At 53.8% G+C, this 51,892-nt stretch overlaps 2 protein-coding genes across 2 annotated transcripts; both read right to left on the bottom strand.

The window, feature by feature from the left end:
- Window positions 1-8,456: 8,456 nt before the first annotated feature.
- On the bottom strand, window positions 8,457-18,675 carry PBK (PDZ binding kinase). Its single transcript, XM_086624594.1, is given in 12 exon segments — window positions 8,457-8,502; window positions 10,122-10,270; window positions 10,272-10,291; window positions 11,620-11,655; window positions 11,658-11,795; window positions 13,913-14,042; window positions 14,841-14,894; window positions 14,896-15,011; window positions 16,915-17,050; window positions 17,052-17,064; window positions 17,684-17,774; window positions 18,627-18,675. Coding segments are annotated over 12 exon segments (978 nt in total).
- Window positions 18,676-20,545: 1,870 nt separating this feature from the next.
- LOC147529214 (scavenger receptor class A member 5-like) lies at window positions 20,546-51,546 on the bottom strand. The gene is given in 9 exon segments (XM_086624579.1): window positions 20,546-20,682; window positions 22,840-22,849; window positions 22,851-23,021; window positions 28,082-28,133; window positions 35,072-35,213; window positions 37,963-38,043; window positions 42,943-43,617; window positions 47,836-47,964; window positions 51,435-51,546. Coding segments are annotated over 9 exon segments (1,509 nt in total).
- Between the last annotated feature and the right edge of the window lie 346 nt (window positions 51,547-51,892).

Raw genomic sequence — 51,892 nt, 5'->3', positions numbered from 1 at the left:
AGAATCATAGAATCACAGAATGGTTTGGGTTTGAAGGGACCTCAAGATCATCCAGTTCCAACCCTCCCTGCCATGGGCAGGACACTTTCTACTACACCAGGTTGCTCAAAGCCTCATCCAACCTGGCTTGAACCTCCCAGGGATGGGGCAGCCACAGCTTCTCTGGGCAACCTGTGCCAGTGCCTCACCACCCTCAATGTAAAACAATTTCTTCCTTAGATCTCGTCGACATCTCCCCTCTTTCAGTTTAAAGCCATTAGTCCTTGTCCTGTCACTACACGCCCTTGTCCCAAACCCCTTTCCAGCTTTCTTGTAGCCCTTCGGGACTGGAAGGCTGCTGGAAGGTCTCCCCAGAGCCTTCTCTTCTCCAGGCTGAACAACCCCCCTCTCTCAGCCTGTCTCCGTAGCAGAGATGCTCCAGCTCTCGGATCATTTTCGTGGCCTCCTCTGGACTCGCTTCAGCAGCTCCATGTCCTTCTGATGTTGGGGACCCCAGATCTGAATGCACTGCAGGGGGGATCTTATGAGAGCATAGCAGAGGGGCAGCATCCCCTCCCTCAACCTGTTTGCCCACGCTGCTTTGATGCAGCCCAGGACATGGTTGGCTTTCTGCTGCCAGTGCACATTGCTGGCCTCATGGTGAGCTTCTCATCAACCAACACCCCCGAGTCCTTCTCCTCAGGCTGCTCTCAATCCATTCTCCGTCCAGCCTGTATTTGTGCTTGGGATTGCCCGGCCTACAGCAGGACCTTACACTTGATGTTTCTTTAAATGTAGTGTCAAACTGATCTCTGTCTGCCATCAGTTCTTTGCTTTTTCATAAGTAACTCTTCCTGTGATAAGCTTTTGTAACTACTTCAGTGCCATGGCTAACACTGATCAACACCTTTGCTGTTAGCACTCTGAGGAGTGTGCATGCTATACAGAAATCACCTGATGTGCAAAGATCAGTAACTGCGCTGATCAGCTACTGTGTCTTCTCTTGCACTTTTATTTTTTTAACCTGAGAAATTTTAGTACAGCAGCACTAGGTAGCAGCATGCTCAGGAGTTTTGCTGTAGATCTTGAAGATGAGACAAAACTGTAATAAAATTGAGTGAAAAGGATTAACAGAAGCACTTGTTTTCCTTCTGCTTTCCCACACTCGCCCAAGTGGGTCTTTTCTAAGTCTGCTGGGCGATGCTTGCTATTCAGTGTGATGAGAATGAAGCACAAGCATGTGAAGTTTTGCTTTTTGACTCTGTAAAAAGCGTGGTCTTGACAATTTACTTGCAAGCCCTGGGCTCTTTACTTGTAAGTTGTAATTGTACTACCTGATAACTGTACTTCTGATTAGTTTATTTCTTCAATTAATTTGCTGTGGTACTTGTAGACCTCTAGTGGAAGAAGACTTTTTTCCCAACCAAGGACCACTGCTAATCCCTCTCCCACATGGAATCAACTTCTTGACACATTTTGTTAACAATAAAAGCATTCTGAGCCGAGTTTATTGTGAACATTAAAAAAACAAACTTAAAGTTATTCCTAAAAGACCAAAATAACTTTCCCAAACTTGTGCTACTGGAGTCCTCTGCCACAGAGGTTGTTGAAAGAGAGATCTGATTGCAATATTTGTGTTGCTTCCTCATGTGGCTTTTCAAATACCTTCCGTGGTACAATGGAACCCTGGAACGTGTGGAAATCCTGGGTTTGTGATTAACTGAAAATCAGTCTTGGATTTGCAGTTGTCTCTTGGGAAGCTGATGAGCACAAGCTTTTCCTACATGAAGTCTCTGCTTTGGAAATTCTCCTTAGTATCCAAATCTATAAATTTGTTTGGTGTATCTCTAAATTAGTTCCATTTTTAGGTTTGCTGCACAAATAATTACAATTTCCCATTTAAGAAATGCCACCTTACATACACAGAAAACTAAAGGTAGGTTAGAAAAAAAATGTGCAATTACACCCTAACAATGTGCTTCTTTGTAGCTGAAGCCCATGTTGTAGACTTAAATTGATATTAAGCCTTCCTCTGTGGATCTGAATATGAAAAATTCCTCTTGGCCTTGCTTGAGTCTGCTTCCCGCTTTGGACAGCCGTCCCTGCTAGATGAAGCTTAGCCCCTGACTAAGAGTTTTTTCCTGAAATGCTGTCATTCTCCTGGTCTACAGGTGGTATTGGCTAGAGGGGCTGGGATGCGTGGTGGTGAAGCAGCAAGTGAGTGGGGAAGCGGTCTTGGGACCCCAGGGGTAGATGGAGTGAGGGCTTGAGACCAAGCTATGCTGATTCTCAACCGAAACCTTGCACAAGTTCTTGTACACCTTGATCAAATCCTGGAAGAAAAATGGTTTGTAGGTTATGGAGTTCAATTTGTCATTTTCTTCCTTTTTTATTCCCCTTGAGGGGAGAACGGTGATGATGTGGTGTGCACTCTATACATAGTCAGCTTTCCTCAACCCTTGAAGCTTTGTAAGAGGATTTCAGATGATGCTACTTCCCCAGCTGTGTCTGGCAGGGTAGCCCTTATCCTTGCCTCATATCACCCTGTCCAGAAGCCTGGCAAAGATCCCTGAGCTGCCCAGACCAAGCTGTGGTCCCCAACACCTTGAAGGGTGGACGTGCTTTAGGTGTGTGATGATTAGCTGAAAGTTTATGCACAAGTTAAACAAGTTAGGAGACTGTTTAGGGGAGACTTTGAGTTTTTTGGATCCCAGTTAGACTCAGGTACAAGATTGCTGGAACTGAGCAGCTTGCTGCCAAAAACTCTGAGCCTGCGCAGGAGCGTTTTAGATGTCTGGATGCACGTAAGCAGCGGTTTGAGGAGGGAGCTGCTGGACTTGAGCGCCTATTTCTTCACCTGCAGTTTACATGCTCCACTAACCTGGCCCTCTGCTGCGGTTTGATGTGTATCCCTTTGACTGTTCCAAGGAGCTGCTGAATTTCCAATATCCTGGAAATGGGATGGCTGTGGAAGTGAGAGAGGGGCTTAATCAAGAGTTAAGTGCTGGTGCAATTATGGCTCTTCCTAGAGCTCCTTTCCTCCCCTCCCCACCCCAGCTGCCAAGGAGCTTTGCTGTATCTGGCTCAGTTTGGGGTGTTCTGCCATAAGAGTCACCCTCCCTGCCCTGGTACTCGACGCCTTTGTCTTCAGTGACTAATTTTCATCTCTCTCTGAAACGATTTTCAGGACGCAGCCTGCGCTGGATGAACTGACTTCTCCGTTTGCATCCAGCCCACCTGCGAAAACATCTCACACCTCGCAGAAAAGCAAGAAGGCGAAAGAGCTCTGCAAGCGCTCCAGAGATCAGATGATTATTGTAAGGTTCCCCTCGGGGCGTGCTGGGTCCTTGGGGTGAGGAACCAAGAAATATGTCTTGAGGCTTAACTGATAAGTAGATTTCCTCACATGTTAACCTCAAACCGACCACACAGTGATGACCATAACAGGGCAGTGATTAACGTATTTAGCACTAGATGAAGACAGGGTAGTAGCTGGGAAATACATTCTTATGGTTTCCCTGGGACTAACGCTTTATTACGTTTTGGAATTGAAAAGAGATTTATGGAACATAATACTAAAAAAAAAAAAAAGAGAGAAACTCAGCCAAGCCTGTATGGATGCTATAGGAGTGAATTTGGCTGGATGACTTTCTTTTTCCCACGGCTTTCTGGCCTGCTGCGAGCAGAGTCAGCAAGGCCCTGCAACCACAGCAGCAAATGTCAGCCAGGGCAGCACGGGAACAGGAATATGTGACTGAGAGCTGAGCCGGAACAGAGCTTGTTCTGTTAATGAGCGGATGCCTCTGTTAGCTCCATGTCTGCCTTCCTGCTGTTGCCCTTCAGCGTGGAGTACTGACTTTGGAGCAGGAGGAGGCCAAACAGCGTTACTGAGGCTCGCATGTCATGCAGCCATCATGAGTATGAGTTTCCAGAAAATACGCCCTCAGTGATGAGTAATTTTTTAGTAAACCATTTGTTCTTGCTTGGTGACATGCGGACTGTTTCAAGGCCGTTTCCTGAGGGAGTGAGGCTTATGTGATCGTTCTTGTCTGCTGATCCGCCCTTTCTAGCACCTTTTGAGTCATTTGGATGATTTCTGTCAAATTTGGGACCTCACAGATAGAAATTTTTTGAGTGTTTTGAAAACCGATCCCTGTGGAAGAGAGAAATCCGTGGCGAGTGACCACGCTGAGCGGAAGGCAGCAGCACGTACCCAGCAGCCAGTGCTACCCTGACACGGCTGGCTGGTGAGCCATGAGTTCCAACCCAGCCTGGCACACCTCGGCTGGGTGTCGCTGCTGGGACCCACGAGGGACAGACGACGCTGCTGTGACACAAGGGGAAGCCCAAACTGGGATGTGGGCAAGGGAAAGCAGCTGGTGCAGTAGCAGCCTGTGCAGGGAGACGAGTCCTTAATGAACTAGGCTTCACTTCCCCTCGCTACTTAGAGAGCAACCTGCTGCTTGCTTGCACAACTGGTGTTCAGTTCCTTCTGTTCCCCTCCTTGTATGCTGACAGAGATAAAAATGAGGTTATTTTTAGATAACTGATGAAAAGACTATGCAGAATTTTCCTTTGTGGTTTTTTTTGTGGTGCTCTTTTACATTGTTTCCTCAGCAAGGACGTTGCTTAACTATTTCAAGGCTCATTCCAAATAATGCATTTGTTGTGTTCCCTGGATAATTTAATGTTATATAGTTCTGAATGTTGTGGAAGTAACCAAAATCTTGTCCTTCTCTTCACAAATTCAAATCATAGAATAGTTATGGTTGGAAGAGACCTCAAAGGTCATCCAGTTTGAATCCCCCTGCCATGGGCAGGGACACATCCCACTACACCAGGTTGCTCAAAGTCCCATCCAGCCTGGCCTTGAACACTTCCAGGCATGGGGCAGCCACAACTTCTCTGGGAAACCTGTGCCAGTGCCTCACCATCCTCACTGTAAAAAATTTCTTCCTTAGATCTCATTGAAATCTCCCCTCTTTCAGTTCAAAGCCATTGCCCCTTGTCCTGTCATTACACATCCTTGTCCAAAGTCCCTCTCCAGCTTTCTTGTAGCCCCTTTAGATACTGGAAGGCTGCTGGAAGGTCTCCCTGGAGCCTTCTCTTCTCCAGGCTGAACAGCCCCAACTCTATCAGCCTGTCTCCATAGCAGAGGTGCTCCAGCCCTCGCATCATCTTCATGGCCCCCCTTTGGACTCATTCCAGCAGCTCCATGTCCTTAAAAATGACAACAAATACTTGAATCTTTGATGATTGTTACTAGAACCAATTCTCAACCTCATTCCTTAAACCGAACATGGTTTTGAACAGCTTGAGTGATTAACCGGCTTTGTTTCTCACTAGGACGCCGGCCAGAAGCATTTTGGTGCCGTAGTTTGCAAGTCGTGTGGCATGATCTACACAGCCACTAGCCCGGAGGATGAAGCCCAACACATCCAGCACCACGAGAGGTTCCTCGAGGGACTCAGATACGTGGTAAGGAGGCAGCTGCGCTCGCAGCTCGGCTGAGGAAGATGGGGGTGAAGAGGTGCGTGATATTCAGGTACAAAGTTGAGACAACTGTAAGCAAATGTTTTGTCATCCAGGGGAGGTTAAAGTGTAAGTTAGGCCGTTCCAGCAAATGTCGGCCTTCATTGGATTGATAAATGTGACTTGACTCTATTCCTGAAAGCTGAAGTGGTTCAGATTACAGCTTCATCTGCCAGAGTCTTCATTGAATCACTTCCTCTCCCTTGCTAGGCCACTAACTTGTTTGTTTGGGTTTTTTTTTCCCCTCTGTGGCAGGGTTGGAAGAAGGAACGGGTTGTGGCAGAGTTCTGGGGATGGGAAAATTGTACTGATTCTTCCAAATGACCCAAAGTATGCTGTCAAGAAGGTACGTGTTTGTTTATTTTGGGGTTATATGTAGATTAGCTTTCTGCTGGCTCACCTCCCAGAACTACCTCAGTGTGTGATCATACGTCGCTTGCCAGTGCACAGGGCGAGCGGGAAGCTGAGTGGGGTTGTGGCAGCGATCTGGGTTGCTGCAGACACCCACCCTGACACGTCTCAACCCTGCTCCCTGCACTGAAGCTCATGTTCTTACGTGGCCAACATAACCTGATCTTTTCTGTCCCAAGGATGGGTTGAGAGGCAGGTGTCCTCTGCGAGAGGTGTAGTGGGATGAAAACATGAGCGAGAGCCTGTTCTTTAATGTTCTCTACACAGTTAGAGCCTGATCTTGTATAAGCACAGGCTTATTTGGGGGAAACGAATCCCCCCTTTCTGACAGCTTTCTCACCAAAGAACACACGTGTTAGTTCCTCCTAATACAGCTCTCTCTGGTTTTGTTTTCTTAGGCAGAAGATGTGCGAGAAATTGTAGATAATGAATTGGGATTTAAGCAAGTTTCTTTGAGCTGCCCAGCCAAGACTAAAATATACTTGTTTGTGTCCAATGAGAAGATGATTGTTGGTGCTTAGTGGCTGAATCAATCAAGCAGGTAGTATTCTTAGTTGTATGGGGAGGAGGTGGATTTAAACTGAAAGAGGGGAGATTTCAATTAGATCTAAGAAGGAAATTCTTCCCTCTGAGAGTGGTGAGGCACTGGACCAAGTTGCCCAGAGAATTTGTGGTTGCCCCCATCCCTGGAAGTGTTCAAGGCCAGGTTGGATGAGGCTTTGAGCAACCTGGTGTAGTGGAAGGTCTCCCTGCCCATGGCAGGGGGTTTGGAACTAGATAATCTTGTCCTTCCCTCCAACCCAAACCATTCTATATTCTGTGAAAAGCCAGGCTAATAACTGGGGCTGTTTGCGTAAGCCTGTGTATCAGAAATCCTGGCTTTGCACAGGATGGAGGGAAAAGAAAACTAAGGAAGTAAAACACAAACAAAAAAACTCCCCAAAAAACCAAGGAAAGAAATAATTAAAGAAAAACTTCTGCTTTGTCAGAGTGAGATGTTGCCGGCAGGAATCAGCAGAGTTTGCATGGCTGATACTCCACCTGACTGTGTTGGGCGCTTGGTTTCTGTGCTCGTCTGCCCGAGAGAGACAGCAGAAGGCAAAGCTGGGAGCCTGGGGTCATCCATGGCTCTGTGACCCTTTGGGAAGGAGAAGTTGACACCTCTGCTCTCATCCTTGCAGCTTTCCGGGTGCTGTCTGAGCCGGTAGCCGTACCGTCCCCCAGCCAGGACGCCCCTGCAGCACCACCGGGCTTGGCGCTGCTCCACGGAGCCGGAACCCGCCATCTGTGGTGTCAGCAGGATCTGGGTGTTCGGCCTGAGGCGCAGGAAGGGGATTGCCCGTCGCATGGTGGACGTGGTCAGGTAGGGAGCTGGGATCTCAGCTGGGGTTTATCTTTGTTGGGAGGAAAACCGATGATTGCAGCAAAAAGTGTTTAGAAGGAACTTAGGGAAAGGGATAAACTTGTATCATTCAGTAAGTCTGGAATCCTGCTTCGTAGTGGAGGGATATCAAATGGACAGATGTTCTGTGTGTACTAATATTTAAGTAATATTTGTATTTAAAATCTGACAAGCTGTTAAATGCTGGATTGTAACTGGAACACAGAGCTACACGGACTGGATTTTCCAAGAAAAACTGTGCTTTAGGGAAATTACTTTTTTTTTAACTGAACAAGTTGATGAGCCCACACACTTGAGTTTTGCCAGGGAGGAAATTCCGAGCTTTTCAAGCTTGGACTAAACTGGGAGAAAGACTTAACAACTTCCCCTCATCTGTTAATATGGACTTGCCTTGAGGGGGAGCTTGGTAGCGCATGAGCCTGTAGTAGCACCTATCTTCTGTGTGTTTTATCTGCTTACTATACGTATATCAAATACAGACATAGAAAGTATAGGAGTATCTGTGTCTATATTTTCATATAGTCATCCATTATTGGATCTGGAGCTTGGTATTCTGAAATTCATCAGCAGTGTTTGGTCTCCACTTCCCTCCTGTGGTCAGCGTTTGTCGTGTCACCTTCCAAAGCCATGGGACACATGAGCCAGCTGGACCTGGGTGACCTGTGGGTGCCCGTGAGAGTGCTGGTGCTGCTGTTGTGGACCTTGTTTGGGAACTGCTCCAAGATGTTTAACTGAAACCTCTGGGTTTCCGTGTAAAACTGGATTTGAGGGTTTTTATGCCTGGAGAGGGACTTTTTACAAGGGTATATAGTGATAAGACAAGGGGCAATGGCTTTAAAACTGAAAAAGGGGAGATTTCAATGAGATCTAGGCAGAAATTCTTCCCTCTGAGGGTGGTGAGGCACTGGGCCAGGTTGCCCAGAGAAGCTGTGTCTGCCCCATCCCTGAAGTGTTCAAGGCCGGGTTGGATGAAGCTTTGAGAACCTGGTATAGTGGAGAGTGTCCCTGCCCATGGCAGGGGGGTTGGAACGAGATGATCTTTGAGGTCCCTTCCAACCCAAAACCATTCTATGATTCTATTCGGTCTTATGTTATCCTTCCTGCTAACTTTAAAATGCCTCTTGGTTCCTGATTATGCTGGAATCTGAGAGGGCAAGCTGGCATCTCACAATGATCTTCTCCGTTTTGAATGCAAAGTGACAGAGGAAATAACTCCCTGCAGAGGAGGGCTGGGGGAGAAAACATCCCTGTGGTGTGTTTTAGGAGTCGGATAAAGCAGCACACTGATAGCTCTGCTCTCTCTTTCAGGAGCACCTTCATGTACGGCTGTTACCTGAGCACTGATGAAATCGCCTTCTCTGACCCAACGCCGGACGGCAAGCTCTTTGCGATGAAAATACTGCCAAACCCCCAACTTCCTAGTTTACAATTTTATCTATAACAACTGATTCGACTTGATTATTGCAAGTTGAGGTTTGTTCAAATCATCTAAATAATTTGATGTTTAAATTGACACTTAAGTGTTGTTACCTGGCTAAACACTGTTTTCCTGCTGAGCGCTAGTTCTTCCTCCCCCTGTGAGCGAGCTGGGGGAGAGTGTGTCACTTTGTGTACAGAGTTGTGTTGTATTTTAGTGTATGCTGCAGAACCTTGCTTGGAGTTCAGGTAGGTTCGTTTCTTCTGAAACTAAATTTTATTGCAAGTAACTTAATTTCTTGAAAAGGTTTAATTAATATAAAGATACCTGTGTTTCTCCCTGATGTGTGAATATGTAACTCTGGGCTCCCTGCAGTACCTTTAGTACCAGCAGTTGCTAAAATTTATTACGCACAGAGTATGAGATGTCTTAAAACGACTGATGGGTGGCAGGATTTCCCTCAGGTTTCAAGCCTGGAATCCTCATGGTGTTGTGCTGCAAGGGAAGCTGTCACAGGGCTCACCTGCTCAATAAAAGGTGTGAAACGCTGCTGCTTGAGCTTGTTTCTGTGCACGGAAGCACTCTCCTCATTTGAGAAGTTCAGAGGAGGAGGTAGCAGTGGCTGTGTGTGGGAGCAGGACAAGTATGTGCTGCAAAAATCTTTGTTTCCAGCCAGTGGAGAGCAGGAATTTCCCTAACTCACAGGGTTTATTTAAAAAAATCCCCAAGGGACTTTTTGAGAACCCTACACCCTCTTTTACCATGGTACAATTCCATGTGACAACTGGTTGTGTCAGGCAACCTTTTTCTTTAACTTGCAGCTGCTCTCCCTTGGTGAAGTTCTCCTATTACCTGGGGTAACCTCAAGAACACAAATACTTTACGCAAGAGCCCTCAGCAAAGTTTGCACATACCCAGCAGGGACACACACACTCCTTAGGAAAAGAAAAGCACCACTTTCACACAGAAATTAAGAAAACAGAAGTACTTTAATATCTCAGTCATAAAACTGTTGTTGAACACCCTTCCCTTAATGTTTGGGTTGAAATAAACCACCTGTAACCTGACAACTAAAAGCAAAAAAAAAAAAATATTGCACAGAGGATGTAGCTTATTTAAAATCTAAGAGGGGGTGGTAGAGGATTGCTCTAAAAACAATCTGTCCTTAAACCAGAAGTTAGCATTTAAACGAGCTTAGGCTCTACTTTTAAGTACAAAGAGCAGGTTTCACATATTAGAGTAGCCTTACTCTTCTAAATTAATCATCTCTGCTCCTGTACCCCTGCCATGAGCTTAGGGACATCCCTGAGCTCCGTGGTAGGGGTACAGGAGCTTGAAGTGCTTTTACTCCTGGGCCAGACTTGCCTCCAAGGCTTCCACAATGCCGCGGCTGAGGGACGCTTCTTGGGGTCCTCGCTGGTGCAGACAGAGAAGAGGTCGATCATGCACTGGTAGGAAGGGTCCAGTTCCTCCATGTTGAGGGCTGGGCGGGTTCCCAGGGCTGCATAATAGGTTTCCTCATCGAAGCCTGTCTTCATCAAAAGACTCGTCTGGATGAGAAGGTGGAAAAGGTGTTGGGAAGGGTTGCTGGAAACTGCTCTGCTCCTGTGGGTTGTGGGGATTTGAAACCCTGGCTGCACCTCATCATCACAGAATGGTTTGGGTTGGAAAGGACCTTCAAGATCATCCAGTTCCAGCCCCCTGCCATGGGCAGGGACAATTTCCACTACACCAGGTTGCTCAAAGCCTCATTCAACCTGCCTTGAACACTTCCAGGGATGGGGCAGACACAGCTTCTCTGGGCAACCTGGTCCAGTGCCTCACCACCCTCAGAGGGAAGAATTTCTCCCTTAGATCTCATCAAAATCTCCCCTCTTTCAGTTCAAAGCCATTGCCCCCTTGTTCTGTCACTACACACCCTTGTCCAAAGCCCCTCTCCAGCTTTCTTGTAGCCCCTTTAAGTACTGGAAGGCTGCTAGAAGGTCTCCCCAGAGCCTTCTCTTCTCCAGGCTGAACAGCCCCAACTCTCTCAGCCTGTCCTTATAGCAGAAGTGTTCCAACCCTCTCATCATCTTTGTGGCCTCCTCTGACCCGCTCCAACAGCTCCATGTCCTCCTTATGTTGAGAGCCCCAGAGCTGAACGCAGCACTGCAGGGGGGGTCTCATGAGAGCAGAGCAGAGGGGCAGAATCCCCTCCCTTGATCTCCTGCTCACACTGCTTTGGATGCAGCCCAGGACATGGTTGGCTTTCTTTCAGCCCAGTGCACATTGCTGGCTCATGGTGAGCTCCTTATCCAGCAGTACCCCTGAGTCCTGCCTTGCAGGGGTATGTGGTGGGATGTGACTTTCATGTCAGCTTCACTATTCCTTTATTAGCTCTAATTACTGCCTGGGCTACATCCTTACTTTCCCTTAGACTTAAATTGCTTATTTTGCCCAGCTGTATCAACCCCAGCAGAATAACTGAGTCACCCCAGCCGGGAAAAAGTTCTGCAGCCAGGAGATGCTGAGAGCAGGAGAGTGAGAAAAATCCCTCCGCTGCCTGGAGACCGATTTAGAAAACAAGAGTCAGCCTGCGGGTCCTCGCCAGCACCACAGCTGCAGCAAGAGGAGTTTTCCCCTGCACAGCCGATATGATTTTTAGCTTTATATTGCTCCAAGGTGCAGATCTGCCCGCAGGCAGCTATAAGCACCCCTCTGCCTTGTCTGCTCGCTGGAACTCTGAACGAGGGGGTGGCCAAGAAGGCCAACAGCATCCTGGCTCGTAACAGAAATAGTGTGGCCAGCAGCACGAGGGAAATGAGCACACCTCAAACACTGTGTTCAGTTTTCTGGCCCCTCCTGACAAGTTGCTCACCAGTAAGGTATAGAGACAAACCTTCGTCATCGGGGTCACCGTCCAGGTTGAGGTGGGCACGGAGAGGGTCATCATTTCCCAGAGAGTCAGCCCAAAAGGGAAGATGTCAGCCTTGTCGGTGATCACACTGTCATCCTGCAGAGCTTCCTTGGGCTTCCAGGGCTCGGTGCCGATGTAGTACATCTCCGGGTCGCTCACTGGAAGGAAACAACGTGGCTTGAGTGTCTGCTGGGACTTGCAGATGCAGCGAGACACGGTCACAGCTCACCACACAGCAGGGTTGAGCCTGTGGTTAGCTTCGGTGCGCCAAAGCCACAGGGCAGGATCTTTTTGGGGGCCTGAACCCATTTTTCTTTCACATCTGTGTAGTCTCAAATCCCCTGTGACCTATGACTTTGCTCTGCGAGGAGGTTTCATGGTTTAAGTGTCCAAGGTTATGCAGAACACGGACAGAACTGCAGAGCTGTGCCTGGGGCTTAACCCTGCTATAAGGGGGAGCAATTCCCTGCATTTTACCCAGGTGTTTCCTTCTTCAGCTTGGCTTCCCTTGCGGGGCAGGACCAGGGTGACAGGGCAGGGCACCTTCCCCCTGACAAAACCAGGGGACGAAGCCAACTCTGGGGCTTACAAGGCTCCATCAGCTTCCACCACAGAATGCCTCCTACCAGCCACAGGGTCCTTCTGTTTTTGTTACTCAAGGACTGCCCTGGTTTAACCTGGCCAGCAACTAAACGCCACACAGCCGCTCGCTGACCATCTCCCACCCCAGGGTACGGGGAAGAGAATTAAAGGGTAAAAGGGAAGGAGATTGTATCCCTGGAAGTGTTGGTTGGATGGAAGGCCAGGTTGGATGAGGCTTGAGCAACCTGGTGTAGTGGAAGGTGTCCCTACCCATAGCAGAGGAGTTGGAACTAGGTGATCTTTGAGGACCCTTCCAACCCAAACCATTCTATGATTCTATGATATGGAATACTCCATTGGCGAATTTGGCCCTCAATCCTAAGTCTAAGTTCAATCATAAGAGGAGTTGGGGGCCCTTTGTCCTGGCCATGCATTCCCCTAGCCTCTTGTGCTCCTGCACAGTGGCAAAACATGGGAGGCTGAAAGGTCCTTGATGGCTCAGCACCAACTATCAACATCAGTGTGCTGTCAGCATTCTTCTCATAACAAATCCCAGACTAAATCCAAAACACAGAGCTATTCTAGCTGCTAAAAAGAAAAACTAACTCTGTTCCAGTCAAAACCAGGATGAGCCCAAACCAAGTTCTCATCACTTGTTCAGTTTAATGCCCCTTCGATCTTAATTAGCCCTGGGAAAGTGAAAGCGATCAGCTCTCAGCCTGACGAAGGAAACACCAGCTCTGACTCGATCCCTTATATCCCTCTCCCAATTACAGGCACTGCTCCTAAGCGGAGGGACCACATTTCTCACCCCGCCCCCAACTCTCCCTAGCAAATTCCCGAGCTGTCAGCAAATCTCAGCTATTTGAGAAACTTTTCTTTGCAGGGCTGATCTTCAAAGCCCGGCCTGTAACAAGAAGTGAATGCCGAGATCCCTCAAACACTTCATGGGCTGTTGCACTTTAATCCTCGGCGGGCACCCAGCATCCTCGCTGTCGGTGGGTGCTCTTTGTCTCAAGACAACAAGGAAGCAAAGCCAAAATCGGAGCTGGGTGGAGAAGACTTCTTCCTGTTAAATCAGCCCAGAAACTGATACTTTAACCACACTCCTCTCTGGGAGATTACACCGGGGCGCTGCCTCCAGCTCTCTCGCTCCTATAAAAGGGAACAGCTCCTAATAAAAATGTAATACAACAGCTTTATAAATTACGAGGCTGTCGCGGGCCCAAGCGCTGTGTAAAGCGGCAGAGAAGTGCATTCTTGTAATTAACCCAAACGCATTCCTGCTGTTCGCGGCCCAAGCCACGACGCCATTAGACATCTGCTTCTCGTTTACACAAGGTCTTTATAACGCCTGCGTTTGGCTCATGCTTCCCTCCAGCCCTACGAGAAAGATTAGTTTACTTCACTCTCTGGCAAGAGCATCTCCTCAACAAGGTCCAGCAGAGCCTGATCCAACGTCCCGCATACAACAGCATTCCTGCCTGCGGTGGCGAAGGTACAAGAAAGGCGTCACAGGTCTCAAGAATTAAAGCTGGACCTTCTGGAGATCTCCTTCACCCAGGCACAGTGCAAACCACCAGCCCATCCTCCCCTCCGGGGACACGGAGGGGTAAGTGCATTCACTCTGCTCCGGAGCCAAACTCTGGCAGACACCACGTATCGAGGTCCCCTTCCCGGCCGCCTGACCTACCGGTCATGTTCTCATCGAGGGGCAGGGACACTCCCACATCACAGATCTTGATGGCTTCAAAGTCACCTTTAACGACTACATTGGAAGACTTGATATCTCCATGGAGCAGCTTCTTATCATTATGAAGATACTAAGAGGCAGAGAGGAGTTGTTAGCACCAGAGTTACAGAATACAGCTATGGAGAGGCAGGAGGAGCCATCGAATTTGGCCACAAAGCACCAACTTCTTAATATTTAACATATTTAGCCTTAAAACCTCGAGGATGGGTCAACACCTGCCTGAACACTTGGAAAACACAGGACAGGTTGTTCCACCCAGCCTAGTTTGGGGGCTTAAGGTTGCCTTTTAGTGAAGTGCGGGCGTTAGCTGACAGCCAAGCGTGCATCCGCGTTATCCCGGGAGCTCATAGCTGCATCTCCTCAGCAGTAACAGCACAGGACTCGCTGCCATGGCCGGGCAAGCCTGTGCTTTACCCTCACAGCTGGCACAGCTGGGCCGAGGCTCCGAAGCTGTACTGTGGTTTAGACAGCCCGCAGAGTCTCCCATTCCCCCCTTTTTTTTCCCTAAAAGCAACCTGTCGCAGCAAGAAGGGTGCAAGAGCCAGCAGCCAGCCTCCTTGATGGCTAGCGAGCAGAGACAGCAGGTAGCCCCAGGGGAGGGCAGCAGGACATTCGGGACAAAGCCTTTGTTGCATCACTTTTATATTACTTCAACCTCAAGCTTCAGGGCTCGGTTTTCACCTGAGTCTGTAGAGCACCCCAGTTAAAAAAAAACACCCCACCCCACCAAGGCCTTAGACGAAGCATCGCAGCATCTGCTCTCCACCTGCCGGCACAGCCTTCGCGCACACCGAATTGATTTATTTTTCCAGCGTCACCGGCGTAGGCGGTTCCGCACAGAACAGCTCTTGGTTAACGCTAAACGTACCTTCAGCCCCCTCGCCATGCTCAAGGCAACCTTGAAAATCGTGGCAGCAGGGAAAAGGGCCCAAACGCTTTGCACTTCTTTCTTCGATTAAGTCGTTGGAGATTTTCTTCCTCCGTAACTCCATGGCCAGACACATGCTTCCATCGTTGGCCTCGGTAAATGCGCGGTAACCTTCCAACAAAGATGGATTTGTTAGAGAGCCGAGCGGGCACCAGGTTCCACTCCTCCAGGAGGGCCCAGGACCGCCCCCCCCGCCCACCTTGTTGCTGCCCAGGTCAGCTTTGCAACCCCGGGCCGGGGCAGGGAGGCCCAGGGAGGTTTATCCCGATCTTTGCAGGGGCAGAGAACCAAGGAGAAGGAGGGAGGAGAGCAGCAGCCAATGTGCAGCACCGACATCCTCATTCGCAAAGATCAGGAGCCGTGAGAGTGAGACAAAGGACAGGGGGACATTTGGGGGAAGCGAAGCCCTTGTCTCACGGGGGCATTCCACAAGGTAAGACTAAGGTGCCACGGACTGTCACGACTGTAATCGTTCTTCCTCCGTGTTTTACTCCTGTCTGTAAACAACAGTCTCCAGGAGGTGTTGTAAATGATAAAGTCTTGCATAGGGCACAGCGAGTGTCTTATCCTGTAAATGATTTACAGCACCTTTACCAAGAAAGGAGTGAAACGTTTGCAATGTGAAAGGTCGAGGCTATCTTTGCTCTTAAAATTCCTGCCAGAAGCGAGACATTCCGTTTTAGGGGATACAAACAAAGTTCTTTGGTCTCAGTGTTTCTACTCTGAGTGACTGCACTGGGAGAGTTTAAAGCACAAATAAAAGGAAAGTCAAACAAAGCTGCCGTTCTGAACGGGCAGGAGACATTTTAGACAAGATAAGAGCAGAAATTAAACACAGACTAAACAGCTTCTGAAAACATTCCTACCACTGAGAGCCAAGAGCTTGATAGAGCCTCGATTGTCACTCGCAAAGTTGTGTCATCAAGGTGGGACCCGAAGCCCTCGTTCCGCACACAGAAGCCATCTCAGATATTGCTAGATATTACCTGACCTCTGCAAGGTTACGGTGCTCTCCACCTTCCCCGAGGCCATGAGCTAAAGCTGTGGTGCCAGCGCAACCCTGGGGCGGGTGGTGGTTTCTCCAGAACAGCCTGTGGCTCTCCTTGTGCCGGAGCTGACCCACAGCACGAAGCCGGCAGAGAGGCACCTCTCAGCTCCTGGGGCACCCCAGCACACTGGCCGCTTACGAGTCCCACCTTAACTGCTTCTGCCGGTAACTCACCCAGTAGCCACCTCTCAGCGACTGAGCTGATCTCAACAGATAACGAAGCACCACAGGGCGACTTCTGTCACCACCCGCTGCCCCAGTGTTTCAGGGGCACTTCCGTGTCCCCATTGCGCAGGGCAAGACTGAGTTCATAGAATCATAGAATGGTTAGGCTTGGAAGGGACCTTTAAAGATCATCCAGTTCCAACCCGCCCTGCCATGGACAGGGACACCTTCCACTACACTAGGTTCCAGGATGGGGCAGCCACAGCTTCTCTGGGCAACCTGGGTCCAGTGCCTCACCACCCTCAGAGGGAAGAATTTCTGCCTTAGATCTCATCAAAATCTCCCCTCTTTCAGTTCAAAGCCATCACCCCGTGTCCTGTGACTACACGCCCTTGTCCAAAGCCCCTCTCCAGCTTTCTTGTAGCCCCTTTAGGTCCTGGAAGGTCTACCTGAACAGCCCCAACTCTCTCAGCCTGTCTCCATAACAGAGGTGCTCCAGCCCTCGGATCATCTTGGTGGCCTCCTCTGGACCCACTCCAACAGCTCCATGTCTTTCCTGTGCTGAGGACCCCAAAGCTGGACACAGTGCTCCAGGGCGGAAGTTAATTTATTAAGGTCCACGGTCAGGCTGACCAGAGTCAGACGGGGAGGTCTGCAACCCACAGCCCTTGGTGCAAGAGGAGCCCAGAGCTGGGGAGGGCAGAGAAACTCTGCAGCAGCCTCGTCTCACATCAGTGGGCTCCAGAATTGGCTCCCACAGCTCAATTTGCAATTTAAGTGACAAAAGGCTGTGCGGGAAACTTACCCACCAATGTTCGGCGTGCTGGAGGTTTTTCAAGATCTTGGCTTCTTCGTTCAGTCTCTGCTGGTAGATGCTTTTGCTGGCTCCTGTTGCATTGGAATTAATTTTCTTCACAGCCCATGGGGAGCGAGACAAAACCTCTGGGAGATCTGCAACGGAAAACCCAAACATCTCAGAACCACTCCATTTGAAGCAGCACCGCGGTTGAAGCTTGCACAGGTCACTCATTTTGGAGAGCGTCTGCCTTTATTTTGCAGAGTTAATAAAGAATAATGCTAAAATAACTAAAGTCTGCTAACCGTGCACACTGCAGAGGTGCACAGTAATGCTTTGCCCTGATACAGTGCTCCTCTGTTGAATTTCAAACATTTTAGAAAAGGAGATTTGGATTGATTCCCATTTTCAGATGGAGGAGCTGGGGCTCGGGGAAGGGAAGCAGCTTGCTGCTTGCCCAGCCAGCCACGGCAGAGCCAGGAACCGACCCCAAATGCCTGAATTCCAGGCCAGGAAAAGGCTGACGGGTTATCCCAAAATGACAAGCTCCTTCCCAGCACTGATACCTCCCGCACACATGGGACAGCTGGAAATCCCACACCCCTTCCTCAGCTCCGTGCCCATTTGGAGGGGACGGGCAGCATTTGGTGGTCGGTGACAGCAGCACTTTCTTGCTCAGAGGTCAATCACTTCCCATCCCCTAAATTATTTTGGATCAAAAGATGCCAAGCCCCATTCTCGATCCCCACCTCATGCCCGCACTCTCCCATGTACCTTTTCATCAAGTAGACGTTGACCCCAGTGCCGTAGCCAAGCTTCTGCATGAAGGGCGAGGCTGGGATAGTGACGGAGACTGGCCCCCCGTCTATGAAAGAGAAGAAACCCCCATCCCCACAAAGGACCCCAAGTGGCAGATCAAACTGCAGCTCCTCACTAGGGGCTTTGACGCTCTTAATTACAAATCACATTTATGATTCTACCACAAGTGCTGTGCTATGCACAGAATGAGTTGGGATTTTTTAGAAAAAGCTCTTTCCAACCCCCTTTTCCCCCCAACATTTTAATGTCAAACACCAGTCCCACTGAGCTGTTGCTATCATCCTTGTTAGGTTCCTGACCCAGGACAGCATTGTGCAACGTTTTATGTTCAAGCCCGATCTCAGGTGCAGCTTTTTGGTCCTATCTACTCTCTGGGCACAGCAACTGTACGGGTTTGGCTGGGATGGAGTTATTTTTCTCCACTGCAGCTTGTGTGGGGCTGGGGTTTGGATTTGTGATGAAAATGGTGTTGATAACACAGGGATGATTTAGTCATTGCTGAGCCGTGCTTGCAGAGCATCAAGACCTTTTTCTGCTTCTCATCCCACCGCACCGGCGAGGAGGCTGGGGGTGCACAAGTAGCTGGGAGAGGACACGGGTGGGACAGCTGACCCCAACTGATCCAAGGGACATCCCAGACCATATGACATGGTGCTCAGTAATAAAACTGGGGAAAAGGAGGAGGAAGGGGGACATTCAGAGTGACGGGGTTTGTCTTCCCAAGTCACTGCTGCATGAGATGGGGACGGCCAGACACCCGCCTGCTGATGGTGTCCCTCATTGGGCTGGGGAGGGGAACCACGACACCACCACCCCCCATAAAGCCCACAGCAAAGCCTTCCATTTCCCTTCCAGCCCCTCTGGAAACATCGAGGGCTCACACCTGAACGCCACTCACCAGGTTTCTCCTTGGGGGCCAGGTTGTTTGGAGACTTGAAGGCTTCCATCCCTCCGAACCCTCCCAATCCCTACAGCAGAGGAGAGACATTATGACACCTCCACCCCCAAAACGCCAGGGGGAAGCGCTCAGAAGGAGCCGGGAACACAAGCTGCACAGAGCTCAAGCCCTAAACCCGTGCAGGGGCATTGCAGGTACTACGACAGTACATTAAAGGGCATAAATTACATTAATTACACTCGTCGGGAGCTACCCAACTGCTAATTTGGCTTCTCCCAGGCTGACAGCTGAAGCAGGGATGTGCTTCCAGCACGCCCAGCTCCGCAGGCTCCCTCCTTCCCAGAGCCACCACCCTGCGCCCCTCGCAGGGCCCATCGCCCCGGGACTGGCTGGCAGAGGGGGAACAAGCCCATAACGGGTCTGGGAGTGGCTCTGAAGCCGGGCAAGCCCCGGGACTGCTGCCCGAAGGGAACGGGCAGGCGACGTGGCACCAAGGGAAGGAGCTGGGGGTGGGGGGAAGCATCCACCATGGCAGGGCCCCCCTCAGCCCAGCCACCACTGCGGCAGGGCTGGCACTGAGGGTCTCACCTCCGGGGTGAAAGATGGGGTCCCAGTCTGGGGTAGAGGCAGGAGGGGACTCCCAGATCCCATCACGGGAGGTGAGAGGGGGGGGTTCCCAGGTGGAGCGGGGGAGGCTGAAGAGGATTGCTGGGTGCCACCTATGGCGAGGGGGTGGGGGGGACAGCACTCCCAGGTCTACCTTTGGTGGTGGGGGAGGACTCCAGGGTCCCACCTCTGGGGTAGGGAGGGGAAACTGGGGGGAGGAAGGGAGAAGAAGAGGCCTCCTGGGCCCCACCTCTGGGGGGTGAGGGGGGGAAGGTCTCCCCGGTCCCACCTCGGAGGGGAGGGCCCCAGGCCGGGGGACTGAGGGCATGAGGAGCAGGGGGGAAGCGGGGAAAGGAACGGGAACCCAAGCTCGTCCCGCGTCCGTTACCTGTCGCCGCCGCCGTTTGAATTCCGCGCGCGGGAACTCCGCACCCTCCTCCCCGCTACGGCGGCCGCGGGCGGACAAACGGCGCGGAACGCGGAGGGGGGCGGGGTCAGGGCAGGGGCGGGGGCGGGGGCGGGGCGGGCTTGGAGTAATGGCCGAAGCCTTGCGGGCGGAAAGGTCCCCGGGTGCTTTTGGGGGTGTGTGTGGGGAGTTCCCAAGGCTTTGGGGGGCATCTGCGAGGGGTCCTCGAGGCTTGGGGGGAGGCACTGAGGCCTTGGGGGGGGAGGGTGTCTCTGTGGGATTCCCGAGGTTTTAGGGGCAGTCTGCAGGGGGTCCCCAAGCCTGTGGGGGAGGTCTCTGGGGTCAGTGGGGTCCCAAGGTCTCGGCGGGGTCTCCATGGCATTGCCAACCCCTTGAGGGGGGTCCCTGTGGGGCCCCCAGGCCATGGGGGGAGCATCTCTGGGGTTCAGCAGGGTTCTCAAGCCCTTGGGGGAGTCTCTGGGGGGACCCCAAGCCTTTGGGAGGGTGTTTCTAGGGGTTCCTAAGCCCCTGGAGGGGTATCTCTTGGGATCCTCAAGCCCTGGGGGAGAGTGTCTCTGTAGGTGGGCTTGTGGGGGGGCTCAGGCACCCCAGGGTGCTCTGTACCTACCCAGCACACAGGGGCTGCTTGAACCAGGGCTGAGCCAGATCCAGAGTCTGTATTTAACACCCCACCCCAGACCTCCATGAATCCTCATCACTCTCAGACCACCACCTCCTCCCCGCTCTGAGCACGGCTGTGCCAGAACGGTAGAGAATAATAAAAAGGTATTTATTTCTCTAATAATAAAACCATTTCAGGAAGCAGAGGCAAGACCTGCGGGGTGGGCCGAGCCCCCCGCCGCCCCCGAACTCCTGCAGCCAGACTGGGGTGTCCTCCCCTCCACCGTCATGGCGTCAGGCACTTCACGCCGGCATCCTCGGCGTGGCCACAGTTGGTCTTGCCCCAGCTGGAGAAGCTGCAGCGCAGAAGGGTCTCCTCTGTCCCCTTGCAGGAGACGTCGTCCATCCAGATCCTCCCCGTGCCTGTGAAAACAGCGACTCGGTGAGCAGCACCGGTGGGCACCGGCATCAGCACTGGCACTTGGTGGATCCCCTCCGACCAAGGGCACGTGCATCACTAGGATAAAGGGAGAAAATGGTTCAAAAACCTTCATCCCTCATGAAATTTCCCTCCCCTAACTATGGCATTGATCCATCATGAATGGAAAGCAGTCCTGCAGGAAGGATGGGGAAGTACTGGTGGACAGAAAAATGGGACATGAGCCAGCAATGTGCACTGGCAGCCCAGAAAGCCAACGTGTCCTGGGCTGCATCCAAAGCAGTGTGGGCAGCAGGTCGAGGGAGGGGATTCTGCCCCTCCGCTCTGCTCTCGTGAAACCCCCCCTGCAGTGCTGTGTTCAGCTCTGGGGTCCCCAACATGAGAAGGACATGGAGCTGTTGGAGCAGGTCCAGAGGAGGCCATGAAGATGATGCGAGGCTGGAGCACCTCTGCTATGGAGACAGGCTGAGACAGTTCGGGTTGTTCAGTCTGGAGAAGAGAAGGCTCCAGGGAGACCTTCCAGCAGCCTTCCAGTACCTAAAGGGCTACAAGAAAGCTGGAGAGGGGCTTTGGACAAGGGTGTGTAATAACAGGACAAGGGGCAATGGCTTTGAACTGAAAGAGGGGAGATTTGATGAGATCTGAGGAAGAAATTCTTCCCTCTGAGAGTGGTGAGGCACTGGCACAGGTTGCCAGAGAAGTTGTGGCTGCCCCATCCCTGGAAGTGTTCAAGGTCAGGTTGGATGAGGCTTTGAGCAACCTGGAGTAGTGGAAGGTGTCTCTGCCCATGGCAGGGGGGTTGGAACTGGATGATTTTGAAGGTCTCTTCCAACCCCAAACCATTCTGTGATTCTCCCCATTCACCCCTGTGGAAACGTGGACCCCAGGTCTGCCTGCACCGGTAATGGGTGCAGCTCAGTCTATGTGGCACATGGCAGTGGAGTAGCCCCAGATTTTGTGGGCTACCAAGCCCCCGAGGATGCACAATCCCTGTCCTGGAGAAAACACCCCCAAGAGAGACACCAGCGACCAGCATGTGGAGGGTTGTGGCCATGGCAAGGTACTGGATGTACCACACTCGATGGGGCATCAATGGGGTTCTCCTGCCCTGTCAAGGATGGCCCAAGGTGGCACTACAGTGTGGCAGGACCTTTGGGCTGTGCCTCTGCATCTGCTGGGCATCTGCGGGCTGCTGGGCTGGGGGATTCAGTCACTGGCCATGCTAAGGGAGTCACGGAGGAAGAGCAGCAGCTCTTCCCAGTTGGGACACCCCAAGTCAAGCCTATCCCCCAATGCAGGCTCTGGATGACGGTGTGCCAGGAACCCATGTGGCTGTACCAGCTTTGGGAGGTGGTAGAGGAACAGGGTGGGAGAAGCTCAGGATGTGGGCAACCAGGGCACTGGCAGTGAAACAAGCTCTGAGGTCTCCGGAGGCTGGTGTGAAGGACACCAACTCTTGGAGGGGTCCAGAGAAGGTCTGGCCAACCAGCATGTTCATGGCTAGATGATGGTCATGGTGGCTACCTACTTTTGGGATCCATCATCTCCTTGGCAGCCCTGAGCAGTCGGAGAGAAGGCAACTCAAGGAGTTAAAAAAACCTCTGCAGAAAGGGAGCTGGTCTGGGCAGAAACATCCCAGCACAACGGTTTGGGGCCAAAGGCCACCCCTCCGCCCACCGAAGCGTTCCTGACATTTCCCCAATGTTTTTAAAAGCTTTTCCTTTTTTGTTGTTTTGTTTTTCCTTTCCCCTTTTGGTTATTCTAAAAGAAAAGAGACCTCAAGAAGTTGCATCCGTTCAAAAACAAGGAGCCCAGGGCCGGTTCCGCTGTGCTGAGTCAGCGTGCGGTGGGGCGTGCGCCGGGGGAGCCGGGGCGGCGGAAGGAGCTGCCTGGGCCAGTGCCAGCCGTGTGCTCGCACGCGGCCCCGCGAGCCAACGCCAAAATATTTGCAGGCACCCGGGGCCGGCCATGCTGAATAAACTGCTGCTCGACCAAACTGGAGCTTCTCGGGCTACCACAGCCCCTGTCCTGCTCGTGGGGGACATGCTGGGTGCCTCCAGGCACGTTTTTTTGGTTTATTTACGGCTGGCCCCGGGTATCGGTGATTGGTGAGATGGGGGGAAGAGGTGGAAGGGTCTTACCTTGGCCGAAAGCGGGCCATGCGGTACACCTCCTCGGCGCCTCGGAAGCCCAGCATCCTGCACACCACGTCTCCATCTTTCTTGTCCCAGCCATCATCGCACACTGTGCCCCAACGCCGGTCATAGAAGACCTCCACCCGGCCCTCGTGGGAGCCGGAGCCATTCACCAGCCGAATCATCCCCTCCTCAGTGGTTGCTGCCAGGAAGAGAGAGGGAGGTCAAATGACAACTCCAAGTGCTGCCCCTTGCCTGCCTTGGACCACCTCCCGTGCCCTCCCCGTGGTGCCCACGGCTGCAGAAAGGACTGGGTGATGCACCTCCAGAAGACCTGGGGACATCCCACCACCATTGGATATGGTGCTGGAGGGGTCTCATCAAACCCAGCGTTTTGTTGGGGGAGGTTGAGCCTTGCAATGATCACGCCAAGATGGGAGACCTGTCTGCAGCCTAGAAGTGTTGCAGGGAGGGCAGGCACCGAGCAAAGACCCATCCTGAAGCCATCAAGGTGAGACCAAATGGAGACAGCTCAGGCTTGTGATGAGAAGAGATCTGAACAGCCACGCAGGAGAAGGAAGATGCCAGCAAAACTGGGGGCACAAAGAGCTTCCAAAAGGGTCTAGAAAGGGTGACCGGGAGCCTCTTCCAGCCTGCCCAGGTGGACCCTGACTTTATGCTTGAGAAGACGGTGAGGGGAAGCCCATGTTGGTCCAAAATGCCAAACTGGGGTGGGGGACAATGTCCTCCTCCTCCTCACTGTGTCTTTTCTCCCTCTGCTCCCAGTTGTCTTTCTGGGACTGGTCAGCCTTCCTCTCCTCATCACCACCCTCCTGCCAGGCCAGACCAGCATGGTGGCCCTTCGTCCTTCAGCCAGGGAGAAGCACGAGAGGCTCAGCACCGAAACCAAACCACAACAGTTCTTCCTCCCCACAGCTGAGAAAATGCAGCGAAAGGGACACAGCACAAGCCCCGTTATCGGGGATGAGAAAGGGGTCGAATGGAGAAAACCGCTGCCAAGCAGTTGGGCTCACTCCGTGACTCACCACGGGCTGGGACAGCAGCCACGGGTGGAGCTGGACTTCTCCAACCAAGGTTGCATTGCAGCTGCTCGGAGATATTTATTTAAAGACATTTGCTCAAAGCCAGGGTGGTTTTTGGTTTTTTTTTCCCCTATCAAAAAACACATTCCCACTGGAAATGTTCGATGACATTATTTCTCAAATGTGAAGATGAATGAGGTTTGGATTGCTGCGTGAGGCATTTCCAGGCAGGCCAAAGTCTCCTCCTTGATGACCATCAACTCTCCAGCTCATCCTCTGTGCCCAAGGTGGGTCCCAGGTGGAGAAGGGGTTGGGGGGCTGCGGTCTGCTTCCACAACACCGAAACCACAGCCACCACTAAAGTCCCAGCAGCGTAAAATGGAACAAAACTTTCTTATCTTCTGTGATTTTGCCACTGTGGGACCACAGCAACTCCTCAAGTGATGAACCCAAAAGGTCTCCACACCAAGAGGTGATCGTGGCGGAGGGAGCTGCCAAGAGCTGGGTAAAAAATCTGACGTTGGTTGGACATCTGCTTTAACTTCGTGGTGGTGGTACGTCATGAGCAGCCGTGCTCAGCTGAGGTCTCTTTAGGCACCTTGGCCAACCAAGCTGGTGACCATGAGGTTGGCCAGGGTGGGCCAAGTAGGGTCCCAGCATGCCCCAGGCTCTCGGGGCTGGGAGGTGCTGGGTTAACAGGACGTTTAGAGACCAGAGCAGCGTTTGGGTTCTGCTGCAGAGATGCAGCAGGTCTTGGCACCACCGGCTCCCTGGGACTGGCACAAAAGTTGTTTTTTTTCATGTTTCAGGCTCTGGGTTTTCCCTGGCTTGCTCCCTATGGGAATAGAGCCACCTCCCCCACTGATCTCCAGAAAGCACAGTCCTCGCTTTGCCGTGGCACTGGCCGATCTCCCACTTCCAGGACCTGCATGGGTTCAGGCTCCAGAAGGGGTCTGGAAACCCTGAGCATGTTTTCCTGGATCTGGGCAGAGCGTCGGGTTCATGGAGGAGCCGGGAAACATCTCGTGCTGCCTCTGAACCATCCCGCTGATGCTTCGCACAGCCCTGCCCTGGACCCTGAGGGGTGGCATCACGTCTCAGCTGAGTGGCTCCTTTGGGATGCTGCCGGCTGTCCTCTCCAACCAGTCCTGGTCATGGAACCCAATTGCTCTCCAGGATGGGCTGTCTCCTGCCAGCCATCGAGCAGCTCTGTGGAGGCAGCTGCCTTGGCACACCCCAGGGATGGTGTCATCTGAGGGCTGGATGAAGCGACTTCCAAGTCGAGCACGTGCGCTGGAGCTGTGGACGCTGCCTGGAGCTGCCAGGGGAGCTGCTCCTGCCAAGCCAAGCTTGTGTCGGGTCCAACACTGCTGTCCCCTGCTAGGGAGGCAGCTCAACCTCCCTGCTCCAGGCGAGCAAGCAGAAGGTGGGATGTGGGCAGGGTCTCAGCCAGGAAAGCCAGGGTCTAGCACTTCTCCTCCACCACTCAGGTTGAGGTGGGAAGCCATGCGGCGCCACCTTGTCGGCTCCACGTGGTCTTTGACCCCGGCCACTGGCACTGCAGCACCTGGGCGAGGGGGTCCCCTTGCCTGCCTGCTCTCCCGGTGCCAGGGAATGGTTTGGCACAGTTGTCCCTCTCGCACCCTGGTGCATGCCAGGACAGGAGATCCCTCCCTGGGTGCTGTCACCTCATGTGTGCAATGGCTACGGGAAAGCAAGAGCTAAACGGGGCATAGAGCCCCCCAGCAGGCGTAATCCCCACCGTCAAATCATTCAAAGCCACCGGCATTTCCTGGTGCCAGGAGAACAGGCAGGTGGCTGACAGTCCAGGACCAGTTCCCTATATCCAACATCAGCTGGTTGCTCATCCTGTCCAGGACCAGCTCCATATCTCCAACCCAAGCCAGCTGCTCATCCCAACGCCCTCATTCCTCCCCCTCCAAGTCCGTCCTTGCCCCGGCTCTTCGCTGGATGCTCATCAGAGCCAGTGCATGCTGGAAGATGACAACTGCTTCCCCAAAGAGGAGAAGAGATGTGCAACCAGGGCACGGATCCAGGCACTACTGGATGTTCCCATTAATCATCAGGGTGAGGGCTGCTAATACAGCTGCAGAGCTCACCCGCCTGAGTGCTGGCCACAGCCCTTCCACTTAGCCTCTAACAAGCATTGCTTAGAGGGCTCATAAAAACCTAATAAAACCCAGAAGTCTCCTCCCAAACCAGAGCCTGCTGCCCGTAATGGTCGCTCAGCTCAGCCCAGCTCAGCTCAGCCCAGCCCAGCCCACGGCCATTTTAGCGCCCGCAGGCCCCAAGGACTCTGCAAAAGCCGCAGCTGGAGCTGCACTCGGATCCTGACCCTGAGGAGCCGGTGGAGCGGTCAGGAGATGCCCAGGGACCAAAGTGGTTGTCCACCTCGTTGTGCTGCAGAAGATTGTCTAGGACCAGGCCTTCCCAGGCTGCAGCTCCAGAGCAGCCCAGGAACATCTCAGCCATGCTGTCTGCCTGCAGGAAACCTCTCCCTACCAAGTGTCCTGGCCTCCTCCACCTCAGACCATCTCCCTGGCCCCTTCCCTCTCCAACATACCCAATAAACCATGAAAGCATCATCCTGTGCGCGTGCATTTGTTTCGTTGCAGCAATTACTTCCAAACCCCTCGGCCTCCCCCCGGCCCAGCCCCCAAAACCAGCAAAACAAGAAAGGAAAAGCTAAAGAGGAGAAATAACTCCCTGTGGCCGAAAAAACAAGGGCCTGATTCTTTGCAGCTGGGCTGAGATATCATCTTCCCCTCCCACCGGTAATGGAGATCATCTGCCCTGGTTCTCCAGGTTCTCCACCGCCCTCTCTCGCTGTCCCTGCTTCGCTCTCGTCCCTTTGGTTTGGGAATACAGATGGAAACATCAAGGTTCCAGGAGGGGAGATGTGGGTACGCCTATCCCAGGAAATTAAATAGCAATACACCCTGTCATTTGGACTTTGCAGATGGGAACCAGCTGCGCTTGCCCACCAAGCAGTGGCTGCAGAGGTTTGGGGTCCTTGGTCCTTGCTGAGGTGCTGGTGCATCCCGCCGTGGTGGTCCCCAGCCACCTCTTCTGCTGCTCCCCTTCCATCCCTGCCGCATCCTTGCTCTTACTTAGCACTGTTTGGGTGTCGTGGTGGCTGGTGGCAGGGACGTGGAGCCCCTGAATGGGTGCCTGAGACAGGAGGGATGTCCCTGGGGTGGCAGGAGGGATGTCCCCAAGGTGGCAGGCGGGATGTCCCCAAGGAGGGATGTTCTTGAGAAGCAGGAGGTGTCCATGGGGTGCCAGGAGGGATGTTCCCAAGGAGGGATGTCCCTGGAGAGGTAGGAGAGATGTCCCTGAAGAGGCAGGAGAGGTGTCCAAAGCCTGGAGGAAACCATCAGCATCTCCGAGGACGTCAGGGATGAACTCCCTGCGTCGCAGAGCCGTAGCACAGCAGAGGGTGGGCAGGATCCAATCCTGGGCTCATTCCTGGCATTTCTTGGCTTGCCAGCCCAGAAGGCCAACACTGGGCACCAGTGGGCACATGCTGCTCTTGGCCCCAGGGAAATCCCAAAGCAACGGCAGCACTGCCGGGCACAGCCCCCATCCAAATGGGCTTTCCTGTCTTCGAGCCTTGGAAAAACGCTTCCTCGGGTCAACCCTGCCATGGGGCACCAGGTGGAAGAGATGTGTCCTTCCAGCCCCTCATTCCTCTCGTTGCCAGCTCCAGGGCTGTCCCTGCATCCGCGATGATGCTGTTTACCAGTAAAACGCCTGCACAGGCGGGCGAGCTCAGCCCTCAGCTCCATCCTGTCTGTTCCCCGGGAAGAAGTGGGAAGAGGAAAGTCCCAACAGGATTTGGGCACCCTCAATCCAGCCCCATCAGGCTGGCTGGGGGCTTGGTACGCCAAGGGCTCCTGGGGCTGCAGAGCAAGGCGGTTCCCCTTGCTCAGATCTGCCTTAACATCACAACCGCTTTACTTGAGCATCCTAGGTCCTTGCACGCTGCTGCCATCCCTCTCACCTCCCTGTCGCTCCGGCTTCTCCTTGCCCAGGCAGGAAAACCCAAGCTCGGGCTCAGCAGCCTTATCCTGGCAGTGACCACCACTTTCCTGCCTGCTTTGCAGCAGATGTTTCTCCTGCAGGCTCCTGACCAGCCCAAACATCAACCAAAACCATGCCGGGGGCACCGGGGAGATGACCACAAGTGAGTGCTTACCTGTGCCGCCACCTCGGTCCCCCTTCTCTCCTTTGGGCCTCTGTCACCTGGGAAAAGAAAGAGCACAGAGCATAAATCTTGTAAAAATCAGATTTTTACTGATAGGAAGGTTGGATGAGGCTTTGAGCAATCTGATGTAGTGGAGGGTGTCTCTGCCCATGGCAGGGGGGTTGGAACTGGGTGATCTTCAAGGTCCCTTCCAACCCAAACTATTCCATGGTTCTATGAAAAAGGAAAGCACATCCCGAATCTAGGGCTAAAAAAACTGTTATTTAGAGCTAAAAAGGCTTCCTTTTGCAGTGGGCAGGGGCAGGGACGTGGTTTCCCACAGCCTCCACAGAGCATCGCCTCTTCCCATGCCTGGCTGCTCCCCCCTCCCAAGCAGATTTGCTGAACCCAAACACCATATCCATTGAGAAGAAATGATGCTGGGGGGGGGGGGTCAGGCCAGCTGGTATCCAGGCTGCCTTCAAAACCACACTTATTTCCATAGAAAAACAATGAGCTTAATAATTCTGTCTCACAACTCGGCTTTCCCCATGGCTCGCGAGCATGGGCTGCCTCTGCCCGCGTCCCACTGCCTCCCGCAATCCCTCTGGCTTTGCTCCTGGCAAAGTCACTGAGAACACCGGTCCTTGGGCTCAGCTTTTCTGGTCCTGGCTTTGCCCCAGGGCCACGGAGGGAAGGGGCTGCTCCGGCCAGCGATGCTCCGGATGAGCCCCAGCCCTGCAGCATGGCCCTGCTTCAGCGTATCCTCCTCTTTTGTCTCTGTGTGAGAACAACAAACAACACAGAAAATGACTTCTAAATAAAATAATAATAATATATTAAAAAAAAAAAAAAAAGAAGAGCAGGCAGGGAATTCTTGCCCTTTAACTTGGAGGCTCTGGGAAGGCAAGATGGGTCCCCCGGGCAGCCGCAGCTGCGGATGGAGGAAAGCTGCCTGCAGCTGCCCTGCTGATGGGAACCAGATGATGAGAGCCCCCCGAGCTGTGGGAGAGAAGCCAGAGATGCTGCTCGCCGGCACGTGATGGGCCAGGGAGGCTGGAGCAGCCCATGCTCTCCACCACCGTCCTTCCCTGGCCCACGGGAAAGGGAGTTGGAAAGCAACAGTTACGGTTTTCTTGTGTTTGTCCCCCAAAATCTGGCTCTTTTGGAGCAGAAGCGCTTTCCCTGTAGGGTCTGAGGTCTATAGGGCATAGAATCATGGAACGGTTTGGGTTGGAAGGACCTTCAAGATCATCCAGTTCCAACCCCTGCCACGTGCAGGGACACCTTCCACTACACCAGGTTGCTCAAAGCCTCATCCAACCTGGCCTTGAACACTTCCAGGGATGGGGCAGCCACAACTCCTCTGTTCCAGTGTTTCACCACCCTCAGAGGGAAGAAATCATATAGGACTGATAGAGAGAGGTGCAGGTGGAAAGGTGGAGCTTGAGGGACAGAAAGAAATTCTTTTCAATGAGGGTGGTGAGGCACTGGTTGCCCAGAGAAGCTGTGGCTGCCCCATCCCTGGAAGTGTTCAAGGCCAGGGTTGGATGAGGCTTTGAGCAACCTGGTGTAGTAGAGGGTGTCCCTGCCCATGGCACGGGGGTTGGAACTGGGTGATCTTGAAGGTCCCTTCCAACCCAAACCGTTCCATGATTCTGCATCAGCTGGGCTTGGCAGAAAAGTCATGGACCAAAACTCCTGGAGTAGATAACTCAACTGCTGTATCGTTGCCAGTCTCCTTAGGGAGGTGACAGCAACTGGGACAAGTCAGGGACTTCAGGGATGCTGCAGGGGAAGGAAATACTCTAACGATTGGAGACCACAACCATCAGCAATGGTAAGAAGCCTTTAAGAAAAAGACCAAGGAAAAAAAAAACAACATTGGTGTAAATGAAAATCGTAGCGCGGCACTATGAGAGGCATGGCTGGCGGAAGGCAGCGAGGCCAGTGGTAGGACCTCTCCAGCAGCCGGGAATGCCATGGGGGACACCAGGGGCTCTTGGCACAGGGGGAGCAAGATACCCAGCACCACGTCTTCAGGGTCAGATGCTGCTCACCTGGGAACTTTGGGGTGGGTGTCATTAGCCAATGGAGTGCAGCTGGGTCTCCAAAAGGCAGCAGATGGGCTCAGCTTAAGGATCCTGAGCTGTAAAAATCTATCCGGGGCTCCTGAGGAGCAGGAACTGGCTACAAGTGGGGAAGTAGGAGTCAGTGCAATGGGAGCTGCTGGAGGAACCAGTGAGGGCAGCCCTGTAGGCAATCCTGAGATCAGCTATGGCCTGGGATGGTGACAGCGTGCATGACACCATGATCTCTGCAGGGCAGCTGGGCCCATTCCAAACATTGCTGGAAACAGCCTGTCATTGGAGCTGATGCTTTGGGATAGGTCAGTGGGTCTGACCAGGAGCGCTCTGTTCTGGGTGTGCTCCTCCTCCCTATCTCTGACCTGTGCTGCTGCGGTAGGGTTATGCCAAGTTGTTTCTTGGTTGAGTTTCTTTTAGCTTCATACTAAAGCAGAGGGAAGACCCTTCAAATGGAAGAAGCACTTAATGGATGACGCCAACAGATTTGTGAAGGTGCTTTAAAATGCATCCCATGCCCTCTGCCTCATCCTTCCCTGTCCACCTTGGCTTTTCCTGTGCAGTACTCCAAGCCCCTTCATGTCATTGCTCTCCTGGAAGGCTTTTCTCCTTCTTTCCTCTTTTTCCCTTCTTTCCGTCTCTCTTTTCTCCACAGAAGCTCTGTGGTGAGCAGAGAGGGCAGCCCCTTTGGTGGCACAGCTTGCTGCTTCTCCCTGGGGTCAAGGCCAGCTCCTCGAGGTGTTGGGGCTGGAGAACATCCGCAGCTGGGGACAAAGCCCCTGTGAACTGGAAAGGAGAAAGCCTGGGGCCTGCAACAGAGCCCACAAGTTCAGGAGAGCCCCTTGCTGGCACCATCGCTGGTCCTACCAGGAGGTCCTGCCTGGTGCCTTCACCCAACGACTGTCAAGGTCTTGCTCGGCCGTTTTCCACCGTGGGTGAATCAGTGCAGCTCAGTCTGTTTTTTTCTGGACTGTGCACACAATTTTGGCATGTATGCCATGATAAGCGACTCTCAGTTCTTCCCATGGCAGAAGTTCGGTCCCCACTGATGTCCTGCTCCTGGGCATTGCCTCTGCTCTGAAAATCAGAGCTGCTGAGGGAGGCAGGGCACAAAGTTCATGGGAGAGGACATCACTGGAGAAGGGTGGAAAGAGCTCCTGGGTCTGCAGTGTAAGGTGGACCACCGTGGTCCCAGAGAAAGCCCCAGAAGAAGCTGCCAAACCTCCATCTTCACATGCAGAAACATCTTCTGCCTTCAGCAACGTGCCAAAATCCTCCTACTTGCCTGCACGTGGGGTTTAGGAAGGGGACTTCTTGTATCGCCCTGAATTTTTCTATAAATCAGCGATCCCTACCTTGGCCATTTATGGCTGTTTCCTCCTGCACGACGTTCTCCATGGAAGAGTGAAGACGACTGATGCACGCTCACTTTCCAGAATAATTTTCCCCATTTGGAAACGAGGAAAATAATCCTCCACTGGGGGTAATTTTGAGGGAAAATACACCCAGGATAGGAAAATACCAACAAGAGACAACACTCAGGACTCTGCTGCGGAGAGGAGAAGCTGTTCCTCAACCAGGTCGGACCATCTCAGCGAGATGGTTTGACTCAGGATTTTTGGGGAGGGGGCTCATCTGTCCCAGATGCCCCCTGCCCCAGGACAGGCTGCATTTCCCAGGATACCGATAGCTCCCCTATGCTCAGAAGAAAGTATTATAGATGTGTAAGACTAGTGCTGCAGAGAAACAGGTCTTCACTGAAAGCCCGGGCTTGGACCGCTGCCCGGCTCGCTGCCTGTTTTCTATAAATTTCAGAGAATCCCATAAACCGTAGAATTTCAGTGCTTCTGCCAGCAGGGTTTGCTATTTATTGGAGAAGGGGTTGGATGGAACCCCCTTATCTGAGCACCCCTGACCTCCGGGAGGTGGGAAACAGGGGCTGGAGTTTGGGGGTCCCTTGGGAGGGGACGCATCCAAGCCCTGGAGATGACCTCCACTCAGACGTGCCAGCAAGGGGAGGTGGAGGGAGGGACCCCTGTGCTGGTGATGGGCTCTGGTGGGACCTGGGAAGTCCATCCCACGGGGGAACACGTGATGGCTTTGCTGCCACAGAGTCATCCTCATCCCAGACCAAAGACACCCTCCAAGAAATGCACGAGGAAGGGGCATCAAGGCCACGGCTGGTGGAGCCCTGGAGACAGCTTAACGTTCTTCAAGCCAAGAAGCCTCCTCAGATACAGGGATTACTCTACATCCGTGAAAGGATGATAGCTAGAAGCAAAGACCCGCTGACCCTTCGGCATGCTGTCCGACCCATTGCCTCCCAAAACCAAGAGCAGAAATGCTTCATCTGCCCAGGCAAGGGGGCTTGAGATGCAGATCGGCTTTGGGGGAGGGTCACCAAGCTTGTGAGGGTTGATGCTCTCCTACTGTGGCGTGGCCATTGCTCTTCCTTGGAGGCAGGGGCTGTGCTGGGGGTGGTCTCCACCACCTCCTGGGCTGGTAAGCACTGGAGAAAGGCTTCATCCTCAGTCCTGTGTCTCCAGAGAGCTTGCTGGAGCTGTGATGCCCATCAATACATCTCACCACTGAGCACAGTGGTGAGATAGCTTAATAGCACAGCAGCTATTAACATCTCTGTCTTAGGGGTGAAAACGTGATGCAGGAGCCCATCAACCTCCTCCCTCCAGAAGGGACACGGCCCCCAGGGACGCACTTTGCAGAAAAAAATCTGGCATAAGGACTTGGTCCTCTACTGAAGTCCGATCCAGGCTTCTTGGGACAATTTGCTCGTCTAATGAGCGCTTGGCACTGGCCAGTGAGAAAAGCCCACGCTCCTCTGCTCTGGGGAAGGGAAGGAAACCGCAGTCCTGCAGCACGTTACGGTTTCGGTTGGCAGATCCTGGTGCTGGATGCGCTACCGGGAACATCCCGGCACTGATGTCTCCCTCGCGTGAGCACCCATCCCTGCAGCCCTCGAGCCATCGTGAGGCATGTACCGGGGATGAATCCAGGGGTTACTCTGCCCTCCCGCAGCATCGGGCTGGGCATCTCCACTCCGCAGCTCAGATAAAGCCCTGCACCTCCCCAACACCATATTGCAATCCTGCAGGCCACAGTGACCGCCAAAAAACCCAAGAGATAGTGCTGGAAAACAACCATGAAATGCTGGTTTCTTGGTTCTTGCAGCATGCAGGGCTCTGCATCTCGCTGGTGGCCTCTCCCTTGGTGGGAGGATGGAGATTTGTCCCAGCCCCATCAGCCCAGGAACCCTGAGCTTCCAGTTAGATGGGATGGAGTGATGGAAATAGCACCCAGCAGTGTTCTTCAAGACCAGACACCCCCACGAAATGTCATCTAAGCAGCCATGTGGCCTGGAGAGCCATGTCCAGCAGCTAATGGGCTCCAGGAGGTCACCTTGTGCCCAGACTGGGGTGACTGGGAGAATGTTGGGATGAACAGAGCCATCGTGTCAGTAGGGTTGGTGATCACAGCAGCGATGGCTCGAGAGAGAGAGGACTGGACAGGGGCTAATCCTGCAAGGGACCTTCTTGCCTTGGGCTGCAGCTCTGGGAGCTTCACGCTTCTCCCTTGCTACAGGAGGAAGCCACCAGCAGCAGCTCATCTCCTGCATCTCCTTTCTACCTGGACCTCAAGCTTCCTGGGGCTGCACCAGGAGGCACTGGCACTGAGAGGCAGATGGTATGTCCCTAGGAAAAGTCCTTCTCTTAAAGACACCACAGAGTGAAGAAGGGATGGTAGATGTGCTCCTGTCCCTAGACTGCAAGCGGCTTTCTGGTGGCATGCAAGATACAGGAGATGGCTACTGCACATCATGGATGGGCCACCAGACATGACACGGGGGTCTCATCCCCAACCCCTGCCCACAACCAGAACTTTGGAGGACAGACAAGAAAACTGGACACCAACTCCAGCCAGGTTTGCAAATAGAGCAGAGAGAGGACATCGAAAGAGGACGTCCTCCTTCAGCTGTCACATGTGCCATGCACCCAAGGAGCTTGTTGCATGGAAGCGAGAGCTCGTGAGACCGAAAACACACGGGACCTCCAGAAGAAGTGACGGCAACACCTCCTGCCTGGAGCGCTGCTGGCAGCTCTGTGGCCACAGTTCCAGATCCTGGTGGCCAGCATGGCCATGTCCCAGGTCCGCATCACCCACAAGCACGAGATGAGGGGAACACGCCGCTTTGGGCACCAGTGAGCAGGGCAGCTGGCAGGCAGGGCAGCTCTGCCAGGCTGGGCTCCTTCTGCCTCCCCCTGCCCGAACGGTGTTTTGAGGCAAAAAGAGCATGTTTTGGGATCATCCACCCTGTTTCAGGTTGCAGCATGGAACTTCTTTCAAAAGGTCTCCTGGGACGGATCTGTCCTGCTAAATAGGTGCATGGCCACTTCCGACACCCGCAGCTTCTCCTCGTTCTTTGCTGGGGTGCAGTGAGACATTGTGAAACCACAGTGATCCGGGAAAGGTGACCAGAAGACAAACCCCAGGCTGTTCCTAAAGCCCTGCTGAAGCCAAGCGTGGGAAGGCAGCCTGGCAGGTCGTCATGGGGCTCCAGCGAAGCTTCGGTGCAGCCCGTGCCGAACCCTACTGCATGGCAGGAGCACCGCAAACTCAACTGGTTCGCCCTTCTCCCTTCAATCCCTGGACTTTCTCCATCGCGGTGGAAAGGTCTCGGTGCAGAGGTTGTCCACGTACATGCTCCCAGCTCAGCAATATTTCTTCTTCCCCCCAGGAGCTCCAGGTGGGTCCCAAGCCAGGGGACCCACTACTCTCACACCCATGACCAGCATCTCTGTCCCTCATCCCGATGCTCTCCAGAGCCAGTCTGCCACCCAACAAGCCCAGGCAGATTCCATCACCCACCTGGGAGCACGCACAGAGGCTTCTGGTCCTTACCTTTGAACCCCCGCATCCCCACTGGACCTGGAGGGCCAAGGTCTCCTTGGTCCCCTTTCAAGCCACGTGGTCCTGGTGGTCCTCTCTCGCCGGTAGCCCTGGACCGAGGACAAAGAGGCAAAAATGACCCTGTTGCAGCAGAGACCTACAAAACTCAGATATGCACACACATGCATGTGCATGCGCACGTGTCCTGCTTGCCAGCAGACGTGCCAGATGGTCTCTGGTTCTTTGCCAGGAGCTGGGGACCATCAGGAGACACCTGAGAGTCCAGCCCATCCTCTTTCTGCACCTGCCCCTGGACACAGGATGGGTTTCACCCAGAGATAGGTTGGTGCTAACACAGCTCTGAGTACCTTAGGGCTCAGATGAAGGTAACCAGGCTCCAAAGCTGGAGACCAAGGAGGAAGAGCGAGGAGCCAGGGTGGAGCAGAGGCTCCAAGGAGACATGAGATGACCAGCATGAGCTGCAGGTCCTCTGTGTCCATGCACGCTGACCAGGTGGGTTTGCTGTTTATCGGAGAAGGGTTTGGATGGAACCCCCTTATCTGAGCACCCCTGAACTTCAGGACGTGGGAAACGGGGGCTGTAGTTTGCGACCTTGGGCTCCCTTCATCGGGGATACAATCAAGCCCTGGAGGTGACCTCCACTCACGTGTGCCAGCAAGGGGCGGTGGAAGGAGGGACTCCTGTGCTGGTGATGGGCTCTGGTGGGACCTGAGGATGGTGCCACCAGATTGACCCAGCAGAGGCTCAGCCCCAGCCTGAGCCCGGGCTGGATCCGAAGCTCCTGGAGGTGGAAGCCTTTCAGATGGAGCTCCTCCAGCACCTATGCTCAGCACCCCCTGCCTGGCACCACACTGAGGTATCCACAAATTCCCTTGGCACTGGGCCTCCTGCCCCTCCTGGGCTGGGCTTTTCCAAACTTAGTCAACTATTTTCCTCTGATTTTAAAAAAAACAAAAGCTGTCAGGAGGAATTTGGGCACCAGCTCCAGTGGACATGGTCTGGGGCTTAAGTCTTTCCCTGCTGTGTCTGGCCAACACCTCCCAGGGTGGGATGCCGCATGTCAGGACCTGGCTATGGATTGGGGTGGAGGAGCCGGGGCAGAGGCAGGACGGGAGGTTCTCTGCACAAAAGGGGATGTAGCAGTGATGCTTTACGACTCCTGGCTGCACCTCGACTGGACCTTCTCGCATCCAAAGGGCTGGTGCTATGACTGCATCCAGAAAAGCACCAGGGAAAGCGAGACAGAGAAAGAACTGAAATTCGCGCTCTTTCACCAACTCTTCCCCAAGGTGAATCCTCCAGAAATTGTTTTGTTTTTCTGTTTAAACACCGAAAAAAAAATAAAGAAACGAAAAAAGCCAGACAATATATTTCTGGTGCTTGTTACACCCAAGAAAAACAGCCGTGAATCTGTCAACACCAAAAAAAACTATAGCCAAGGGTGAGACAAGCACGGGTGGCTGGCGCAGAGAAGGCTTTCAGATAGCAGTTGGGTTTTTCCAAGCTGGCTCTGCCTAATTTGGCTGGTCCTGCCGCCTGCCGGGCAGCCAGAGGAAAGGGGGGACCAAAATATGAGGTTTTAAGCCCAGCCCAGGACCAGCAGCTCAGATGTGCTGAACCTCCCCTGCTCTGACACTGAGAGTCCTCCATGGGTCACGTCTTCAGCAGACAAGGTGAAGCCAGCGCTGGACACCCTGGCTGAAGGAGGAGGTCTATGCCCTAAGCAGTATGGATCCTGTCACCTCAATAGGAAAGAGCCTCTTGAGAATGGAAAATCCTCACCAATGGGGATCCTCCATCACTCCTGTGACATAGAATCATGGAATGGTTTGAGTTGGAAGGGACCTCAAAGATCATTCAGTTCCAACCCCTCTGCCACAGACAGGGACACCTTCCACTACACCAGGTTGCTCAAAGCCTCATCCAGGCTGGCCTTGAACACCTCCAGGGATGGGGCAGCCACTTCTCGGGCAATCTGTGCCAGTGCCTCACCACCCTCAGAGGAAAGAATTTTCTTCCTCAGATCTCATCAAAATCTCTCCTCTTTCAGTTTAAAGCCATTGCCCCATGTCCTGTCACTACACACCCTTGTAAAAAGCCCCTCTCCAGCTTCCCTGTACTGGAAGGCTGCTGGAAGGTCTCCCTGGAGCCTTCTCTTCTCCAGGCTGAACAATCCCAACTCTCTCAGCCTGTCTCCATAGCAGAGGTGCTCCGGCCTTCGGATCCCCAGCTCATGGATGCAAAGCCAGCAGTTCTAGGTCTGCCTTAAAATTACAAACAGGCTCAAGCCAAGTCTTGTTTCTCAGTGTGGGGGGTGTCTTCTGTTGTTTTTTTAAATTTAATTTCTCTCAAAAACAATGGTTGGAATTAAGAAGGGCAAAAAAGCAAAAATCCGCGTGCTTGACATTGAAAAAGTTGTCCTATGAAAAGCCTCAGAGCTGCAGCTGGTGGCCGAGTCCCCTCTGCCAGGCACGCCGTGTCCCCGTGTGCCGCCGGGGGGGTGTGCGGCAGCGGGACCAGCCCTGGTGCCATGTGAGGGCTTGGGTTTAGCAAGAAGAGGGTGGTGGCCAGTCCCTGCACAAACCCAGGCTGGGTGGCCGTGTCAAAGGAGCCTTGGGGTGATGGACTCTTGCAACTCTCACTGTCTGGGGCCAGCTGGGAGAGGAGAGAGGGTCTTTTTGCCCCTAAAGACCAGCAGTCTGGCAGGAGATGGGGCAGCAGGTTAATTCGATGCTCTTCAAGACTTGTGTGTAGCCAGCAAGGACCCCAGGGACAGGTTGGGAAGTCACCAGGAGGTGTCCTGTTGACTCTATGGGCTTGGGGTGAGGGCTTGAAGGGACATGGGCACCCTGGGAGTATTGTTCCTTACCTCGCAGCCCAGGCAGGCCAGGAAGACCAGGTTCACCCTCCATCCCTTCATTGCCTTGGTCTCCTTTGGGTCCTGGTGGCCCTGAAACACAAGAGGTATTGGAGTGCAGCAGATGTATGAGTGCACGCACCCACCCTTCACCAGCCATTATCATTTATCAGGTGTCCAGGGACCTCTCATAAACATAGAGCCCTGTGGACAGGAGTGAAGTGATGGAGAAGGAGCTTGCCAGCAGTCGTCTTCCATGACCTGTGGATTTAAAAGGCCAAACACGACTCCATCAACCTGTCTCGTGTGCTGGAAAACTTCACCTTGCAGCTCCTGCGGTTCCACCTCGAGTGTGACTCTATGGGAAACTCCACTCTCCTGGAATCTCCTTTTGACCAAAAGTTGTGACATCTCCAATGAAATAACGTTAAGAAAAGAGAAAGTGAAAAGACCAGAAGAGATGCATTTTGGAAACATTGAGATGAACTTTAGGAGAGGATTTGCACCACTGATCTCAGCAGGAACTGGCCGTCGGCGATTGCTTTTTGGGTGTAAACTCTCGTGAGCAAGCAGAGAGCCCAACCCCGTGACAGCATGATGTTCCTCAGCCTGCGAAGGGCCAAGTCCACAAAGCTGAAAACAATTATGAGCTAAATCAATTGGAAGAAAGAATCTGAACAGAAAAAAAAAAACCACACTCACAAAAAAAAAAGACTCGTGGGATGACAGAAAATAGGGCAGGGAGAGGCCTGGAGGGGTCATTTGGTCTTTGTCCTACCACATCAGGATGATGATTGGAAACTGTTAAACGCTGTTTTCCTAGAAACTCCAAAAGCCATAATTTCTCATTGTGTAGCAAGAAAACAACCAGGCAGGGCTACGGGCGATGTGGTAACGCAGAAGGATCAGGAGAGGAAGAGGGGGAAGATGTTTAGCAGTCCTAACGAAGGAGTAACTAGGATTTGCAAATAGTATACAGAAATGAGTGGGTTCCTGAGCAGGAAACGTCCTGAGATGAGATGGGCAGGGGTTAGGAGAGGACCACGGGGAAATACTGCGTTAGCTTGCCCCGGGTCTCCTCTTCCCCAGGTGAGGGACCCCAGACCCTGTGGACAAGTCCTCACTCGTTCTCGGTTGGCACAGCAAACGGATACAAAGAACAATGGACACCCTGGGAGAGCTGAGTACAATGAGGCAGTATTTTTGGGTGGGAACCAAAGGAACCACACGCAGCAGGGACACGGCCTGGCCCGAGTGGGAGAGGGAGCATTCTCCATGATGAAGAAGGTCCAGTGAAGCTCAAGAGCTGCTCTGCAGGAGGACATGGGGCAGGAGCCAGGTGAGGTGTGAGCTGTATGAAGGTGCCGAGATGGCTGGTGAAATAGTTTTTATTTCCAGAGCGTTGAAGAAGGGCGTTACACAACAGCCATTAAATCATCGAATCACAGAATGGTTTGGGTGGGAATGGAGCATTAAACGTCACCTAGTCCAATGCCCCGGCAATGAGCTGGGACATCTTTAACCAGATCAGGTTGCTCAGAGCCCCGTCCAACTTGACCATGGATGGTTCCAGGGATGGGGCATCTACCACCTCTCTGGGCAACCTGGACCAGTGTCTCACCACCTTCATTGTAAAACTACATGTACTTATATCCCTCTCCTTTCCTGCTGGAGTTTGAAAAACTGAACAAATGGGCAAATGAAGAAGCAATGGGAAGCACCTGATTGCATAAAAAATAGATGGTGTTAAATACAGCCACTGATTTTCAGTGCCCCAAAAGAGGAAGACAGAGGTCAAGTCATGCCAGTTTGTTATAACGAGGAATAACGTGGGTGTGTTCAGGCTGCCCCCGATCACCCAGCCCCTTCTGAAATAAAGAAGTAATGGACAATGTATTAAAACACATTCTGGGGTGATCTTACAGCTCCAGGGGGACCTTCTAGCAGCCTTCCAGTTCCTAAAGGGGCTACAGGAAAGCTGGAGAGGGGCTTTGGACAAGGGCATGTAGTGACAGGACAAGGGGTGATGGCTTTAAATTGAAAGAGGGGAGATTTCTATGAGATCTAAGGAAGAAATTCTTTCCTCTGAGGGTGGTGAGGCACTGGCACAGGTTGCCCAGAGAAGCTGTGGCTGTCGCATCCCTGGAAGTGTTCAAGGCCAGGCTGGATGAGGCTTTGAGCAACCTGGTGTAGTGGAAGGTGTCCCTGGCCATGGCAGGAGTGTTGGAACTAGATGATCTGGAAGGTCCCTTCCAACCCAAACCATTATGTGATTCTATGATTCTATGATAAAATAAGTCAATACCATTGATTTCAGCCCACAGGGCGTTACAGAGAGCAGAGTCTGCCAGAGGTCAGTGGCTTTATAGAGGTGATGGTGAGTTTGATGGGCAGCAGTGGGACTGTCAAGGTGAAGGGGTTTTTCTACTGGCATATCTCCTGCCCGAAGGTCCCAGGTGTCCCAGGCTGAGCAGTGAAAACTCTGCATGACCCACCCATGCTCCAACAACTGTTGCTGACCAAAATGTCTTGCTTCCCCCGCACCGGCTCCAGCATGGCTCCTCTGAGGTCCTCTGTGCGGGGGCAGCTCCAAAAACTTCCATCTGCTCTGGTTTTGTAGGCACACTGGGAAATAACCCACATTAGGGCCCCACCTCAGCTCCATTAACCCTCAGAAGGACATGGGAGCTGCCTGCTCAGGGCACCTCTTGGTGGAACAGGGGTTGGAGCTGCCTTTCCTCCTTAAAATCAGCTGCTACAGTGCAGTCCTCTAGTCTTCTGCCATCTTCTCTTCTCTTCTCTTCTCTTCTCTTCTCTTCTCTTCTCTTCTCTTCTCTTCTCTTCTCTTCTCTTCTCTTCTCTTCTCTTCTCTTCTCTTTTTTCTCCTTCACCATGTCAGAAGCTAAGCCCATGGACAGGCTAAGAAGGAAACTAAGTTTCATGGAGGAATAGACAATCTTATCTGCTCCGTAAGAGCTGGAGACTGAGAGAACACAGCCAGGGAAGGATATGTTGTCCCTTATTCCCTTTCTCTAATTCCCAGGGTTAGAAACAGGGCTTGGGGACGGGCAGATGCTCAGGCTGATTGTGTTTGCTGGCTCCTAGGCTTTGGCACTCATCCTTCAGAGCTATTCCAGTGAGCTCTGGGGTCCATCAGCCACCAGAACATCTCCGCTTGGCTACATCTAGGCAGCTCTATGAGCAGAGATGGTCCCATCCCCAGGGACAGCCGGTGGGACAGGACACAGCGAGTGGCTGGGGTGGAGGACGGAGGAGCAGTGGGAGGGGTGGTTGGGAGAGGTTGAGCAGCACTGCAGACGCCGTGCCAAGCTGGTCCCCACCCCGCAAAGAAAAACTCTCCAAAACCATCGGGATGACGACTTCCATGACGTGCCAGGTGGGACCGTTGCAATCACCCTCTCAGACCTGCTGCGAGCCAGCACATCCCACCCAGCAAGCTGCGGAAGGTGCTGTGGATCCCAAGCATCCTCCCTCCTGGTGACCAGAGCCCCTCTGCGGCGCAGGGCCAAGCCCTCTCCAAGACACACGAGCTGCTTGGCATGGTCGGCTGCTGGAGACGAGCCTGAGGACCTCCCCAAGCTTCCTTCACCAGGAGCTTGCACTGAGATCTTCTGTGTTTCTTCATGATTTTTCCCCTACCCATGGCCAGTGCATTTGTTTGGGACTGAACGAGCCACTGTGATCAGCCCGGGGCATTTAGCAGCTATGGATGTGTCCCACCTCAATTTGCCCAGCGCCTTTTGGACCCACTTGGGTTTCTGCCTCCACAAAAGTCCTGCAGCAAGGAGCTCCAGCCAGGTGAGATGGTGGCAGGCAGGCAGCGATACAGGGATAGAGGAGATAGGACAAGAGGGAATGGTTTTAGACTAAAAAAGGAGAGATTCAGATTAGAATGTCCCATCCCTGGAAGTGTTGAAGGCCAGGTTGGATGAGGCTTTGAGCAACCTAGTGTAGTGGAAGGTGTCTCTGTCCATGGCAGAGGGGTTGGAACTAGATTATCTGGAAGGCCCCTTCCAACCCAAACCATCCTATGAGTCTATAGGAAACAGCTGGATATTCCTGACATCAGAGAGGACGACATGTCCAAGCAGATGGTTAACCCTGGCCATACGGCTACGCTCATGAGATAACAGTGTGACAAATAGCTGGACTGTGCAGATAATTAAGAAAACGGGAGTAGACGCTTGGCAGACTGAGGGGAAAGTTACCAAGAAAACCATATAAATACCAAAAAATAGGGGACCAGCAGAACTAAGGTCAATGGTCAAGACTCAGCAGGTATGAGTTGTGTATTTCATCACCCTCAGGGTGGTGAGACACTGGCCCAGGTTGTCCAGAGAGGCGGTTGATGCCCCATCCCTGGAAACACTCAAGGTCAGGTTGGACAGGGCTCTGAGCAACCTGATGTGGTTGAAGATGTCCCTGCTCATGGCAGGGGGGTTGGACCACATGGCCTTTAATGGTCCCTTCCCACCCAAACCATCCCGTGATTCTATGATTTGAAGACAGGAGGAGGAAGATGGAGTAAAAAGGATGTAAAGCGAGTGAAGTGATTGATGATGATGGGCAGTAGCTGGTGGGTGCCCTCTGCTCCATCACTGCAGGACGAAGCAGGACAAAACCCCACAGTCTCTGCCGCACTCAGTCTGACTCACTTTCATGGTCAGGAGGGACCTGGCAGAGTTTCCCCAGGCATCGCTGAGAGAACCTTGGGAGCTTTCCACCTAACATGGATGGGGAGCATTTGGAGGGTCCCAACTATGCAGTCCCAGGTGATGGAGACACCTGAACACTGCAGACACCTAAACAGCGGTGTCTGATGGGTTTGATACACCCTGAGACATCCCCACAGGACATCCCCATGCCACAGGGACCGCTTCCACCACCACTCAATGCACTGGGGACACTGCCCCTCCTCACGACAGCTTCCCGCACCCGCGAGGGAGCCACTGACGAGGTTTTTCAGCTTACCCTGTATCATGGAGATGTTCTTCAGCGCAACAGAGTGCTCCCAGTCCTTCAGCCGCAGGTCCTCCGTCACGTTGTTGAGGATGGCCAGCTCATGCTTCAGCTGCTCCTCCATGGCTATGTGGATGAGCCGCATCTGCCGGGCGTCCTCGGTGGCGTTGCTGATCAGCACCTGCAGGTCCTGGATGCGGGTGTGGTGGATGTTCACGTCGTAGGAGAAGGTCCTGTTGATGGTGTCCACGGACCCGCTCATGGCCGTCACCTGGTCGCTCAGGCTCTCCACCCTGCTGCCCAGGTGGCTCAGGAGATGGTCGTGGTGCTGCAGCAGCAGCCGGCTGCTGTTGCCTTCCACAGAGAGCTTGTACATCTCCTGCTGAGCCGCGTCGCTCTGTTGGGTCAAGCTGTCCCAGAGGTTGGCCACTGCCTTGTCAGTTTGGCTGGCCTGGGTCTGCAGGCTCCAGAGAAGCCCTTCCAGCTTCTGCAGTGACCCCGTCATGAGGAACAAGGAGTCCGAGTGGTTCTGCAGGAGGTCCTGGAGCCTCCAGATGTGCTCCAGCACGTCTCCCTTCAGAGGTAGGTGCAGCAGCTTCAGCTGCATGTCCCGAAAGCTCTCGTTGAGGCGGTTGACGTTCCCCATCAGCGCCTTCAGGTCCTCAGGGGATGTCTGTGGCCTGGAGACTGCAAGAGATGGAGAGGAGGGGGCATCAGAAACCACCTCATGGAGTCGGGGACCCTCCTGAGAGGTGGCACCCCATCTCCTCCCAAGGAGTGCTTGGATATCCCTGTTCCCTGGTGCTCAGAGGTGAAAGCCCCACCTCAAACCCCAAAAGGTTCATCCCATCAGTCCCCCTTTGGCCCCCCGTGGCGGGAGAAGGAGGTTGGTTGATGAAGGGCTGGAGAGGTCATCTCGCTCAGGGAGGACAGCAAAGCTCCAGGCTTCGGACTGGCTTTGCCAGGTGGGTCCCAGTGCCACAAAACCTTGTGGCATCTGCTTCCCTTTCCTAAAAACAGCCCTTAAAACCTTCTCCTTCCCCCGCCAAGGTCTTCATTTTCCTTTTAACAACCCAGTTTCCCTTCTGGCCGCTGATCCCAGGCGGAGCTCAGCCCCTCGCTCCATAACGAGGACCATCAGGCTGGCTCGGCAGGGCTCCATGGCTCCGGGCGCGGTTTTTTGCCGCCTGCCAAGCATCACATCCCGCATCCCAGGCTGCCAGGGCTCTTCTCGAGGGAGGAGACCCACCCCAGCTCAGGACCACCCTTCACCCCCCCAGCCCTGCAGCTCCCCACCGCCCAACCCCCTCCCAGCCTTGCACCAGCTCCCGCAGCGCCGAGACAGGGGTTTGGAGACGGAACCGGGGCGTCTGGCAAGCCTGGAAGCACCCAGCCTGGACCCCACCACCCCACTGCACCCCAAACCCCTGAGCTAGGCAGGGGAACGTCATCTTTTCCCTTCGCTTTACACTGTTGTTGGGTCTTGGACACGGCCCGGGGTGGGGGACCCAAAGCCAATCTCATGTGAATAACGAGACGGTTTTTTCCGTCCCTGCCACCCCGAGAGCGGACAAAGGACAAGGGGAGACCTTGGGAGAAACAGCTGTGGGGCTGGGTGCCGCTGCTGCTGTCGGCGTGGGTGACTCAAGCTGCTCCACCGAGTCTTTCTGGAGCCAGGGTGCAATACACACGTGTGCATGCACGCAAATGTGCACGCACACATGCACACAGTGCACACATGCACACAGGGTGCATCGCCTCGAATGCATCCAGTGCACACACACAAACGCACGCACACACACACAAATGCACACAGCACATGCACAGGCACACACATGTATGCACATGCAAATGCACACGGAACACAAGCATGCACACAGCACACATACACACACAAATGCTTGCACGCATGCATGCATACAGTGTGCACACACAAATGTACACAGCACACACACACATGCATGCACATGGTACACACATGCAGATGCACACAGCACACACGAATGCACACAGAACACACGTGCATTCACATAGTGCACACAGCACACACATATATACATGCATGCATGCACACAGTGCACACGTGCAGACACACACAGCACACACACGCATGCACACAGTGCACACAGCACACAGGCACACATGCCTGAATGCACACAGTGCACACACAAATGTACATGACACACACATGCATGCACATGGTGCACACGTGCATATGCACACAGCACACATGCATGCACACACAAATGCACACAGAACACGCATGCACACAGCACACGTATACACAAACATGCATACACACGTGTGCACACACACAAATGCACACAGCACACGTGCACACATGCATGCACACAGTGCACACACACAAATGTGCACAGCACACACATACACATGTGCATGGCACACATACATGCATGCACATGCAAATGCACACAGAACACATGTGCATGCACACAGCACATGTACACACACATGCATATGCGCATGCATGCACACAGTGTGCACACACAAATGTGCACACACACGTGCACACACACACATACACACAGAACACGCACGCATGCACACAGCACAGCACACGTACGTATGTCTGTATTTATACACGCATAAGTGTACATGGCACACGTACACACATGTGTACACAGTGCATGTGTATAGACACACACAGCACACATGCATGCACACAGTGCACACAGCACACAAATGCACATAGAACACACATGCACATAGCACACATACATACACAAACGCATACACGCATGCAAGCACACACGAATGTACACAGCACGTGCACACATGCATGCACACAGTGCACAAGTGCAGATGCACACAGCGCACGCACACACACATGCATGCACACAATGCACAAATGTACACAGCACATGCACACGCATGCATGCACACAGTGCACGTGTGCAGACACACACAGCGCATGCATGCACACAGTGCACACACGCGAATGCACCCAGCACACAGACGTGCACAGATGTGCATTCACACACACGTGCAGCGCAGATGCACACACAAACCCCAGACCCCCTCCCTGCCATGGAGCCCCAGAATGGCGCCCAGCCACGCTGGGGCTGACCCAGGAGTCCCCAAGGGGCTGTGTTTTGGGGCTGCGCCGCCTTCCTGGCTGCGTCTTCCCCCGCGTTTAAGGAGCTAAACTTCTGCAGGAACCCCGCGGTCCTGCCCCAAAACCCCTTCCAGGTCTTTCTGCCGTGATGTCATGCCTTGCATGAGTGCTCACCATTGCACACGTGGGTGTGAGGGTGCTAAAAAGGTACCGAGAGGTGACAAGGGAGAGACGGGGGGTTGCAGGTGGGTGAGGGATGTGCAGGGACAAGGACGCCTTGAGGTTCGTAAACATACATCACACCCTGTGCACATGCATCCTGAGCCATGCATGCACACACGCCCTTGTGCACATGCACAAATCACGGAGCCAGGGGAAAGGGGGAACCAAAATATGAGGTTTTAAGCCCAGCCCAGGACCAGCAGCTCAGATGTGCTGAACCTCCCCTGCTCTGACACTGAGAGTCCTCCGTGGGTCACGTCTTCAGCAGACAAGGTGAAGCCAGCGCTGGACACCCTGGCTGAAGGAGGAGGTCTATGCCCTAAGCAGTATGGATCCTGTCACCTCAATAGGAAAGAGCCTCTTGAGGATGGAAAATCCTCACCAAAGGGGATCCTCCATCACCCCTGTGACATAGAATCATGGAATGGTTTGAGTTGGAAGGGACTTGAAAGATCATTCAGTTCCAACCCCCCTGCCATGGGCAGGGACACCTTCCACTACACCAGGTTGCTCAAAGCCTCATACAACCTGGCCTTGAACACTCCCAGGGATGGGGCAGCCACAGCTTCTCTGGACAACCTGTGCCAGTGCCTCACCACCCTCATGGTGAAGAACTAGTGGAGGGCAAGGACAGCACCAAACGTGATGTTCCTCTTGCAGCACCGTGGCCGGCTCTCCCCAGCCCAAGGAGCAGGTGGGATTAAGTCTATTTCACTAAGTGCTGTCTCCTTCTGTGCATCTTCCTCTCTGACAGGTGACAAGGGACGTTGGGCAGAAGGTCTTGACTCCGACACGCTGGTGCCTAGTCTCCACTAGCACAAAGTGGGATGTTCCATGGGAAAACCAAGCCCTCTGTGGTTAAAGGAGCCCATGAATACCCACTCCTGCTCCTCCGAGGACAATCAGCTCCAACATCAAGTCTTCAGCCTGAAGCTGGAGACCATCAGGTTTGTCTCCATAGGCTGCGCGTGGCTCCCAGCTGGATGGGGGCTCCGGTTAAAGAGCTGCTCTTCACCCTGTTGCAAGACCAGCTTGTGCCTGGGGTTTTCCTCAATGTGGTAAGTCAGCTCCGAGCATGGCTGGCTCCACACCTCGCAACTCAGCTACATCCAGAGCTGGCGGCTTGGCTCAAGTTCCGGACATAAGGAAAGCAACGACGAAAGAGATGATTTCCTGTAGCCTTTTGCTTTTCTCCTCCAAGATTGTGGTCTGCATCTGGGAGGCGAGGTGGTTTTGCTGGGGTCTTCCAGCAAGGCGAAATCCAGCCAGTCACGGGACTCCGGGAGGTGGCACTTTGAAGATGCCCCTGACCACTTGTTATTGCTGGAGCTCAGCCCGGAGCCGAGAGCCTTTCACTGGCCAACAACAACAATGTTAAAACCATGTCGCGCAAGGAATCGGTGGGAGAGGCTTCAAAATTCCAGCAAAAATCCTTCTCTGTCCCTTTCCCAATCCAGGAAAAAACTAAAAGCAGGATGCATCCCACAATTTCCTCTCTCAGATGGCATGGAGAACCCTCCCAAATAGCAAGGTGGTCCCATGCCCACAGCCAGACCCAGTTCTTCGAGCTCCTGCATCACCCCTAAGACCCCAAACTCATCCCTTACCCGCAAGGATGAAGACTCCAACAAGGATGAGGAAGACGAGGAGGTAGAGTCCCACCACAGCGTATTTCAATGCCGCCAAGGAACCCAACCGGCTGCAGCGTCCCACTGCCTTCATCCTCTGCCCAGGACCTGGGGGACAGAGGTGGGTGTCAGGGAGAGCATCGGGCACCGACAAGAGGCCAGCAGTGATACAAGGATGGAGGAGATAGGACAAGGGGGAATGGGTTTAGAGTCAAAAAGAGGAGACTCAGGAGGATATCCCATCCCTGGAAGTGTTCAAGGCCAGGCTGGATGAGGCTTTGAGCAACCTGGTGTAGTGGAAGGTGTCCCTGCCCATGGCAGGTGGGTTGGAACTGGATGATCTTGAAGGTCCCTTCCAACCCAAACCATTCCATGATTCTAGATAGAAGGAAGAAATTGTTCATGGCCAGGGTGGTGAGACACTGGCCCAGGTTGCCCAGAGAGGTGGTAGAACCATCCAAGGTTGGGTTGGATAGAGCTCTGAGTAACCTGGTCTGGTTGAAGATGTCCCTGCCCATGGCAGGGGGATGGCTGAGATGGCCTTTAATGGTCCCTTCCCACACAAACCATCCCATTATTTGATGATTCCAAGACACTTGGGTCCCACCAGCCCCTGCTCGCCCCCTCTGGCACATCTTGGCTCGGTGGGTGGCCCCGTGCTGCCAGGATGGGGTGCCAGGCGCCGGGTCCCCGCGGTTTTATACTGGAGTTTTGCAGAAACACCAAGTTTCTGAGAGTGGCTGAGGACCAACAACTTCCCACCAGGTCAACGAGCACCATGCGAGTTTGGCCCAGGCCGGATCCAAGGTGTCTCCAGGGAGACACCAAGGAAAAAGTGGAGGAAGAGCCCGAAAATTCCCACCCCCCAGCTATGTGGGTGCCTCTGTCCCATCGCACTCTGCCCTAACAGCCCCCATGACCCAGCACCCACTAGCGCCTGCAGGAGGGTCGGAGCAGGGGAAAGGGGGTGGCCCTGGAGCCGAAGCTCCTGGGGAGGAGCCCAGGCTCAGCCCCGGCCACCACCGTCTCTGCCACGACCGTCTCTGCGTCCCTGCGGGGCGTGGGGACCTTCCTGCCATGGGGACACCCCCCAGCCCACCCCACCGTGGGGCAGGAGCTTGGCATCCCGTGGGGCCGAGTCAGTGCTCGGGGTGCCAGGAATGAAGAGGAGGTACAAGGGGTTGGGGGTGTCCCTAGTCTGGCAGGGACCCTTCCCCACCACCCCCTGCCCTTCCCCATTGCCCCCCTCACCCTTCCCCAGCTGACAGCTGTCTGTCCTGCTGGAGGACAGGGAGCTTTGCCGAAGCCTCCAGCCAGCGAAGGGTTACGCTGGGCGTCTGCCTTCACTCAGCCCAATTCTGGGGCTTGGCCACCAAAAGCGCTGAGGTTAGGCTCCCCAGGGGACCTGGCGGGGGTCTCGGGGTGCTCGGGGTGCCCCAGCCCAGGTGCGAAAGGCGGTGCCGCTCCCGGGGGAGCCCTCCGCCTTTGAGTCATTACCCGCGGGCGGTCAGAGGCCAAACAGATGGAGCCGAGGGGTTGGGGGGGGGAGGAAGGAGGAGGAGGAGGAGGAGGAGGAGGAGGAGGAGGAGGAGGAGGAGGAGGAGGCGGAGGCGGGAAGCTGCAATATTTTTCTGACATTAACACTTCCATCAGGTCCTGGGGGGCTCTGGGCCGAGCTGGCCCTGCGCCCCGAACCACCCACTCCCCACTGCAGCTGCATGAGCGGGGTTGTCAGAGCAGCCCCCTCCCAGGAGCCCGCGGGCCAGTAACCAAGGGGAAAAGCAAATATTTCTTGCCCCTGCCCATGGCCAGGGCAGCTGGAGCTGTGGCCCACCTGCTCCCCAGGGGTGCAGAAGGTGGGAAGCTGAATGCAGCTGGGATTTGCTGTGCCATGAGCCCTGGTGGGGTCCCGGGCTGCTGGCCCGGGGGTTGTGGCAAGCACAGGCTGCGGAATCGCTCCTCAGCCCCGGTGCCAAGCATTCTCCGTGGGGCCAGAAGGGACTCGAGTGGTCCCATCCTCTGGATGAAGCTCTCAGGGTTGTCCTTGCCCCTGTCCTGGGCAGCTGTGGACCCCCCGCCAGCCTCGCTCCATCAACCTCTCCCATGAGAACGGGGAGGGCGGGGGGGGGGGGGGGCGGGGCGGGGCGGGAGGGGGGCGCGAGTTACGGCCGAGCAGGTTTTGGCCTGAGGGATCCAGGAACCAGCCACAAAAAAAGCCCCAGAGAGACTCTGAACCTTCCCAGCCGATGCCAGCGCCGGGTCTCTGCTGGGAATGGTGGCCTTGGAGCTAGAAGACACCAACTCTTCTTCCCACCCATCTCTTCCAGCACGAATCCCTCCAGGCTCCGACACCCACATTTGCAGCATGGCAGAGGATGGGACAGCCCCTGGGCAGGATCCGTCCCTCTGCTGTGGGAAGGTGGGCAGAGGCAGGTGAAGATGTGGTGCTGAGCGCGGGGGGAACCTTGCAGGGTGACATTGAGTTTGGGGAATGGCATCAAGGCTCGGCTTCCATCTGGATGGGAAATCCACCCTCTGGCCATCAAAGCTGTCCCCATCCCTAGGGCTGGAGAAGACCCCCACAGAGCCTGGCTGCCCTCTGGAAGCACCTAGGGATCTCCACCATGGCCTGGGGATGTCCCACATCCCCAAAACCAGGAAGGTGAGTCCTCCATCACCCCGATGCCCTGCTCGTGGTGGGGACAGCAGTACTGGGAAGCCTGCTCAGAAGACGACCAGTTTCCCCACTAGCTCCACAGGTCTCTGAGCAAAGGCGACCTCTTATGTCTCTTCTTGAGCACCCAACTCAACCCTGGCCTCTCCCACACAGGTTGCAAAGGTTTGGGGGAAAAATTCCTCAGGGCTGTTTGCTCGGGGACCAAGGCCGGATCTGGTGAAAGGTGTACAGTGTCCCATGGGGCAAGAGCAAAGGAAAAGAGCTCAGCAGGGTCAAGGTGGAGATAGGAGCCACCAAAGACGTGCAGGACCCGCAGTGCCCCAGTGCTGCTGTCCCTGCTGCCTATCTGGACAACAGCACATGGAAGAGGCTTGGAGGAGGGGAAAAAAAAAACAACCCCCCCTAAATCAACGTTCAGCAGGCAAAGTGACTTTCCCTGGAGCACAACCTTCATCAGTGGCAGAACCAAGTGAGATGGTGGGCACCTCGAGAGGCCCGTGGTGCCCTGGGTCTGCCATCCCGCATTGGACCAGTCAGGGGGACAGGAGAGGAGGCACAGGAACCGCCCTGCAGTTCACTCAGAACGTCCCTGAGCGTTTCTCCCAGCAAGGCCATGCCAGCGGGAGAGGAGAAGTTTCCTGCTCCATTTGGGACACACGCATTTGTCATGGTGCTACTGCCACTGATGCACCAACACCTGCACTCCGGGCACCCTTGTGCCCTGGGCAACCCCCTTCCTGGGGCAGGGATTGCTCCTCTGCTCTGGTTCCCTGGGACCCAAACTGCTGAGCTGCTCCTTGAGCGATCCAAGCTCCCACGTCTCCCCAAGAAGCTCTCCAGATCTCTGCCACCAGGTTCAAAGCCCCCCCCAGACTGAGCCGCGCATGGAGCCCACGCTCACCGTCCTCGCAGAGGTTCAGTTTGGAGAGGTTCCTCCCCTCGAAGGGCTCCTCGAAGACGGAGCTGTTCTCCCTCTCGTTGAAGGTGTGAAGGTACATGGCTTTGTTCTCCATCCTCCCGCTGCTGGTGGAGCAGAAGAGACACATGAGATGTTTCTTGGTGGCTATGGCATATCCTGACATGGCAGGGGCCCAATCCTGGCTAATCTGGGACCCTGCATGGCTCCAGCACCGTGGCCCAGCGCAACACGCTGTGGGCTGGTGCAGGGGACGTGGACCTGCCATCGAGGGACTCCTCCGCTCTGGCTCGGCAAAGCTGACCACCACATCTCAGCACATGGTTTCTTGACTCACCCACGGCCCAGGCCAGGTGAACACAGGGAGAAGCTGGTGGGTGAGCTCAGCAGGACCATGGGTCCACCACCAGCGTCCTTGCAGCTCAGTGAAACGCTCACCATCA

Source organism: Tauraco erythrolophus, chromosome 2 (genome assembly GCF_009769465.1).
Source record: "Tauraco erythrolophus isolate bTauEry1 chromosome 2, bTauEry1.pri, whole genome shotgun sequence".
In the NCBI taxonomy this organism is placed as follows: Eukaryota; Metazoa; Chordata; class Aves; order Musophagiformes; family Musophagidae; genus Tauraco; species Tauraco erythrolophus.
This window is presented reverse-complemented; position numbering and strand designations above follow the sequence as displayed.